At 41.0% G+C, this 72,089-nt stretch overlaps 2 protein-coding genes across 3 annotated transcripts; one reads left to right on the top strand and one right to left on the bottom strand.

Moving 5' to 3' along the window:
- The first annotated feature begins 7,567 nt into the window (after nt 1-7,567).
- ARHGAP36 (Rho GTPase activating protein 36) lies at nt 7,568-39,571 on the top strand. Of its 2 annotated transcripts, XM_019716625.2 has the most exons (12): nt 7,568-7,725; nt 31,474-31,632; nt 32,827-32,892; nt 33,366-33,601; nt 33,845-34,037; nt 34,258-34,313; nt 34,557-34,707; nt 35,157-35,305; nt 35,486-35,662; nt 35,901-35,998; nt 36,129-36,235; nt 38,322-39,571. In XM_019716625.2, the coding sequence occupies exons 1-12, from the start codon at nt 7,668-7,670 to the stop codon at nt 38,477-38,479; spliced, it is 1,608 nt and encodes a 535-aa protein (XP_019572184.2). In that variant the 5' UTR covers nt 7,568-7,667; the 3' UTR covers nt 38,480-39,571. The 2 variants fall into 2 exon arrangements, with proteins under 2 accessions (XP_019572184.2, XP_019572183.2); XM_019716624.2 differs by lacking the exon at nt 7,568-7,725 and having other exon boundaries at nt 31,380-31,632.
- Nucleotides 39,572-49,965: 10,394 nt separating this feature from the next.
- LOC109437413 (CD109 antigen) lies at nt 49,966-52,416 on the bottom strand. The gene has a single exon (XM_074323817.1). It carries the CDS (start codon nt 52,322-52,324, stop codon nt 50,087-50,089), a length of 2,238 nt encoding a protein of 745 aa, XP_074179918.1. The 5' UTR covers nt 52,325-52,416; the 3' UTR covers nt 49,966-50,086.
- Nucleotides 52,417-72,089: the final 19,673 nt, after the last annotated feature.

Raw genomic sequence — 72,089 nt, forward strand, 5'->3', positions numbered from 1 at the left:
AGTCATCAAAGGAGGGGGGCCCTGAGTGGGTGCCAGACCCAAAGCAGCTTGGAAGATAAAGTCAGCCCTTAGTATCTTTTGTCCTGGGGTAAGCTCTGGTGTTCATGTACCCGTCTCCATGGTGCCTGGGATGTAGGAATGCAGAGGAGAGGGACAAAAAATTCAAGTTAGGGAAAATTAACGCTGTGGAGCTAACCCTGAGTGCCTATTTAAGACCTGAGTTGTTCCAGGATTGAGTTATAGGGGAGAAAGCCTTATTTGCATTGAAAAATGGCAGTTAACAAAGGAGGTGATTAAAAGTTAGAAAGGCTATATTCAGAAATTTCAGGGCTTGGTGTATAAGAGAATTCTTTTGTCTCGTTTTCCTCTCTCCTTCTCTCCCCTCCTTTCCTCCCTCCACTTTTGCTCTTCTCCCTTCCTCTCCATCCACCCCCACCCACAGCTACTGATGTGATTGCTCATGATCAATAGTCAAATGCCATTAACCCCAACATGCTCATGAAGGGCCAGCTAAGCTGTCCCATGAGCCAATCTTGTAAGCAGACAGACCAGAGAAAGCATGAGGCAGATCCCCCACCCTACCCTCTCGGGGTAATGGTAGCTAAACCAATGAACTGCCCTAAAAATAATCAATAAATCACTTAGCATCTGAAAGAAATGGAAAACACCCCAGCAAACAGTGCTCAGGACATTTTCCATGACCTCTTCTGCCTTGAATGTCCATGGCGCACAAGCTACACAGGCCTAGACTGACTGCTCTCAAGGTGCCACTCCCAGATGGCACCTGGCCTGTCTCAGTTTCAGAGGGTGGTCATTCATTCTAATGGGATGTCATGGGTGCCATCTTCAGGCACCTGGTTCTGCTGCCAGACGCAGAGACTATTGCTGGTTGCAAATCCCCCAAGTGCCATGCTGGTATGAAGAGAACAAGTCATGGCTGCAGTGGACATATGACCTTTCACAGACCCAAGGTTAGATGACAATATGATGTAATGGACTGAGCCCTGGACTAGGAGTCTGGACACTTGGCTTTCTAGTCCTATTTCAGCCACTAATGTTCTGGATGATAGATAAGTCACTGTCCCTCCCTCAATCTCAGTGTGCCCATTGAGACGTGAGGAGGTTGAACTAGATTATGTCTAATGACACTGACAGCATTGATACACAAATTCTGAATTTTTTAAAACTGTTTTTGGAAAAATTTGAGTTCTGATTAGAATGTATGGGGGGACTCCTTCTCTAGGGCTCCCATTTAGCTGCTTTGCCACCAGATCCTTCATCCTAAATTCCCATTCAGTACATGCAGCCATGTACTGAGTTCCACTTCAGACATCAAAACCACTCGTGGGTCTAGCCTGTACGACCTGCTGAGCTGGTTCTGTGCTTGGGGCTAGGCTAGGCCATTCTGATGGAGTCCTGCAGTGGAACCCTGTGGAAGGGGATGTGCCATTGACTCCCAGATTTTAGTATAGGCAGGTGAGGTGGCCACCTAGGTGGGTTGATTTCTCCCATGTTTGTATTTTCAAACTTTATAACATACGGTAAAATTGAAAGAAAGACAATAGTTTAGTGGTTACCAGAGGGTGGGGGGGTGGGGGTGGGAGATGAGGGTAAGGGGGATCAAATATATGGTGATGGAAGGAGAACTGACTCTGGGTGGTGAACACACAATGGGATTTATAGATGATGTAATATAGAATTGTACACCTGAAATCTATGTAATTTTACTAACAATTGTCACCTCAGTAAATTTAAAAAAAATGGAAAGAATGGCACAATAAATACCTGTACATACTCTCATTAACAATTTGCCATATTTGCACACTGTCTTTCTTCTGACACCCCTGCCCCTGAAAATATTTTGCAGACATTATGACACTCCTCTCTGAAATACTTCAGCATATACCTCCTAAGACTAAGGATGTTCTTGGGGAAGCTTTTCAAAGGCTCTGCAATTCTCAGCTAGGGGAAAGTGTACAGTCTCTGGAGTCCAAAGGGGTTCAGGAAGTATGTGAGATCTAAAGACCAGATTTCAGTCGGCCTGGATATGGATAGTGGGAGAAGGAACCAAGCACAACAGAAGAAGGCACAGCCAGTGGTTCAAGTGCAGGTTCCAAACCAAAAGAGAAGGAGTAGGAGGATGAGATAAAGGAGGAGGAGAAGGAGGAGGAGACACTTCCCTTCTTGAGCTTTAGTTTCTTCATCTATAAAATGGGGGTTATGCTAATCTCTGTCCTGCCAACCTCTCAAAGCTATATGGGGTTCACATGTGAAAACAGATATGAGAGCACATTGGGAACTGCCACACTTAAACACATAAGGACAAGTGATTTGTAGAGATTACTTTCAGTGTTAGTAAAGCTCAGGCGTGGAGGTCTCTGGAAGTAAATAGTCCCCCTGCTCAGTCCCCAAACTCTTGTTACTTGAAGCCACAGAATTTTCATCTATAATGGAAATCTCAGTGGCTGACATCTTTTGCAGTTTTTCAAAAGCATAAACACACATCCCAGTTCTTTCTAGTTTTTTTTTTCAGATAAGTCCATTTTCTCTTATTGATTATGACACAAAACTAAAAGATCACCTCTACATTTTCTTCTTTCTGACATTTTTTTTTGTGTTCGCCCTTAATTTCTACTATTCCCTCCCACCCTGTTGAGACTTCCAGTGTTGGAAATTTCTGTTATCCTGCCTACCCCTAGCTCAAAGAGCAAAATGATTTACAAAATTAAGTGAGCATTTGGGATTTTTAACTTGATTTTATCTTTTCATTCAACCAAAGGGGTATGTGTGTGGGAGATGCACTTGTCAACTAAAAGCAATTTCTCTGCCTCCTTGGGGACTGAAGCATAATTGTAGCTCTGTCTTCCTGGTGTCAGAATGAAACTTGCATTTTCCTGAGTGGTGTCAGCACACTGACAGACAGCTCCTGGGATATAGTAAGGGGTATTGGAAAAGAACGGGCAGAAGGGTGAGAGATTAGAGGCTGGTCTCATGTCTCCTTCCCTGGGTGACTTTGGGCTAGTCACTTACTGTCTTTTGCTTCAGCTTTTCTAACTTAAAAAATAGGAATAATTCTCTTCCATTTCTACCTCATAAAGATGGTGCCAAGACCTTGTCAGGCTTTGGTGATATGAAAATGTTTGGAAGTAATAGAGCTACGGAGAGTGGGGGGCAAGTGCCATGGAAGCAGTGTATCCTAAGAATGCTAAGTAGCTAGAAAGTAACTTCAAGTTTTCCTTATATAACCCCATTTGAGAAGTGAGGAAACTGAGGCTCTCCTGAGGTTCAGAGAGGTCCCAAAAGGTCCCCCATAATTTCACTACATGTTCACCATGAGCCCAGATAAATTTTTCCAAAACAGAAAAGCAAGGAGGCAGAGTCATGAGGTTCTAAGGTTTATAGTACCTTTTACAGAGCACATATGATTCCTGTACACACCAAGTATACCTTCTGACAGGACTCCTCAAAAGGGTGTGCTAGGAGGCAAAGTTGCTAACCTGCCAATTTTCTCCATGGGCCTGGGGGGTAGAGTCCTTTGTTATCTTACTCCTGAAATTATGGAGACCTTCATAACAACCTGCTGAGGGAGGCAGGCAGGGGGACAAGGATCCCTGCTCCACAGAGGTGGAGTCTGGGGCTCAGGTTGGAAAGCAGACATACTTGTTATTCATCTAGCTAGTCAGTCAGCATGCTCAGCCTCACTCCTGATATTTTAACTTTAAATGCCATGCTCTTTCCACTGTGCTCAGCTGCCTCTTGCCTGATGCAAGGAACCCAACAAGAAGGGAGTTCAAACAAGATAACCTGACTGAAAATGTTATATAGACATACACAAGGATTCTTAGAAAATTCAAATAAATGGCCTTTATGGAATATGCTTATTTTGAATATTACCCACACACCCAAAAGGAGTAGAGTAGGGTTTAAGGGATCGAGTTTTCCAGATAATGGCCCCAATGTTCCTTGTAGCTGGAGTACAATAGGAAGAGACACTGGTGGAGGGTTTTCAGGGAAAGATTTCTTTCCACTACATTAGTTTCTTTAAGTTTGATATAAGAGCTTGCTAAAAATGCTGTTTTATGGTCCTCATGCCCAGAAATTCTTGTTCAGTAAATCTGTAGTGGGAGCAGGGACTCTGCATCATTACAGCACATCCCAAGTGATTCTGATGCATCTGGTCCAATGGACCACACCTTCGGAAACCCTGATCCATGACAAGGTTTACTGGTCTTTGATCCAGTAAATCTTGGAATCCTATTCAATTAGCAACTGTTTGCCTGGGTGCCAAGTACTTTTGAGTTTCAGGGGGAAAATGATAGGAAGGTTTGAAGCCTGCCTTCGCACAGTCAACAGGCCCCCAGCTAGACCTCATAATTGTGACTTCTTCCAAGTTAGAATGTTTTCTTCCTGCTAAAGACCTCACGGCAAACAATGACCTAAGTAAGGAACAGGGTTCTTGGTTTTTAATTGGAATTGCAATGAGACCCTGAAGAGGCAGCAAGCTGCCCAGCTCTAGGCCTTGGGGAGATATACCCAATGTGCCTTTTGTGAGCACAGACCTTAAGGTGAGGGGTGGCAGGTCCAGGCTAGCAGGCTCCTGGCTGCTCAGTGGGGGTGCTAAGGACCTCTGCATTCTTGGAAAAGAGGTGTCACAACTGGTTATGTGTCCCTGCACAAGAAGGGCATCCTGCATTATACTCACAGACCAACTTTTACTTTTTTCTGAGTCACCAAAACCAGCCCCAGCGCCCAACCCCAGCCTAAATCTCTAGTCATTCTCCTATCTAGTCTTGTCCTTTATACAGTAGAAGCAAGGTTGCATTTTTTTCTACAAGAAGTGTTTTCTAACTCCAGAAAATAATATGTTTATTAAAGAAAATTGTAAAATACTAAAATATGAAAATAATAAAACATTTAAAAATTGCCCATAATTGCATTGCTTAAATACAATCACTATTAAGATTCTGGTGTGTTTCCTGTTAGCCTTTCTATGCATAGGCTTATTATTTATCCTTACTGTTTATATAATAGTGTCCATACATTTAGATTATTTATTTTTCATTTAAAATAATCATAAGGATATTTTCAGATTATCATATAGTCTTCTAAATTATACATTTAAAAGTAATTGTACAATAAATCATTTAGTGAATCGACATTATATGCATAGTTCAATATCTTCCACACAAAGGACATTTGATAAATATTTGTTGAATGAATGGATGGATTGATGAATGAATGCATTCCCTTATTATGTAACATTTATTTAAGGACAGATGTTTTCCAAGGAAACTTAACATTAAGTAATGAAGTGGCCAAGGAGGTTGGTCAAAGAAAAGGGAAGGGGGAGAATTGCTAACTTTACTGCTAAATAATTTGTTTTAAGAATTCTAACTTCTGTATTTCCCCTTCCCTTTTTTTCCCCAAAAGAATAGACTTTGATTTGTCTGGAGCTCATTCACAACTATTAATATTCCAATTTCACAGATGAAAAATACCAAACCATTAAGAGGCTAAATAATCCTCCTAAGATTACATAGCTAGTACATAGCCGAATTAGGTTTCCAATGTAGGTCTGTGAGCATTCTTAGTTTTGTTCCTTTACCACATCACACCTCTTGCAGAAAAAAGCAATCAAGAAGAATAGTTGTCATGAGTTTGTACCTCAGGTGGAGCTATTCTGGAATCAGAAACTTCAGTTACTGAGGCCCATTGGATTGGACTGAGCAGGGAGCCTTTATACCACAAGGGAGCTCGCCCATCCCCACCCCAAAAGCTCATTCAGCTGGGGGAAAAAGAGGAAGACTATTGAGGCCATTACAGAAGCTGGTACTGGATAAGCTCAATGGAAGAGGTAAGGGTGAAATTTCAATATGCAGAGCCTGAAACTGGACATTTCTAGATGTCAGACTTGTTTGGCTTGGATGACTGGGTTTTATACAGCAGAAATTGGTAAAAGAGCAGGTCTGGTGAATGTTTGTTGTCTTTGATTGGTTTTAGAAAACAGAAAATTGGAAATAATTTAGAAATTGATGCAAAGGCAAAGAGGTACCATGTTTCCCAGATAGGAAGAAAAATTAGTGGAAGCCCTTTAAACTCTAACTATAGTTCTACTGTGCTAGCAATTGCATGGCAAAATACAGGCGATTTTTCCATTTTATGCAACTCTTTTGTCACATTAATGCTAATATCAGTGGTTAGCAAAGCAAATGTAATAACTACTCTCCCCAAAGGACCTGTGATTGCAGTTTCCATTCTTCAGGCCTGCAATTGAGCTGTTGGAAGAGGGTTTTTCATATTTCTTTCTACCTCTTCTCTAGTATTTTGATCGACAGAATCCCATTTTCTCAGTGGAGAAAAACAAAGCACAGAGTCATGTCTGTACAACTACCATCAGAGAATTGGGGAAGAAATTAATTTGGTCCCCTGGACTCGAACAGGAAAATAAATTTTGTTTAGAAAGCCCTTCTTGCCCAATATGGCCCATTTCTGGTGGCTACTTCTACCTCAGGATTGGGGGCAGGGCTGGTTTACCACCACCAGATGCCCCAAACACTGAACCCATTATGGTATGTGCCTCCATAAGTATTTAAAATTTAAAAACACAATGCCATAAAAGAAGTGTAATGAAATCCAACACAGTACCACCCCCATTGAAATATCAAATATCAAATTCTTTCTAAAAATAAATGTTGGTTCCCCTTCTATGCCAGCCTTGAGCAAAAGCATAGGTGGTGGAGTCCAGTCCCTAAGTTAGCAGCAACTGGGGCCACCCCATATTCATACTTACTTATTTTCTTTCTGTTGGAGATCAACCCCCACAAAAGAAAGGATCCCAGGCAGGAAAGCATCTCCCTCTTTCCCTAGAAATCCACAGGGCTGGAACAGTAAAATTACTCTCACCTCTGAGGCTCCTTGGGGGGCAAAACTCTTTTCTCCTATTCACATTCTTCGTTCTCTAGAACAGATCAGTGACTTAAAATCAGATCTGGAGCAACCTAGGGCTGAGGTGATGCTTCCACTCAGAGAGGGGTTTCCCAAGGACTGAGGCAGTGCCTCTCCTTCTGATTCAGGGCTCCTGGGGCAGATGCCGCTTCCCGCCTGGATTGGGCCTCCTGAGGGCTGAGATGATGTCTCTGTTAAAACATTGGGTTTCTTAGGTCTGGGAGACAGTCTCACCGTCAGATCTGAGGCTCCCTGGGACAGGTGCACCATCTCGCCCTCATATTCTAGCTTCTGGGGACAGGCCCGCTTTTATGCACCTGATTACAGGCTCCAGGGGGCAGGGACCTCCCCTCCCTCTCAGATTCGGGGCTCACCAGGGCTGAGATGGCGTCTCCACTCAGACTCTGGGCTCCCTGGGGCATGGGCAGGGTCCTGTCCTCAGCCAGAACTTCCCGGGACAGGAGCTGTGTAGTGGCCTCCCTCCGCGTGGGGGAAGGGGCTGTGGGACCAGCGGCCTCTCCTCCGGCGGGGGGGGGGGGGGCTCCCCTGAGGCCCTGCCCCCTTCGTGACATGCCCGAGGTGTCCGGTGACCAAGACACTCTTAGCTGGGTGCAGGGTGCGGCTCAGGGCGTGGTCACCGGGGGCTACTTAGGGCGGACAGTGCCAGGGACAGCGCGGAAGCTAGTTGCGAGGCTGCTTAGCGCCGGCACTCAGCGTGGGTCATGGCGTGGATTCTGGACTGCCTGTTTGCGTCGGCCTTTGAGCCCCGCCCCCGCCGTGGTGAGTGGGGCTCACCGAGTCGGGAGGGGGGGCTAGGGCGCTTGGCCGGGGGCGGCCGGCGGCTGCAGCCCCGGCAGGGTGCCCTGGAGCTTGGCTGGCCGCCCCCTTGCTTCCCTTCCCGCTGGCTTTTAGCTAATTGTTCCTGGCTCAAGGGACTGCCCCGTCGAGGCCCCGCATAAATCACCAGGTTTGCCGGGAATAGAGAGCAATCGCGCTAATGGCTCGGCAGGACGCGGGGCGAGCGCGGGGGCGGAGCCGCTGGCTCAGCCGTCCTCAGCGACAGCCAGAGCAGTGGGGCCAGACCCGCAGGAGCGACATCCGCAACTCAGGGGCCCTAAAGTTCCAAGGATGAACGCCCCTGGCAGGGTACCCAGGGCCCAGGTGCCCTGAAGATGGGGGGGGTTTCCTTTTGCCCTAAAGTTTGCCCCACTTGTCACAATCTCAACTACAGAATATCAGCGTGGGCCCCTTAGCGTCATGGAATTCAACCCTTTCATTTAAGAGATGGTGACATTGAAGCCCAGAGATGGGAAAGGCCTGCCCAAGGTCATACAAGGAGTTGGCAGCAAATCTGGTTTTACTGAGGCTCTGCCAACTGCCCACTGCCCCAAACTGCCCAATGGCAGAGGCCTGGGGTCTTTAGTCTGGGTCTTTCCTTGAGTGCTTGGCTCTCCTCTCCCTGTGGAGTTGAGGATATAGGTATGCAAAGACCAAGCACCAGTATAAATATCTGGGTGGCATCTCACCCTTTTCCTGTAACTGCTTCTATAAAGTGTATTTTAGAAACTGATTATTTTTTCCTCCTTAAAGTTTCAGGAGACTGATCTTTTCTTTTTGGGATTTCCCAGGACCCTCACCCACACTGTCCTTCACTCCCCCTTGGTAGGCTCCACCCACTCCAGGCTGCCACCTGCCCCCACTACCACCTGTTTTTCCATAGTCTCCACCTCCAAAATCTATATTGGTGAGAGTGCGTCATTGGTCACCAGCCGTAGACCAAACCTGGGGTTGTCTCCTCTTTCCTCTGCCCCCTCACAGGCAGAGAGAGGAGGGGCTTCAGCAACTTAATGCAGCAGAAACCTACTTTTAGTTCTTGCCAGCCCCAGCACCCTACTGAGAACCATCCCAGGAGTCTGACCTACTGCTAAGGGACTGCAGCATGCTTAGCAAGTTCAACCATAGTCTCTGAAAGGTCACAAGGTCTCTGAGAAGGAAAGAGATGCACATGCAAACACAGTTCAATTTTTTGTGTGTATTTTTTCGTTTACGTGATCCTGGTGAGTCAAACAAAATAATAATAAGGGAGCTTTATAAGGTGCCTTTTAAGACTTTACAGCTCAAATATCCAAGCCTGGAAAAAGAGGTCCACCCCTGCCTGGTCTACTAGATTGTCATGTAATTCCGATGAGATCAAGGATATGAAGACTCCTTTATGAATAACCCCACTGGAGGGGGTCAGTATCACACCAGGAAGCCCATCCCCATCTAATGACAGCCATGTCTATTAGAATAGAAGGCTTTTCCTTAAACTGAACCCAAATCTATGTCTTGGACCTGGAGCTGACCTTTGTGATTTTCCCAAGGGAACAGTGTCAGACCTCCCCATTTTTCCACCCCACTCACCCCTGTTCTTATCCAGGCCAAATCTGTTCCTTCACCTAGTTCTTTCATCTATTTCACATGTGACATGGCTGCAAGGCGCCTACCCACATCTAGCTGCTCTTCTTTGAACATGATCCAAGTTGAAAATACCCAATGACCTTGCCAAAAGAGGATTTCCAGCTGTACCCCTTTAATTAATAGTTCTGGATTGCTGAATTTCCCTCTTTTGGAAGCCTGTGTCACACTCATGGTACACAGCTCCATAGCCTTAAATGCACACATACATACACATTCCCACCCCCACACATGCCCACATACAAAGTCACAGACACACACACAGCACATGTATCACATACTTTCCACACACAACAAACTATACCCATGGCACACATATAAACACCACACACAAACCAAAATATACCCATATCACACATATACACACCACACACATATATATGCCACACAGTTCACACAAATAGTTCATTTATATTGGAAATACTTTCAAATGAAGCTACTCTTTTTAAAAAGGTAAACCTGAATTCTTTTCACAATCTTCATTGTGTATTTAGTTGGATTTTGAACCCAAGCACAAGATCTTATATTTGCTGCTGCATTTGCAATCTGGTGAGACCTGTGCCCCAACATATGCCAGTGGCACACCACTGCCTACACCAACTCCAACTCCATTACTCATACAATATTAGGTAATATGTGTGAAGTGCTTCCCAGGTGTTGCACCTTACGCTCGGTCCCTTACATGTATGATCTCATTTACGTCACACAACATGGCTTTCAGATAAGTACAGCTTTTTTGGTAAGAACCCATTCATTGCACTCTCCCTGAGAAATGTTGTGCATCATGAAAGGGTACTTTTGTGGATAACTATTTATATTCTGTAGGACTATAATTGTCCTTGGTGCCTCCCTTCAAATGCCTTCCAGAAATCCTCAGGAGTCAGAGGTGGGGGAGAAGTAGCTGGTCGCTGATTGGGAAGAGTGGGCAAGGTATTCTAAATGTTCTATCACCCACCCATTCTCCCCTTCCCCAGGAGATAGTTGGTATGTAAGAGCAATCTTTTGAGGGTGGCAATGGGTGACCATATAAAGATATTTGGGAGAGGCATCATTGAGCTCTGGGAAGAATGGGGGCCCAGAATAGTTTTCTTTCCCAGGGAAAGGGACAGCACAATTGACCCATTTTAAATTCTCTCTCCAGTTCACTCTTGGCATTGGATTTACCTCAGACAATTGGACTTCTGTAAAGCAGCCAAAATTCTAAAGTTGAAGGGACTCTGGGGTCCACTTTACATACAAATTTGATCTTTCCTTGGAGATGGGACCTAATCGATTTGCTGAAGCCAGGTCTGGTTGAACTGCAACAGGATCATTTTCCAGAGCTGGAGCCAATTTGCCAAAGAGACACCCCACTCCCTGAGTCACGGTATCAGATGAGCACCCCCATTCACCAATGGCAGGACTTCCCAAAGTTCCATTGTAAATCACTGGATGCACCTCAAAAGATGTTTTGCCACAGGGAAAAAATGTGACAATCTAGAGCTTAGGTTTCTACGTTATCCCACACTTTATCCACCATGAGGATAAAATGCAGAATCTGTGTGATGAAAACTGGCAGAAAATAATACTCTTGCAAATGTACCTCAGGCTCCAGCAGTAGAGCTGACATTCATCACACTTAAATATCAAATGACAGAAAGCATATCGGGCACTGATAGAGCAGGGCACCAGGTCCTGGAGTGTGATTGTGGCAATGGTGAAAATAACATCATTCCTTTTTTCACACTTATCTAGTAAAGCAACCTAAATGTCCAATAATAGTGGAATGATTAAATAAACTATATGACATATCCACTCGTTAGACTAGTCTACAACTATAAAAATGATGTTTATGAAGAATAGGTAGCAACATGGAGAACAGTATGATTATAATTGTGCCAAATATGCATTTTTGAACTATTGGGAAAAAAATTCAGCAACAAAGTAAATAAAGTAAGAGATTCTATTAAGTTGATGGAATAATAGTAATTTTTTCTGTTTCCTAAAATCTCTATCAGGTTTGTGCTTGAATCACTCTCATAATTAGAACAGGTTTTTAAAAGGTTAATGGAAGCCCTAGGTTATGGAAACAATCCATGCAATGATCTAGAATCCTGCTGCACATAGTTTAATATGAGGGATTTTATTCCTTCAATTTTTTGTTTAAATGCAAAGATTAGATTAGGTAAGCCAAATGTGATCTTCCCAATGATCATGAAGTGTCCCCTAACACTGGGAGGGAAGTGGAAGAACTGGTTTGAATCCCAGGCCTGCTTTTTATAGTGTTGCTGTGAGCAAATTACTCAACCTCTCTTAAAATTATTTAATAATGCCAACATTTCCAGGTTATAAATATTATTATTATTATTATTAAATGCCTTCTATGACTCAGGTATCAAAAGATGCATTTTATTCCTTCTCCAAATATTTACTATGTACCAACCACTTTACATAAACAATCTCATTTAACTTTCATAACAACTCTCTGGTATTATTATCCTTATTTTAAAGACAAAAGTTCAGAGAGGTTCAGCAACTTGCTCACTCTCGCACAATGACTGGGGGAGGATTACAACTTCTTTTGGTCTCATTTCAAAGCTTGAATGAAATTAAAAGGGATCACATTTGCAAAGCTCCTAGCACTATGCTGATATGCAGCAGACATTTATGAGGTGATCAATATGATGTTGATGATGTTCCCTTGCCAAGAGTCCAAATTCTGGTCTTTGATCTATTACTTATAGATTCCTTTCTATGAAAAGGTTCACATTTTAACAGGAAATTTCCATGCAAATACCACTTGTGTCATCATTGCTGGTGCTCTGAGTCACTAAGACACAATTTCTGTTTCCTTCTGGCAGTATAATTTATTCTCACATGTAGCAGTAGAAGTTGGTAGATGGCATGTTTGATGAACCTTGGCAGCTACTGTCACATCTCAGATACACCTCTTGAGAAACCACACAGCTTCCTCGGGATGGGCACCCAATACCCAACAACCAGTAGGCCCCTGCACTCAGGGAAGCTTATTAAATGGTGAGGGCCTATCCTGAATCCAACTATTATTCTCTGTATGGTATGGCTGACCCTTAATTGTTACTCCTCCCACATCCCTCCTCAAAGTGGAGGCTCCAGCACTTCCTCAGAAGCAGACACAGGAAGAAGCAGGAGAAGTTTTCTAAATCCCTAAATCCTCAGAGAGGCTCACTAATGGATTCATTTGCATGGTGGAGGCTAGGGTTAGTGAGTGGTAGTATGAAGGATTAATAAGAAAGGTGAAGGAGAAGGAGGAGTTGAAGGCATAGAACACCTGAAGCCCAACCTCTCAGAGCTTTTTATGCCATGAATCTCAATACTTCTCTACTCTGTAGCCTCTTTGTCCCTCCCTGGGATTATATCCACCCCCTAAACTCAGTTTCTTAAACTTCCCCCACCACTCCTTTCTTCAATGCAGCTTTCGCTTGTAATAACTTGTTTTTGTCTCTAGAGGGAAGCAACAGTATCAGAAAGGAAAGGGCACAGATTGGGGTCTTCTCTCACTTTACTATTTTTTGCAAGGGTTAGATTTTATCTTGCATTAACTGCAAACAGATGAATAACAACCAATTGGAGCTGTATTTTAGGTGCTGCAAAGTATATCAGAGAAGCTTCACATGTTTCTCCTCAGTGTCCCATCTATCCCCCAATTTTGATGGCTGCTAGAAAAACTGTGGCCTTGGGAACATTTCTTAATTTCTAGGGTAGACGTGAGAAAAACAAAACAAGAATGGTAGGTCAGTTTAGCCAGGAAATATTCATGCTGTTATTGTCTTGAACACAACAGTAAGTATTTAGGAGATAAGGTTGGGGCTGGGTCTGCAGTTAGGGGTTGGGGAGCTCAGTCCATAGTTGGGGTGGGGGATTTCTAGATGCTGAGCAGGTAGTTTGAAACTTTGCTGTGTGGAGTAATACACCTGAAACCTTGCTCTCATTAACACTGCCAGGAGAAACTGCAGAGTGAGAATTGGACTTAGGGTGTCCAATTCTTCCGGGGTTGCATTAGGCTGATCAAAACATCATCCTCCAAGAAGAGGGACTATTTCAAGAGTGTCAGACAAACCAGTAATGAGGCAAATAGGCAGTTCAGCCAGTCAGCTTCAGTCCCTAAACACCCCGGTTGAGACAGTCTGGGCTATATGAGAAAGGGGAGGGGGTAAGCAACGGAGGGAATTAGCTAATCTTTTCTTGAACATTGGCTATACATATTAGGCAATTGGCTGCTGCTTTCCAAATTTTACCTCCTTCAGTCATGTGGGTATTTCTAAGGCAGGTGTTGACATCTCCAATTTACAGATGAGAAATCTGATGTTCAGAGAGATGAAATAACCTTGCCAAGATCACACAGCAAGTAAGATGGAGCTGGGCTAAAAACTCAAAGCTGTCTCCCTCCAAAGCTTCTCTGCCCCCACTGAAAAAGATGAAGGTCCTGATCTTGAAAGGGTTTTACTCTGATGGGGGAAACCAAGGTCTCTCTCCTCAATAAAATTCACATTTTGATGCCCTGCTTCTATAGGTTCTTGTTTTGTTAGGGTGAAAACAAGCAAATCTCTGTTTACATTTGGCAGTGATGGGGGTTATCAAAGCATTTTTCCACCTTTAGAGTTTCCCATACAATAGCCATGTTATGAACTTTAAAAAGAGGCTTAAAGTGGGGGGTTTTAAGCTTCAAGGAAAGGTGTGTGTGTGTGTGTGTGTGTGTGTGTGTGTGTGTGTGTGTGTGTCTATCCCATGGTGGTGACAGTGTTGACAGGGGTCCTGGAAACCCTTTGTATCCCACCATTTATATGGGTTGGGGTGGAGGGGTGTTGACGATAGCTTCCATTACACTAATTTAGAGCCTCTGATCCAGGACTGCATCTTTGGAGTCGTAGCCATGGAGCTTTTGGCTTCATAAAAGTTGAGGTTTGCCCTCCATTTCACAGGTAGGAACACTGAGCTGGAGTGAACCAGATACTCTTCAGGAATCCAGGTGGGGCTTGCACAACAGCATTTAAACAGGTGGTTCAGTAGATGGGTGTGTAGGGGATGGGAAGGAAGGGAGAGAATCTTCAAACAGGGAGAGGTCTCACTGAGGGAGTGTGAGGAAGTGGAAGTGAAGCTGGTATCTTCAGAGGAGAGTGAGGAGGTGTCAGACTGGCTCCCGCAGCAGCAGGGTAGCCAAGTACCTGAGACTTGTAGGGACTTAACCAAGGGGCTTCAGCTATTCCGCCCTTGCATAACTTTGGCCTCTCTAGATTTTTTTTTTTTTTCAAAAGGAGACTTACTGGCTACATAAGAGTTTAGACAATGCTTTTAATGCCCACCCAGGATGAGGTGCTGACCCAGGCCCAGCTTGAGGGGCAGGCTTTATGGATGTTCCAGCTGCTTCTCATCTGCACACCAGGCTCATTTGTGCCAGTTGAAAGGGCACAATAATAACAGTAGCAATTTAAATCTTGCTTCTCACTCCCCCTTACCCCAGAAAGTTTCAAAGTGACTCACCACCATTGAATTGTCCTTCTCTATCCACCTGCTGACCTCTTGGAAGCTGGTTCCCTGGGGGCTGAGCTGGAAGCCAGTGCTTCCAGCCGCCCTTTAGTTGTGACTGAGCCAATCCCCCCCTCCCCAATAAATGTGGTCTCCAAAATGCAATGTGTTGTTTTAATTTGGATTTCTCAGATGAGGCTGCTTAGAAGGCATTATAGCAGCACGAGCCCCATTAGGCAGGCATAGTGTTCCCCCAATTATGAATAATACAAAATTGGGCCCATTCAGGAATGTTTTCTGAGTGATCTCTGCTTGCTTTTCTGTGTGCAGTTTTATTTGGAAATGACTGATCTGCTTGAAATTTACTGGATACCAATTTCTGGTGGTAATGCTATTAAAAAAAGGGTCTGAGGGAGTTGTGAAATCATTCCCTTACTCCATCCTGACCCCTTACTCCATTCCCCTCCATACCCATTTTTCCTGACCCTATGGCTAGAAAAATGCTCATTCTCTGCTCTTTCTTTCAGCACCAGCCTCAGGAGAGCTCCTAGAACTGGAGCTGGTGAGGTGCTTATGAGCCTAGTGTAATTACAGATTTTGAGGTGTCAACAAAGCACGTAATTAGGTGGAGAAGGTATCAGCTGTCTGAGAGACAAAGAAAGTAATTATGCTGAGCACTCTTCGTGCTATCAGAAAACTTAAAAGAAAGATTTATTGGGAAATGATACTGTTTGATAGAGACTTCAATGACTAGCATGAATCAGAGGACCTTTGGTGAGGCTGCCTGGTATAGAAGAAAGATTTAGAGAGCATGGCAGACCTGGGTTCAAATGCCAACTCTGCCTCCTACTGGCTGTGTGACCTTGGGGAAGTCACTTAACTACTCTGAGCTTGATGTGTGATGTGTAAAACACAGATAATCATAGCTCCATTTATCTCATAGAGTCATTATGAGGACTCAAGGTGATAATGCATGTAAGAATACTTAGCACAGTGCCTGATACACAATAAGTGCTTAATAAATTCTAACATTATTATTAAGTTCGTTATTATTATTATTATTGCTATATACCAGGCATTCTCTACAGGAACTGATTTTAAAAGGAGAGACAAATAATTGCAATTACGTATGATCATGTCATAAGAAGTATGAACAGTGTAACTATGGTGGGTCAAAGGAGGGAGCCCTCAATCGAGAGGGAGGAGTACAGAAAAGCAGAGGAAGTTTTGTGACTCTTGAGTTAGGTGTTAAAAAGTAAGGAGTCTGTCAAGAAACCCAGGGAGAGAGGGATTCCAGGCAACAGGATTTGCCCACACAAAGCCAAGGAGGTGTGAAACAGTCAGGCCCTGCGCAAATACTTGGGCTCTGCTGGGCACAAACTGGGGTCTACTGGGGGTGGGGGTTGGGTTGGGATGGGGAAATGACCAAGAATCTTTCCAGTTTACTCCCACCAGCCCCTACACTGCGCCCTAGGCGCCCTACCTGACCAATCACGTGCGGCGCCCTCCTCTTCTTTCCTTTGAGCAGCCATGTAAGCTCACACACCTTGCCCCAGCAGGTCTTCGCGCACAGCGGTGGGTGGGCTGACTAAGACCGGGCATATCAAGCCAGCCATCGACCTTGCCCTGGTAGCGGCCCCTACTTCTTCCTCGTCCCAGTCCTGGAGCAACGCCCCCCATCCCACACACTCCAATTAAAAAAAAACAAGCACAGGGTCACCTGGGTTCTCTAGACTACCCCGTGCTCTCACACACACCCGTGCACTTACACTGCAACCCCCCCTCCAAGACACACATGGTTTCCAGACCTCCAACTGAGCATATACACTAGCCACATGCATTCCCACCAAGCACATGAACACATCACACCCAAAGACACACACACACACACACACACACACACACCTTTGAACAGACACACACCTTAAGTAGTCTAACATATAAAAACACCTTGCTCATGAACACACACACTACACACCACAGCAAACACCACCCATAAACCCACACTGACACAGCGCATCTAAGGGTAAACACATCAAACACACACACACTGCACACATATACACATTCACCACAGCACGACCACCAACCCCGGCAGAAACATATATTGAACACACCCACATCCAGACTGCACCCATATAGTCACACTATTATCTGAAAGAAACACAACCTACAAGCGTGTACAAACACCGCACAAGCACATGCTCCAAGTGCAAAGGTAAACCAAATACACTCCACACCATGCCCTTGAACTAAAACACGCACCACGCACATCCACACACACATTCAGCCACACACCGAATGCACACACGGACGTGCCGCACTCGCGCGCGCACACACACACGTGCGAACATGCATACATACATATACACACAGCCTGCCCCCTCCTTCCCTTCGGGCGGAAGACGAGGGGGCGAGGAGGGGAGGATGGGAAGGAAGGAAGGAGGATGGGCGGGCGAGGCGGTGCAGGCACAAACGGTCTTTTCCCTTTGACCCCATCGACACGCCTGTTCCCCATTTCCAAGCAAAGGGAGTGAGTAAACTGGGTTTAGGCGGGGTCCAGTCAGAACCCAGGAAAAGTGGAAGGTCCAAGGAATCCATTGGCGGGTGGCCGGCGCCGGGCGGGTGAGCTTGCGGGGACCCTGATTCAGCGTATAGTAGACCCCGCCGGAGGCTCCTCCTTCCGGCACCCTCCCCAGACCCCTTCGCTGCCTTGACCTCTGCCCCGCCCCCTGGGACGGGGAAAGCTTCTTCTTCCCCTACCTGAAAGAGTGGACAACCGTTGGGGGTTTCAACAAGAAGTTTAGATCCACAATCTTTTTGTGAAACCTGTTCTAATCTAGCTTGAAGGCTTGTCTTAATGGAGAGCTCACCATTTTGCAAAGCAACTAATTTTCTACATAAATGGCAATGACTGTGAGAAATCTGTCACACCGCGCTGGACACATAGTAGGGCGTTATAAATGTTCCTCCCTCCCGCTGATGTCACCAAATTTGTCAGGTCTATCTGTAGTCCAGCACCAGCCTGAAACAGCTCTTGGGCAATCAGCGAGCATTTTTCCTTAGTACACAAGACCGCCTGAAAACAGAGGCCTTGACCAGGGAGCCACAGGCGGCAGGGGGCGGTAGAGTCGCTAAAGGTGCTTTGCCCTTCTGGCGCAGCCCCTTCGGGAAACTCTGAGCTCCCCTCCCACTGTAGAGGGCTACAAGGGTCACTCCAGAATTCTCCGCATCCAGATCACTATCTGGCTCCTGTCCTCTGCTTGCCTCCTTTCTGTTGAGATGGATAGCGGGTGAAGAAGAGGTGGAGGAAGAGAAATCCCATCTGCTGCGGCGCCTTGCCATGTAAAGTGCATAGACTTCATAGTCATTATAAGTTCGAATCCCAGCTCTGCCACTTCATAGCTGACTACCTTAGCAAATCACTGGCTTAACTGGCGGGGTGGTTGTGAAGTTTAAAGGAGGAAACATGTAAAACGCTTATGTAATGCGCTTATCTCAGTTAAGATCCCAGAGATTTCTATTCTCTCCTCCTCTCCCTCACCCTCATCAAAGGTAAAGATTTGGGAGTTTGTGGAGTCCTTGGAGCTGCAGTGAAGCCATTCTACCCATCACCTCCACTCCTCCACTTCCTAATTTAGTCCCACTGCATTCTTCTCCCGTTTTCCAAGTTATTTCTGTTAATTTTTTTAAAAAATATATATTTATAGTAAATACTCAATGGGTGTCAGGGACATTTCCTTCTACCTTATGCCTCCCCAGTGCCTAGCATAGTGCCAGACACAGCACAGGCTGTGTACAGGTGGCAAAGCAAAGCCCTGGGTGAAATCTCTTGGAAACACTGAGACTGAGGGCACATAAAGACTTATCACAAGGAATCTACAAGGAGGACTCCAACAGCGGCACCCCAAGTACTTTGGGGATGGAGGGCAGTAGCTTTTGGATAGGGGGGCTATTCTATTACTTCCCAAAGCCCTGAAACTCTAATCCTGCCTTGAAGAGTGTTGTCTCACTGTGACTGAGGTTTCTGCAGTCAATTAAGAAGAAAGCCTCTTTCCTGGAGGGCAGTGGCCCTGGCCAGCTAAAAGGTGACTTACTATCTCAGAGTTAGGCAGTAGAGGTGGCACTAAAGTGGCAATGAATCAACCCATGATGGCATGGAGAGATTACCTGAGTGATGATGAGAAAGGGGATGAGGCAGAAGCCTGAGCCCTTGAGGCTGGCACTAAGTGATAGAGTCTATATACATATACATAGAGTCAGCTCCCAACCCACCTTCCCATTCTCACCCCCACCAAGTCCTGAAGGATATCCCTGGCAGCCTTCTTAGCAGAGGAAGTGGAGTGGAAAGCACCTTTCCTGAGGGTATGTTTGGGAGACCTGGGTTCCAATCCTGACTCTGCTACTTACTGTGTGACCTTAGGCAAGCCCTTGTCTTTCCTGTGCCCAACTCCAGAAGGAAATTAAGGGGGCAAGGGGCTCTGTGCACAGTCTTGTGCTAAGTTTTTTACCAGTGCTATTTCACACACTTTTCCCCACAGCGTTTGGTGTGAACATTTATTCCTCTACTTTGCAGTTCAGAAAACTTGAGGCTGAGTGATATTCCGCCATCCTCCTTCTTTCTAATATATTATGCAAGCTTTATGTATTTATGTTATCAAGACTATCATTGTAAACCAAACCAACAATCTGTCAATCCTCTGCCTACTGGCTCCCTATGCACTTGGGTTCAAATCATGTCTCCCAGCTGTCCCCAAAGCCAACCTGTGTTGCTCTTCTGGCAAGACAGTTGGCTACCTGGGTGGGTTTCTCTTTTCATCTTCCATGATGCCCAAACACCTTTGAGTCAAATCTTTCCCACTTATATTATTCTTATATCTCACATTAGAAAGCAAGCATCACCAGATAGATGTACCCCAATATCAATGTTTTATCACAAGAGTGGGGGAATTGGCTGCAGGATGCTGCAGCGAGGAATGGGAGCAGAGCCGCCAGGGCCAGAGGAGGGGTTGCAGAAAAAAAACACACACACAAAAAAAAAAAAAAAAACAGGAGAGAGGGAGAGAGAGAGAGAGAGAGAGAGAGCGAGCGAGCGAGAGAGAGAGAGAGAGAGAGAGAGAGAGAGAGAGAGAGAGAGACAGTATGCCAGAGACAAATTGGACTGGACTCAAACTGCTGCTCCCTCCCTTTCTCCCCCTCTCATGATCTGGTGCTCTAGAATGTATAAAGGGGCAGCACCCAGCCCATTTTCGGCAAGAAGAGAGGGAGAGATCCTCTCTAAATACAAGGGAATACTTCCCTGATCCTGTGTTGGGTAAGATTTATTTAATTACTGCGGAGGGAGGAAAGGGGGGGCTAGGAAGGAAGAGGAGGGGAAGAGGGCATCTTCGCGGTAGTGATGTTGGTGAGGTGGTACTGAAAGAGCGCCACCAGTGCTTCAGCCAGAGCCAGAAGCTCTCTCCTTTTTCTAGGGGATGTGAATTACCACTGGGTTTCTAGATATCACTTCCTGTCCAGGTCTTTAAGAGCCACATCTCTGAGCCTTTGGGGAATAAGTCCATGTCTTCCTGGGCTACCCCAGTACCTATGCATGCCTGGAGTCAGCAGCTGCCCTATATCTTTTCCTTTCCCCTTTCTTCCTTCTCTTCTTTTTCTTAAAATTTTATTTTATTAAATTTATTGGGGTGACAATTGTTAGTAAAATTACATAGATTTCAGGTGTACAATTCTGTATTACATCATCTATAAATCCCATTGTGTGTTCATCACCCAGAGTCAGTTCTCCTTCCATCACCATATATTTGATCCCCCTTACTGTCATCTCCCACCCCCCACCCCCACCCCCCTTACCCTCTGGCAACCACCAAACCATTGTCTGTGTCTATGAGTTTCTGTTTCTCATTTGTTTATCTTGTTCTTTTGTTGTTTTTGGTTTATATACCACATATCAGTGAAATAACATGGTTCTCTGCTTTTTCTGTCTGACTTATTTCGCTCATCATTACACTCTCAAGATCCATCCATGTTGTCACAAATGGTGCTATTTCATCTTTTCTTACAGCTGAATAATATTCCATTGTGTATATATACCACAACTTCATACACTGTTGGTGGGAATGCAGACTGGTGCAGCCGTTATGGAAGGCAGTGTGGAGGTTCCTCAAAAAATTACGAATAGAATTGCCATATGATCCAGCAATCCCTCTCCTGGGTATCTACCCAAAAAATCTGAAAACATTTAGAGATAAAGACACGTGTGCTCCAATGTTCATTGCAGCTTTGTTTACGGTGGCCAAGACATGGAAACAATCCTTCTCTTCTTTACCTAGGCTCTGCTTCCCTCTATTTCCCTCTTGCCGGGCTCATGCACAGTCTCTGACATTCTTCACTCTCCTTTCCTCTTTCTTTTCCATTCCTGTCCCTCTCTGTCAACAGCACTCTCCCTTTTTCCATTTACTTTGCCCAGGAGAGGAGAAAATTCAATTCAAGGGGGGTGTAATCGTGTATTTGAAATTCTCCCCACTTGAGATCTTGCATTTACAACCCTATATTGCTCTTGTTGTGTCAGATGAGAATATTTAGTGCTTATGAATAATAGATTTTTGCTTGGCTGAATAGTGATCTGTATATATGATTGTTGGGCTGCAGATTAAAAGGCATTTTTGGAAGAGGTGTTAGAAGGTAAAATGGTTCAAGCAGGTGTGGATGGCCTTCTGACCTCTCCAAGTGCCAACAAGATAGGAAAAAAAATGATGAAGACTAGTTGTTTTGTGTGTGTGTGTGTGTGTGTGTGTTTTGGGAGGAAGTACTGACACCATTGTCATCCAGATGTGTAGAGGACTTTGTGAAGTTAGCTTCATTTGCTCTTGCTGCTCATTGAACTTTGAACAAAATGATCTTTTTGTCTCTGAGTCTGGAAGAGCAGAGACCCTGGTCAAGATGGGAAACAAGGAGGAGGAAGAGTTAGAAAAGGAGGGGAGGTGGTTGTTCCTTGTACAGTCCTTGTGCGCAAAGGTCCAACAAGGGATGTTCCCTGTCCTCCAATGCCATACAAGTTAGGGCAGAAAAGCAACAATGAGGACTAGAAAAAAAGTGTGCTGAGCTGAGATCCAGGAGTTATGGACTTTCCTCTTTGCTCTGCCACTAATTAGCTCTGTGTCCTTCAGTAAGTTTCTTAGCCATCTGAACCTCCAAGTTTTCCTTTCCTTCACCTGTAATGTGAGATTGTTTGCTACTGCCAAGGAAGAGGAAAGAGTGCTGAGAAGAAGAGACCTTTGGGCTGAGTTTTGAAAAAGGAATCAGCTTTGGATGAAGGTATAGGAGATTGTTGGGGTACAATTAGAAACAGTGGGAGTAGCCAAGGGAATTTAGCAAACAGGTATGCGTAAGGCACCGAGCTGGCTGCTGCGTGTAAAATTTCTATGAATCAGCCCCTGCCCCTCTGCGAAAGGATTTACAGAGAGTGGGGGAACCTGAGCCGCAGAACTAAGCGCTAGCAGTACCTGCAACTCTTCCCAGGACAGGCCGTGGCCACGCTGCAGGACTGACCAGCTGGTCACGCATCCACTTGTTCCCGGGGTCAGACCAGGAGAGTCGCCAAGAGGTAGTGCAGGGGCACTCTAGGAACCTGAGTGCAGCCCGTTGTGGGGCTCGAGTGGGAGGTGAGGGCACTCTACGTGGAGAGCCCGACGTGAGGGAGGGAGAGAAAGCCTGAGAGTGCTGAACAAGTTGCCCGGCTTTTTGCGCACGCAAAAGATTTAATTCTTCGAATTCTCGACAAGGGTAGGTGCGAAGAGTGGTCTTTGCGTGCAGAGGGGGCTTTGTTTAACTTTGCAGGTTCTGCGCTCTCTCAAGCATCCCAAGTTCTGCAGCACAGGGGCAGCCAGGGGCCCAGGACCACCCTTTCAGGCAGGAAGGCGCAAGGTCTGCGGCTGGCCAGCCGGTCAGTTCCCACCCCTCTCCTCCTCCCCTCTTTTCTCCTCTCCCCCCTCTCCTCCTCCCCCTTCGTCATTCCCTCTGCTGTTGCCTTGCTCAGGGTCCAGGGCTGGCAGCCTGGCAGGGCTGAGGCTCCAGTAGGAAGGGAAAGGAAGACCCACTTAGGATCCCCTCCATATCCCTACTCCCCCCCCACACACACACACACACTCTGGCGCCTTTAGGTCTGCAGAGGGCCCAAGGCGCTTTCTCTTTCCAGCTGTGGCAGTGGCAGCGTGGCCCTGTGTCCTAGAGCTGGCTTAGTCCTGTAGAAGAATCAAGGACTGCAGATATGACGACTGTGTTTCTACCATGTTCTTAAATAAACAGGATAATAATAATTTGCCCTGGCTGTGTTTAGGGCTTGGAGACGCTCACCAACTTGTCAAAGGCCACTCAGCTGCTTAGTAACTAGGCAGGCCTCCTGACTCCCAGTCTAGGACTTTTTTCATTGCATCATAGCCAAGACAGTAGTCTAATTTTGAAGAGGGTTAGATAGGTAGTTAGACAAGTATTAATATATACATTTTTAAACGTGGCCATTTTAATGTAGTTTTAAAATAGTATTCTTATTATGAAAACTATCTGGATAAACATCTCCAACAGCCCTAATTCCCTATGACAGTCACTCAGACAGGATTTTGGAAAAGAAAACTGACAGAAAATGGGATGCTTGTTTGGGGAAGACACAATCAAAGAGGAAGAGAAGCAAGTGGGGGTTGGGGAACTAAGATGGAGGAGGGGTAATTCTGAGCACAGAGTCCCAGAACAACTTTATTCTGAAGATTTCCTTGACAAGCCTCTGTCCAGATGGTTTAAGGGAGTGTCCCATTGGTCTTTTCTCTCTCATGCCTACTCTGTAGATGCCCTAGCTGTGGTCTGGAGGGCCAAATGCTTAATGGTCCTCCCTTTAATTCAGAGTCTCATTTTCTTCCTTCCCTCTGTTGCAGTGAATACATCGGAGAGGTCTATTCTGTGTGTGTGTGTGTGTGTGTGTGTGTGTGTGTGTGTAAAATTGCATATGTGAGAGAACATGAGGATGCATGTGTGCATGGATGTCTGTGAGAAGGAATGTGTGTGTCTGAAAGGGAGTGGTCTTAAAGAGTGGGGCTTAGTAGGCCAGCAGAGTTGAGAAGATGGGGAAAATTAATCAGGGTTTACTGAGTGCATACTGAAAACCTAAGACTGAGTAAAGGTCTGGCCCAGGGCTGGTGAACCTGAGGAAACAGTTAATTCTTGATGTTCTTTAAAGGAACAAAGGAGAGGAAATGTACTTAAATCAGTGCAGGGAAGCATAATGTTAGACCCATGGGCCGTTCTTGATAGTCCTTCAGACTCTTGACATTTATGTAACCTCAACTAGGTTGCAAGATTCCAAGGACAGGAAGTGGGGCTTTCCACTCCAGATGGCTCCCCCTTTTCCTCCACCATCCTTGGCATGGATGGCTTGCACACTGTGCTGAGGAAGCAAAAGGTAGTGATTAAATTCCTTTTGTGGGCTGGTTAACTTTTTCTACATTACAGCCTAGACTAATCCCCCTATCCCTTCAGTTAACTGCCTTGTATATCTGGTTGTGAAAGACCCAGTGAGAAACAGTTGAACTCATCCCTTCTGAAAGTGTGCTTCCTGTTAACAGGGGATGAGTATCCATTTTTGCCTTCAAAGGATAGTGGGAGGGCATTCTTCAATCGGGGCACTATCTGCCTCATTCCAGATAGTAGCACTTCTGCTCAGTCTCCCTCTCAAATTTGACTCTCGGGTATTTTGAAGGGCAATTCCCTACCTTGGTACAACACTGTACCCTGTGGAGGATTTTTTCATTCCATTCTATCTCTTATTTAGTCTTTATCACAGCCATACCTAATAGGTATCATGATTCCTATTTTGTAAGATGATGGAACTGAGGCCCAGAAAACAGATAGTTTGCCCCAAGTCACTTAGTTGGTAAGCGTGTGAACTTATATGTGGTGAGGTTGGGATTTGAACACAAGTTGTAGTCCATACTTCAGGACCTTTTCAGGATGTTATGCTGTCAACTTGGAGGTGGGCTGGAGTGAAAGTTGTGGGAGGAATATATAGAGCTTTTGGTGCCTTTCTGCTCTATCTACTCCTTTCCTCTACCTTTCATAATAGTCTTCTTCAAAACCATCTTCTTCACCATCATTAGGTATCTATCTATCTATCTATCTATCTATCTATCTATCTATCTATCTATCTATCTTACTTATCTATTCTATCTATTAATCTATCTATCTAGTCTAATCTACCACTCATCTACCTTCATTCCCAATTTTCAAGAATTGTGTATAAATCCAGCCACCTCCTTAGGAAACCAGGGAAGCTTGATCCAGACTGTCCCAGTTACAGGTGGCAGATGTTGGTGATGCATACTAATAAATACCGTGGTTTAGTGGGAAGAGCAAGGCCAGGCCTGAGGATAGGTAGGGACAGCTGGTTCCCCCATCATATTCTTCCATGGCATTTTAGTGCAATTTCAGGTAAGTCACAACCTCTCCAGAGTCCTAGTTTGTTGTTATATGTGAAAAGGGAAAACATAACACCCAACTTACCTCCTTCCCAGGGGTTGTTGTGAGAATAAAATGGCATGATTCATTTATCCATGAATAACGAATAGTTGTTTTAATTATAAGACCTTTATGTTCTTCAAAACCCTTAGCATTTATAATCATATGATTCACCCAACAAACATATATTGCACACCTACTGTGTGCTAGGGTCTGGAGATAATGGACATATGGAAAGCTTTTGAGAAAATAAGGCACAAGACAAATTAGGTTGTTTTTTTTTACCTCTTGCTGATGGAACATCTCACTTTTTAATTTTTCTGCAATAACATAATAGAAGCAGCAACCAAAAGGGGGAAAAAAGGATTAAATGGTAACACAGCTTGTGATGCCAGTACTATTATGCACTCTGACACTACAGATAATACTGAGGATATATATATATATAAAATCTTCTTGTAGTTGATGCCACATCACCTTGTTTACACTATCCTTTGGAATATTTATAACATAAAGTTTGACTTTCACTATCCTGAGCTTGAGTTGTTTCTTTGGTCAATAAAATTTTAAAAAGTCATGCCACATTCTATAGAATGACGACTGTACCTATTTTACAAAGGGATTGTAATTTGTAGTGGCTGTCTGCCTTCAGATAAGAACTCTCCTGGCTTATCAAATCAGACTTTGATTATATGTCCATTCTTTTGATTTCATTATTTAGCTATGTATTATTTTGCAGCTATTAAGAGCAAAGGTGGATGGGGCAGTGGAAAGAGTCTTAGGATTGAGAAGAACTGGGTTCTTGTCTAGACTCTGCACTCAAATTGCTGTGTGATCTTGGGCAAACCCCTGTCCCTGCCCAAGTCTTAGTTTTCTGAACTGTAGAATGGAAGCTTTGGACTAGGTGATGGCTAAGGTCCCTGTTATCTCTGATACATTCTAATATTCTAAGCAGTTTGTGAAACATTATTTTTTTGAAGCCAGAACTTTACTCAATATATTTTAACAGTACTGCCTCTAGTTTATGAGCTTCTGTTATGGCACAATGGGCTGACTTCACATACCATGTTTCCCAGAAAATAAGACCCAGCCAAACAATCAGCTCTAATGCGTCTTTTGGAGCAAAAATTAATATAAGACCCGGTATGTTATATTATTATATTATATTATTATATTATACCCAGTCTTATATTATAGTAAAATTAGACTGGTTCTTATATTAATTTTTGCTCCAAAAGACACATTGGAGCTGATTGTCTGGCTAGGTCTTATTTTTGGGGAAACACGGTATTGAAGAATGCTGTCCCCAAATTAAATTATCTTGGGACATCACCACTGCATAGGATAAAATGAGCCATTTTGTTCATTACATCTGCTGCTTTTGCTGAAATAGAGGCTATAGGACAACAATTTGAAGGCTAACTCATTAATGCTCAGGGATGACTGAGGTTATGTGCCATCAGACAAAATTGGTGCCCAAATATTTTCATCTAGAGACCTTTCTTTCTTCTGTTGTGATATAGTAATGGGGATGTCTTTATCTATTGTCACTGCCTGCAGACATTTGAATAACAGAAGCAATGCCTCCTGGCCACCCAGTACTGTCCACTAGCAATTTCTCAAACTCTGAAGAGCTCTTGGAGGCTTGGAGCAAAATTCTGATGATGCCATCAAGTGACTAATTTATAAATTTTGAATTTATAAAATTTATAATTTCTAAAAGTATAATTTATAGAAATTGAATCCTCATAAGCATTTAAACAATGATATCAATGCAGTTCCTTACCTTTTTCTCATAGGTGTTTACTAGGGAGAACTGCGTCATCCCTAACTATTTGATAAGGTCAGCAGAGTAAATTAGTCTTCCAAACTGTGAAGGTTATGGATTTATGCCTAGCTGAAAGCCTTTCTGTCCTGGCAATGTCAAAGCAGGTGACCTTTCTGACGTTAATTTGTGTCTCCATCTGTACCATGCATTGCGGGAGGACCTGAGGAACAAGCTCAATTCCATTCATGTGTGTTTCCCCTTTTTGTATTGCTGGAGACTTGATCTGGGTGTGCTTCTGGTCTTTGTTCAACTTCTCTCTCCTGGTATCTGCTTACATCCTAGCCCCTTTACTGATCCAAATAAAATTATACATTCTTTTGCCAGTGACAGTATAAAAGTGGATGGTTTGAAAGAGAAATAAATTTGAGACATACACGCATTTTACTAATCTGAATAATAGCATTTGAAAAATTGACTTATGCAATTATTTTTTCTAAATTTTATAAGGTAATTTTTGTATACTTGACCCTGATGACATTGGAGATTGAAGAAGAAAGATCTATTCCGAACAGTCTTTCAAGATCTCTTTACCTGTTTAATTTAATTCAAATTTTGTAGAGCTAGATCAGAGTAAGTGGTTAGATGCATTGCTACAAATTCTAATTTTATGTAATTACTTTTGAAACCTGATATTTTCTGGTAAAGTCAGGACCTCTGCAAAGAACCTTCAATATCAACGTATTTATTCACACATGCATTATTCATGTAATTCTCACACAACTGCTGAAATGCATACTGCATTATTTCACCGTTATAGGGGAAGCCACTGAGGCTCAGAGAACTCAACTAACCTTTAAAAGTTACACAGTTAAGAAATTGTGAAGCTTGGCTTCAAACACAGTTTCTGTTTAGTTCAAACTCCAGTGAAAACCAAGGATATTTGTCTAAGGATATTGTTTTTTGCAAATGTCTTGAATTCTAGGCCAAAACTGAGAGGGCTTGCTTTCATCTTTCTTCTTGAGTATCTTTTGATGTCAAGATCACTTGGTCACTTCAGGTCAGCACCATAGCATGCTGCTGGGGGAAGGAGAAGACACTTTGGAGCAAGAGAGGTCTCTTGGCACCTTGTTCCCTGTAGGGAACCTCCTTTTGTGTTCAGCTTAGAAAGTCAGGCCTGAGGACAAGTATTCAGATCTTGTGAACCTGTTATGTGCCTCTCTCATAATGTTGAAGCCTGCTTACTTGTCTCCTCTCCTCACCCTGCTCATCTGCTTCTTGTCTGGGCACAATGGCCTTCCTAACTCTGCTTCTGTCATGTATTCTACTGGAGCCTTGAGAGGGTTGAAAGTAAACAAGACAGTATCAATTTTGCTGGCAGAACTGAGGCATATGATTGCTCTTAAGTTTAGCCCTGTATCTTTGAGCAGGAGGCAATGACAAACGGTTTATTCTAAGGCCTTTGATTTCCTTCGGAATTGTAAGCATCTAGGCTGACTCATCTCTCAAAGGCTTTCCTCTTTCTGTTTTTGGCTGGTGTTATTGTGAGATTTTCTTGTTTGTTCTTACCTTATTTTGGCAGGGGGAAAGGAATTGATTTGCATCTTGATTTTTGGGTGAAAGTACGAGCTATACTCTTTGGATGACCAGATTTTGTAAGCTTCAGCAAGAAGAAATAACTGCAACTCCAAAACAGGTACAAAAATGTCTGAACTGGGACAATGGGAGATGGGAGCAATGTTAGAAAAAAGAAACCAGAGCTAGGTTGTGTGTGTCAGGAAGAGACCTTCGACTAACAGGTTTTGTACCTGTTATTGTGAATAAGGGATTTTTAGAAGATTACTCTGGGACTGTGGTTAGGTTATGTGTATATGCCTTTGGTTAAAATGGTCATCTTGTGGATGTAGTTTGTTGGTCAGGCTTAGGCATTCACTTTGGGTCAAGGGGATGGTGTGTTGCAGCTGAAGGACCCTTTTAAAAAACCCATGCTAAGGATTTTCATTTTAGCTCATTTCAAAAACCATAGAAAGACCCCTCATCCTTTCTATACTGCACTTCAGTTATCTGGCCAGCATTTATTTCTGAAATGTGTGACTTTGACCATTAAGGAAAGTGGGCAAAAGGGAATTTTGGAAACAAAAGTAAGGTGGCTTTTTTTGTTTGTTTTTTGGGACAGAGCTCATTTACATGGATTATTGAATGATAAACTCCTACCTACCTTTCTCTGGCAAAGACACATAACCTGATCTTTGGAATTTAACTCCCCCCGTCCCCCAGTAATACACAAACTGTCATCATAAAACTCCATGGGAAAGGGAAGCTCAGAAAAGTGGCATGTGACTACTTCCCTTCTTGCCAAAAGTTTTCGTTCCCTGTGTTCTAAATTATCTCCTCTGTCAGAAGCCAGCATATACACACTCACCCAAACCATAAGCTTCAGAGCTATCTTAAATTCTTTCCTTTCCATTATAATAAAAAATTCCCACAAGTCTAGAAAATTTTACCCATATGATCCATCCTCTGCTCCAGTTCCAGAGACACTGACTTGTGTCAGCATCTCTTGCCTCTTGGCTGATCTACCTACTTCAGGCTCTACCCAAACCAGGATTTCCACTATTCTCTGTTATTTTTTCCAAGCTGCAGCTCTGACTTTGTCATTCCCCCCTTAGAATCCTGCAGTAGTTCCCTACTGCCTTCAGGAGAAAGTCCAGCTCTTTAACATGGCTAACAGGGACATTCATGATGTCACCCCTGCCTATCCAGATTTATCTCCTTTATGCAGCTTTAAGAATGTAACAACCTCTCTCCCATCTCCTTGTCTTTGCACAAGCTGTTCTCTCTTTCTGGACACTCCCCCTCCCTGTCTCCAGGCAGACTTAGATGTTTCCTCCTTTCTGCTCTCAGGGTACTTTGTATATATCTTGGCTGATTGACTTATCACAAGGCTTTGCAAATTGTTGCCAACCTGTATATCTCCTTCATTGCATAGTTAAATCTGTTATGAAAGGAGTAATATCATCTCCCTCATATTTGAATCTTTAGTGCCTGGTACAAAGTGGTCATTTAATGCAGGCTTTTTTAAAATGAATAAATTAAAGAACAAAAGAATAATAGAGGTGAGCCTGTGCATGAAAGGATGTCACGTGTGGGGTCAAGGGAGATCCCCACTGAGGGATCCTGAGCAGCCTGGGAGCAGTATGAGATAGTGGGCACCACGGAGAAGGGACAGGTTTACCAGTACACTGAGACAAACTTCACTCTGATCAGCAATCTTGTATAGGGAGTCTCCCTAGAAATGTCCTGGAAATGTTTTGGTACAAATATGATATGTGTTGTTTTAATGAAAAAATAGTACAATTAAGTTACACAATTTTTAGTGAATAGATAAAAGGCAGAAGGCAAACAAAATCCCATAGACAGTATAATACATAATATATATACTGTTAATATCTGAGTGCATTTCTTTCAGTCTTTTATTTTCATGTGTATTTTTGCACATAGTTGTAAACACAATACAATTCTGCATTTTGTGTTTGTTGCTTAAGAGTTCTTTATAAATATCACTTCAATGATTGCATAATTTTCCACACTATGACCATTCCACAATTTATATAACTAGTTTCATTGCTGGGCTAGCTTTTTTTCCCTTAATTTTTTACTGTTATGGCTCATGTAAATATGTTTTTCCCTCTCTGTAGGAAGATTCCATTAAGATAGATTCCTAGAAGGGGAGTTACTAGGTCAAAGGGCCTGGGGATGATTTTTGGCTTGAGACTCATGTGTCCAGCTTGCTTTCTGGAAGAGTTGTACAGATTTACAGGGCCCCTAACCTAGATGGATATGTCCATTTCACCCAACCTGGACAGCATCAAGTATTAACATTAAAAATAAAAATAAACTTCATTGATGTTCTAATTATTTAATGGAAAAGATTACCTTATTCTTGTCTCAATGTACATTTTTAAATTGTAAGTAAGGTTGTTTCTTTCTTATTCTTTTCTTTCTTATTTTTGCCTAATTAGATTATTTTCTGGACGATTGGTTCAGGGCTGATTTTTTTTTTTAAGTTGGATTTTTTTTTTAATAAGCAACCAGAGGCAGCTCTGCTTGAAGGTGAAGCCACCTCCCATTTTTCCCTCCCCCTCTACCAACCTCCCCCCCCATAGTTCCCTCCACCAAGTCCAGTGACAATTGGATGATGCAGACTTGATAATCATTCGATTCCAGAATGGGTGGCTGCATTCCTTTTCTGAAGGCAGCAAGGACACTGTGCCCCAGAATAATGCCCCTTTTGCTGTTGTTGTCCGCCTTCATATTTTTAGTGAACGTCCTGGGAGGAGCCCCAAGACACAACCCAGACCACAAGACGAAGATGATATCAATACACAGTCTCTCAGAGCTGGAGCGTCTGAAGCTGCAAGAGACTGCTTACCACGAACTCGTGGCCAGACATTTCCTCTCTGAATTCAACCCTGACCGAGGTGAGCGGTACCCTGGAGTGTGGCATCCTCGCCCTTGGGCGAGTGGACACCCCGCCCACGGGAATGGGACGGGCGAGTTGGGGGTCCAAAAGTGTGGGAGGGGCTCATGCCTGGTGTCGGACCTGTTCGGTTCTCCTGACGCTCGGAGAACTGAGGAAGGAGGGGTTGAAGTGTGTTTCTTGAATTGCGGAAGAGGTGAAGATTAATTGAGTTGGGTCAAAAATTTGGGGGCTCGAGAGACAGTAAGACAGACAGGCATATGTCAGGGACAGACAGGTTGGCAGAGGACAGGTGAAGAGACAGACACACCAGGTGCGGTGTGAGAAGGAGTCAGAGGACAAAGGCGCAGAGGGACACTCTGAGAGAAGACTGGGACAGGCAGAGACAGCGTGGTTAAGAGATGGAGAGTAAAGGGAAATAGCGAGACAGCGAGAGACAGACGCGCCAATCCCGGCGCAGAGCGGCGGCGCGAGGTGCGCTGAAAGCGCTGCCCAGCTCAGCTGGCGGCAGAGAAGCGAGCGGGACCAAGCGCTGGACGGGGTTCGAATGTGCCAGAGGTCTCAAGGGTGCGGGCGCGCAGATTCAGCAGCTGAGGGCAAGGGGGAGGGGATCGCGCGGGCAGAGGAGCACCCCTGCAGTAATGAAAAAAAAGTGTAGGGGCGGCAGGTTCTCTAGGCACGCGCAGCTGGCAAGGAGCGAAGCAAAGGGCGAGACGACCCCGAAGGGCAGCCGCCGCTGAGGGGTTCTGAGTCCGGGACAGCTCTGGGAGCCGACGGCATTCCGGGTGCAAACGCCCCCGCAGTAACTTGGCGACACCTATTCTCGGAGGCTGCGCAGGCAGAGCCCTTCTTCTCGCCTGTTGCATTATCCCGGCGCTCAAAGCCCTGGAATTTATGTTTTAAGCGTTGTGTTCCGCTACTACTGGTGCGAAACAAGATGCGTGGTGCGCACGCGGCGCCTAAGGTCGTCTGGTTTGGTTAAATTCTTGGAGTCTCATATATAGTAGATAGAATTAGTCCCGTTTTCGAACGGGGAAACTGAGGCTAAGAGAAAGCAAAATACTTTTCGTGGGATGGACAGAGCTCCTTACCTCCCTCCCTCATCCCTGCGGATCAATGCACTGAGATGCTTTAGTCACTTATCAAATCCTATTTGTGTGAGTGTGCGTGTCTTGTCTTTTTTCTCTTCCCATAGCTCTACCTACTGACCGTCCAACTACTTTGGAGAAGTGGTTTCTGATTCTGAGAGGACAACAGAGGGGTGAGGAGCTCTCGTACTTGCCTTAGGAAAGAAACGGGATGCTGCATCCCTCCTGTATTGTGTCCCACGCTACTGGAGACAAAGCGTGCCCATTGCCCCCTCCCAGAAACCCCGTAGGGGATGATTTCAGGAAATGGCGCATTAACTGCAGGCGCTGGGGGGGTCCCATCAGATTGGCCTAAGCCTTCCTGTTCGATCCAACCCAGGCTGATCGCCCCTAAGAAATTATCCTCATTGCTTCAAGGTGGTCACTCCCCTGGCAGGACTTAAGGCAGAGACCGTGAGCTCTTTTGGGCTAGTTGAGTGGAACTGAATCCTTTTGGGCTCTTTCCGCGAGGAGGGGCGCTACGGGTCTGGAGGGGTAAGGATTGACTGCGGATAGTTGCTTAGAGGAATGCTACAGCCTCTGAAGTTCCTCCTGGTTTAAACGCTAGGAACAATTGACGTTTCTCATTCTCTGCTTGGCTCCCCAGTCGTATCACTCAAGACATTTGGCATTCGTCTGGAAGAGGCGCTGGTGAATGAGCTTACGCGCCGCAAGCATCTTGAACTAAGAGTCGCGATGCAGAGTAAAGAATCTACCAGTCAGGCTGCGGGCCGTCGTCGGGGAAACGTGGTGCAAAGCATGTTTGGCCGCATCAGGCGCTTTTTTAATCGCAGACGGGATGAGCCCTCCTTGCCTCGGGAGTTCACTCGCCGTGGGCGTCGAGTGAGTTAAACCCTCCAGGTTTCAGGCAGGGGCCCTTCCTGAAGTGTGAAGGGATGTGGGGGGTAGGGTCAAGGCCTGTGTATTCAGAGAGAGGAGGAGTTGAACAGAACAAGTTGGAGGGGAGTACTTGGCTTGCCCCAGGGGGAAAAAATGTCTCCTGTTATGAATGTGACACAATCCTCAGGAAAGTCCAAAGCAACTCTCCAGATTCCCCATTTTAAGGTAGTCTGGGTTTCTCCACAGGGTGCAGTATCTGTGGATAGCCTGGCTGAACTGGAAGATGGGGCCTTGCTGCTGCAGACCCTGCAACTTTCCAGGATTTCCTTTCCAATTGGCCAGCGACTCCTGGGATCCAAAAAGAAAATGAGCCTCAATCCAATTGCTAAACAAATCCCCCAGGTTGTTGAGGCTTGCTGCAATTTCATTGAGAATCATGGTAAGGGGGCTGCAAATGATGGTTAAATCAAGGAAGGAGGCAATTAAAGAAAGAACAGTGTTCTAGAAATGGGGAGAGAAAAGAGGTTTCAGGATGAAGGGCTTGAAATGTTCCCCTGCCACCAGCTGGGGGCAGGATGCAGAGGGGTGGGTGGGAGGGAAATGCTATCTCCGGTGAAGGGGACCAGAAATTCTTACTGTCCCCTGGTTTTTTCTTTCAGGCTTAAGCACAGTGGGGATTTTTACCTTGGAATACTCCGAGAAAAAAGTGCGTGAGGTAAATTGGCTATGTTTACACTTTTGTTCCTTGACTAAGAAAATCAGGTGAGGTGGGGGATTTCCCCATGGGCCCCAGGGAAGTTTCATGTTTGGTGGTGGGAGCAAGGTCTTCTTTCTAGCCCCCCAGGCACACCATATTGCCGGTTACCTCCAGTGAAGCCCAAGACTTATTGAAGGAATGACCAGGAGGGAGACTGTGGTGGTCAAGGCATACAGACATGTATTTTCTTCCTTTTTCTAGCTCCGTGAAGAATTTGATCAGGGTCTGGATGTAGTGCTGGATGACACTCAGAATGTGCATGATGTGGCCGCACTTCTCAAGGAATTTTTCCGTGATATGAAGGACTCTCTGCTGCCAGATGATCTGTATATGTCCTTCCTCTTGACAGCAAGTGAGTCTTCTGCTGTCCCTTCTCCCAGGCAAGGAAAGGAACTAGTACGGGGGTGTGGAGTTCTAGAGACAGAGCTCAGGTTTCAGGACTCCAAGGAACTAAGACAGAATGAATATTTGAAGATGAAAACACCTCTTCAGACTACTTCCCTTGTATTTCATAATATTCCATTACAAGTCTGTTTGGAAATTTCTCCAGAGATTCTTGAAAATGTGTGTGTCCTCAGGACAAAGAAGAACCTACTTTCTGTAGACGGGGTTCAATTTTAATGGGAACACCTCTCACTTTTAGGGCTTCTGAGCTCAAATGCTGTGGGAACAAGCAAAGAAAAGATGCCGGGAGACTTTCTCCATACCCTTCAGTGATTTTCAAGCAGAATCCATTTCTCTTGGTATCAGGCTGCTGCCAAGGCAATTTCCCTGAGTCAGCCCCTATTTTCTTTCCTATAGCTCTGAAACCACAGGATCAGCTTTCTGCCCTGCAATTGCTGGTTTACCTGATGCCACCCTGCCACAGTGACACCCTGGAGCGTCTGCTAAAGGCCCTGCATAAAATCACTGAGAACTGCGAGGACTCCATTGGCCTTGATGGACAGTTGGTAAAAAGCTCTGGAAAAGGGTAGTGAGAGCTGTGGTAGGGGACATGTGTGGCAGTATATGAGAAAGACAGAGCCAGAGAGACAGAGGGAGAGTGAAACAAGAACAAAAAGAGGTGTTTCCATTTGTATAAGTTCCATTACTGCGTCAGACTCAACCACTTCCTGCTTTCCTTTACCTAGGTTTCAGGCAACCGGATGACTTCTACCAATTTGGCCTTGGTGTTTGGATCTGCTCTCCTGAAGAAGGGGAAATTTGCCAAGAGGGAGTCCAGGAAAACAAGACTGGGGATTGACCACTATGTTGCTTCTGTCAATGTGGTCCGTGCCATGATTGACAACTGGGATATCCTCTTCCAGGTAGGTGGGAGTTTTGGACACACTTATTTCACAGCTCTCTTTCCTGTTCACAAGGCAGGTAAAAGTTGTACATGCATCCCTGAGGATAGCCAAAGGTACCTCAAAATCCCCCAGTCTAGAAATTCTTCTCACATTAACTGGTCATGGTGCCTTTAGTTCTGGGTTCCTGATAGAGATAAACATAAATTTATTTTAAAAATTGTTTAATAAAAGCTAACATTGCTAATTTCACCCTTAGGTGCCTCCCCATATTCAGAGACAGGTTGCTAAGCGTGTGTGGAAATTCAGTCCTGAAGCCCTTGATTTTATCAGACGGAGGAATTTGAGGAAGATCCAGTGAGTATTTTCTTGGTTTGTTTATGCTTAGCTTGAAGAAGAATCTCCTATGGGGGTTTCAAACCCTAGGCAATCTTTATATTAGTCAACTAAAGTATACAAACTGACTTGCTTTTTAATTCTCATTCAGGAGTGCACGGATAAAGATGGAAGAGGATGCTTTACTTTCTGATCCAGTGGAAAACTCTGCTGAAATACAGGCTGCTGTTCTTGCTCAAAGTAAGCCCTTTGATGAAGGTCAGTTCCCTGCTGGAAGTCAGACCCTTGCTGAAGGTCAGGCCTTTGCTGAAGGTCAGTCCCTTGGTGAAGGTCAGGTCCTTCCTAAAGGCCAGGTCTTTGCTGAAGATGGGCCCCTTGAGGAAGATGAGTCCTCTGAGGAAGATGTGACAGTCAATGAAGAGCTAGTATTTGAATACCTCAATCAAGGAGTGGCCTTTGGAGAAGCCCACGGTCTTGAGATCCTAAATGACCTTGAAATTCAAGGCCCACATCTTGAAGGCATACAAGACTTTGATGAAGAAAATGATGATGATGGTGATGATGATGATGACACCCTGAATTTTGATGATCTTCCTCCCCTTGAGGGTATTCTAGACCTTGATGATGAAATTCCAGAACTCATTGAAATCCCAGACTTTGAAGAAATACCAGCCCCAGATGTGCAAGACATCCCAAACCCTGGAGAAAACCCAAACCACGACCTCGAAGAAGGACTAGATTTTGAAAACTACCAAAATCTTGACCTTGCAGAAGTTCCCTACCTTGATATAATCCCAAACAATGAAGAAACCTCAGATACTGATGAAATCCCAGACAATGAAGAAGCCCCAGAGATAGATGACATCCCAGACAATGTAGATGCCTCAGATAATGATGAAAGCCCAGATTTTGAAGAAGACTCCAATCTTGAAGAGGTTCTAGCTCTTGAGGAAATTCCAAATGATGAAGCCTCAAATATTGAAGAAATTCCAGACCATGAAGAAACCCCAGAGGTCAATGGGATTTCAGACTCTGATGAAGACCTTGATTTTGAAGAAGTCCCAGCTCTTCATGTGGTCCCAAGCCCCGAAGAAGCCCCTGGTGGTCATGAATTCCCAAATCATGAAGAATCTGCAGAGGTTAATGGACTTTCAGACTCTGAAGAAGACCCCAGTCTTGAAGAGTTTCCAGCTCTTGATGGAGTCCCAAATGATGAAGAAACCTCAGATACTGAAGAAATTCCAGATCACGAAGAAACTCCAGAGGTCAATGGCATTGCAGGTTCTGAAGAAGACTCCAACCCTGAAGAGATCCCAGCTTTCCACGTGGTAACAAGACCAGAAGATGTCACTGATTTTGATGAAATTCAAGATCAGGAAGAATCCTCAGATGTGAGTGGAGTCCCAAACAATGAAGAAGCCTCAGATGCTGAAAACACCTCAGGACACAAAGAAGCCTCTGATGGAATCCAAGACTCTGAAGCCTCTGATGGAATCCAAGACTCTGAAGAAAACCCCAATCTTGAAGAAGACTCAGTTTTCAATGTGGTTCCAGAGCCTAAAGACGCTCAAATTCACATTGAAATTCCAGATTCTCAGAAAGACCAAGCCAACACTTTTGAAGAAAATGAAGTTACCAATGTGACTCCAGAAACTGATGATGTCTCCATTTTCAATACAATTCCAGACCCTCAGCCAGATCTGGCTGTCAATCTTGAAGAAATCATGAATGTGCGAGCAGTACCAATGCCTAATTATCTTGACTCTAAAGAAGTTCGGGATCCCAAAGCAATCCAGTTCCATAAAGAAGATGCAGATGTTACATCTCCTGTAGATACCACTCTCCTCCTTCTTAAAAACAAGTCTCAGCCTGGTCAAGTCATGGACGACAAGTCCTCCCCAGAGTCATTGAAGACCGACACCTGCTTTCTCCCCTTCATGAAGTACTGTAAGCTTCCAGCTCCAGCTTTGTTACTCATTTGTTTAGTAAAATTAGTTAGGCTGGTTATAGGGCGGTGGTGGCTGTTAGGAGGCCGCATTCTTCCCCGCCTCCCTGGAGGTATTGTCCATTTGCTCTAAGCATGGGGTATCTGTCTCACTCTTTCTGCTTTCTAACCAAGCTCTCCTCCCCCACCTCCAGCTTCCACAGTTGGCCTACATTTAGAGATCTATATTTTACTGTTAGGCTGCAGTTTTCTTATAAGTCAAATGGGGATAATCATTCCTGCTCTAACTTCTTGCCTCATACTGTGTTTAAAGCTCAAAATTAGGTCTTAGTCCCTTGGGTGCTGTGCAAAGTATGAAGTGTAGAAACATAAGGAGTTAACATTGTTACTATTTTCCAGGTTCCTCTGAGGAGCCAGCTGTGCCTCCTGGCACTGCCCGTTCCCATGACGATGAGGAAGGAGCGGGTAACCCCCCCATTCTGGAGCAAGACCGCCCATTGCTCCGTGTGCCCCGGGAGAAGGAGGCCAAAACTGGCATCGGCTACTTCTTTCCTTAGATGTTTTTCCTTCTATGAGGTGCCAGACAGGGGAAAAGGGTGGGGGTGACCTGGGATGTCACAGGAAACATTAAGAAGTGTGTCTCAAAGGTAAAGATCTGAGGATGAGAAGGAGTTCCACCTGATGCTTGGGTCAGGCTATGAATTCCAAACACACTGCCAGCCCCTTCACTGGGGATGCTTGGTCCCTTCAGCTGGTAAAAGCAGAGATGTTTCGGTGTCATGCCCAGGCTCCCTGGTGCTACCTTGCCTTTCTCTTTTACCCCTGATCCTGGCTTTCCCACACTATAGCCCTTCCTTTAATTGATGTGACATTTGTGGTAAACACCTGTCCCAGAGAAGCACACAAATCTCGAGGTGCTTTCCCTCCCCCAAAGGGGATTGCATGTTTTTCCTGACTTTCCTACCCTACTCACGAGAGCTCAAATGAAAAGGCCCTCAAGAGGCATGCTAGGATGTTAGGTCAGCTGACTGACAGCTGACAAATAATTAATGCTAAACCATGTCACACCAACTCATAGCCGTGTCCCCGCAGCAACTCCACCACCTCAGGATATTTCCCCCCCAAATTATTTAGACTAATGACTCATCAACCAGCCAGTCCCAAAATTCTGTGCAGTTTTGCTCAGGTAATGCCAACACGAAGAACACTCAAGTGTAAGTCTAGCTTTTCTTTGGTCAGAAGTTAGAGGAGAAAAATTGATTTTATTCCCTGGATTTGTTTTACAATCTCAGACAGCTGGGATTCATACCTTGTTGTCAACAAAACAGCTAGTTAGGTACAGACACATAATTCCAAGTAGTTAAAGTCACCTGATTACGAATGATCTTATCTATCGTCTCTGTAGTTCCTCTATGCAGGACAGTACAAATTTGTGGGACATGCTCTGGTAACACAGATATAGGTTATGTATGACATCTAAAATTAAAGCTGATATTGAAGGGTAACAACTGCTAAGGTCCACAGAATGAAGAATGTATCGTATTGAGGGATAGAAATTGATCACATAATGGGTAACAACCACAGAGCTCGAAGATTTGTGATTGTTAAACTTCTCTGGCATTTAATCATTAATAAACATCTGTATTGTGACAGCAGCATATTCATGGCTTACTTTTTTTTTAATTTGAAATTTTGTTGGAGAGTTGGGAAGCTCTGACTGGAACTGAAGAAGAAAGAAGTGGGGAAGAGGAAAAAAGGAGAAGAGGATGATGTGGAATAAGCGGGAGGGGTGAGATGGTCTAAAGGGATGGAGTGAGTGGAATAAAGAGGAGGTGGTGATGTGGGATAAAGGAGAAGGGGTGACTTGGAATAAAATGGAATGAAGTGGAATAAAGGAAGTGAGGTAGAAAAAAGGAAAGCATGGGGAAATAAGGGGAGGGGATGAGGTGGAATAAAGAGGAGGGCATGATGGGGAATTAAGGGGAGTGGGTGACATGGACTGAAGGAGAGGGGTGATAAGGAATAAAGGGGAGTAAAGTGGAAGAAATGTAATTGAATAAAGAGAATGGAAGGGTTAAAGTAGAATAAAGGGTTAAAGAGAGATAAAAGAGAAGTAGGGGAAAGGAATGAAACTTAAGAAAGCCTCTAAAGGGAAAGGAGGGGGAATAAAAAGATCACTAGGTGTCCTCAACTGAGAAATTCCTCCTGAATTGGTGAAAACGGAAACCTAGAAACATCTGGAGACATGATTTCCAAGTGTAAGAGAAGAATGTGTTGCTGTTTGATTGGAGGAAACTCCAACCTTTCTTGAAAGCTTGAGACTTCATGACATGCTTGGAATTTTACCATATTAGGAACAGGGCTCCAGAAAGTGAAGTGATATATGTATATATTTTTTATACAGTTTACTTTAGGATATTTCCTTGTGTAGAGCTTTAGACATCAGAAATGTAACATTTTACTCCTCCTATAATAATTATTTTATAATAATGATTATAATGATAATCAACACATATTGAGTTTTTCTAAAAGTGTATGACATTGTTTAAAGCTTTGCATGCATCATATTATTTAATATTAATAACAACTCTATGAGATAGGGAAGAGAGAGGATAATGCCCATCTCTAATCACCACTCTCAGCCCCAACCCCTTGGTTAGTAGTCACCACTGGGGAGGAATATAAGGGAAGCAATAGGATTAGGAGAAAACCTGGTTTCAGGGAAGGCCAAGAAGTGAAGGGAATGTTTTTAAACAATCTACTTTCCTGTTTGTTATCTGGTTTATTTGGTGGTTTTTAAACTGTGTGGAAAAAGCACAAGTAAACTCTTCCAGGGACACATTTTATTATTTTGTGTGTATAAACACACACACACACACACACACACACACACACACACACACACGGTGCCAAAAATGTATACACATTTTAAGAAAAGAAAAAACTGTATTATTTGTAATATTCAATATATACTGATAACAAAAAATGAATTCAAGTCACATTTGACTTCTACAATTAAAAGAGGTGTTCTAAGTGGTTACCATCAGCATCCAAACACTTCTGATTACAGCGAACTGTTGCTTGAGCATAGATAGCCTCTCTTAAAATGTGTATACATTTTTTGGCACTCCCGACACACACACACACACACACACACACACACACACACACACACACACATACACACGCTGGAATATTATTCAGCAATTAGAAATAATAAAGTCTTGCCATTTGCAACATTGATGGACCTTGACAGCATTATGCTAAGTAAAATAAATCACACAGACAAAGACAAATACCATATGATTTCACTTATATGTAGAATCTTTAAAAAATGAACAAACAAAATAAAAACAGACTCATAGATACAAAGAACAAGCTGATGGTTGTCAGAGAAGAGGGGGTAGGGTGGTGAGTAAAAGGTGAAGGGGAATAAGAGGTTAAAATTTCCAGTTATAAATTAATAAGACACAAAGATATAGTGTACAGCACAGGGAATACAGTCAACACTACCACAATAACTTTGCACAGTGACAGATTGTTACTAGACTTATTGTGGTGATCACATTGTAAGGTATACAAAGTCAAATCACTATATTGTACTCCTGAAACTAGTATAATATTTTATGCCAACTATACCTTCATAAAAAATACAAAAAATACATGATCACCTCAATAGATGCATTTGACAACATTCAAGAACCCACAACCAATTGGGTATAGAAAGAACATATCTCAACATAATAAAAGCCATATATGACAAACGCACAGCTAACATTATATGGAAAAAAGAATGAAAACTTTTCCTCTAAGATCAGGAACAATACTAGGATGTACTCTTTCAGCACTTTTATTCAACATAGTACTTGAAGTCCTAGCTAGAGCAATCAGACAAGCTCAAGAAATAAAAGGCATCCATATTGTAAAAGAAGAAATAAAATTGTCTTTATTTGCAGGTGATATGATTTTATGTATAGAAAAATTTAAAGACTCCACCCAAAACTATTGGAACTAATTAATGAATTCAGTAAAGTTGCAGTATATAAAATCAACATTCAGAGATTAGTTGTGTTTCTATGCACTAACAATGAAATGACTGAAAAAGAAATAAAGAAAACAATGTCATTCACGACAGTATCAAAACCAATAAAATGTTTAGGAATAACTAACTAAGAAAGTGAAAGATCTGTGCCCTGAAAAGTACAAGATTTTGATGAAAGAAATTGAAGAAGATACAAACAAATGGAAAGACACCCCACGCTCACGGATCAGAATTAATATTGTTAAAATGCTTATACTACCCAAAGCTATCTATAGATTCAGAGAAATCCTTATCAAAATCCCAATGGTACTTTTTCACAGAAAAAGAAAACACAATCTTCAAATTTGTATAGAACCAAAAAGACCATCAATAGCTAAATAAATCCTCAGAAAGAAGAACACAGCTGGAGGTATCAGGTTTTCTGATTTCAAACTATATTACAAAGCTGTAGTTATCAAAACAGTATGGTACTGGCATAAAAATAGTCCCATATACCTATGGAAGTGAGTAGAGAGCCCAGAAATCAACTTCTACATGTGTGGTCAACTAATTTGTGACAAGAGAGCCTAGAACACTGAACAGGGAAAGGATAGTTTCTTCAATAAATCGCACTGGGAAAACTGGATAAACACAGACAAAGAATGAAATTAGAACCATATCTTATGCCACTCACAAAACTTTACTCAAAATAGATTAAAGACTTAAAGGTAAGACCTGAAACTGTGAAACTACTACTAGGTTGGTGCAAAGGTAATTGAAGGTTTAAAAGGTTAAAAATAAGTGCAAAAACCGTAATAACATTTGCACCAACCTAACAGAAGAAAGCATAGGAGAAAAACTCCTCAACGTTTGTCTTGGCAACAATTTTTTTTTTTGGATATGACAGGAAAAGTAAAAACTAAAAAGTTTTGGCACAAGAATAGGAACATCAGCAAAATGAAAAGGCAACCTACTGAATAGGAGAAAATATTTGCAAACCATATATCTGATAAGGGGCTAATATCCATCATATGCAGGAAACTCATACAACTCAACATCAAAAAAATCTGATTAAAAATTAGCAGAAGACCTGAATAGACATTTCTCCAAAGAAGAAAAGAAGACATACAGATGGCCAACAGACATATAAAAAGATGCTTAACATCACTAATCAACAGGGAAATGTAAATCAAAACCAAAATGAGATGCCACCTTATACCTGTCAGAATGTTTATTATCAAAAAGGCAAGAAAATGGAGAAAAGGGAACCCTAAGCACTGTCAGTAGGATTGTAAATTGGCTCAGCAAATATGGAAAATGGTATGAAGATTCCTCAAAAAATTAAACATAGAACAACTGTACAGCCCAGCACCACTTATGGGTATTATTTATCTGGAGAAAACATAAACACTAATTCAAAATGATACATGCATCCCTGTGTTCATTGCAGCATCATATACAATAGCCAATATCATATGACTTCTGTCTTTCATTCTATTAATGTGGTACACTATATTTATAATTTTTGTATGCTGAATTATTCTTGCATCTCAGGGATAAATCCCACTTGATCATGATTATGATCCTTTTATTGTGCTGTTGAATTTGCTTTGCTACCATCTTGTTGAGCCATCGAATTTATTATTTTTTCCCCAAAATTTTCTGGGGGCATTCTAGTTCATCTGAGTTTCAATATGAATTTTGGAATTAGTTTATCAATTTATGCAAAAGAGCCTCATAGTATTTTGACTGGGATTGCAATGAATCTGTAGATCAATTTTCAGTCTTTTTACTCACTGACAAGGTAAATTTCCATTTATTTAGGTCTTCTTTATTTTCTACCAGCAATGCCTTTTAGTTTTCAGTAGTCTTTCAGTTCTTTTGTCACATTTATCTGTATTTCACATTTTTTCTGCCATTGTAAGTGGTATTTAAAACATTTAATTTGCCACAGAGACAGAAAGTTGATTAGTGATTGTTAGTGGGTAGGAGGATGGGGAAATGAAGAGTGACTATCAATGGGCACTGAGTTTCTTTTTAGAGTGAAGAAAATGTTGTAAATTTCTAATGATGATGGTAACACAACCCTGAGAATATACTAAAACCCACAGAATTGTATCCTTTAAAAGGGTGAATTTTATGTTATGTGAGTAACATCTCAATAAAGCTGTTATTAAAAAAAAAAGAAAAGCAACTCCGAACGTTTTAATAAGTGTTACTGCAAAAATGTGACTGTCAAATAAATAGTACAAACTCAAGGCTATGCAATGTACTTGTTATTTTAATAAATAAACAACAATATTGTATAGTAAAAAAATAAAATAAATATAAACATTTAATTTGCTAATATACAAAAATATAAGTAATATTTATATGTCAAAATTGTATATTATTAATTATGGTGGTTTCGTTTTGTAGAATTCATTGGATTTTCTACATTGATGATTATGGTATCTGTGAATAAAGTCTTCCTTATTCCTTTGAAGTCTGGATGCCTCTTATTTCTTTTGTCTGATTACACTGGCTATAACCTCCAGTGCAGTAGCACAAAACAACACACATTTATTGTCTCACAAGTTTTGTGAGTCAGGAATCTGGGCATGACTTAGCTGGATCATCTGCTCTGGGTCTCATAAAGCTATGATGAAGGTATTGTTTGGACTATATTCTCATCTCAAGGATCAACTAGGGAAGAATATGCTTTCAAAATCATTGAGTTTATTGGAAGAATTTATTTCCTTGCAACTGTATCACTAAGTGCCTTTGTGGTTTGTTTGTTTGTTTGTTTTTTACTGGCTGTCAGTTAGACATGGCCCTCAGGTCCTAGAGGCCACTTTCAGTTTCTTACCGTGTGGTTATCTCTATAGGCAGTTCATAACATGTCTTTTTTTTCTTCAAGGCTGGCAAGAGACCAGTTTTCTAAGACAGAGTCTCTTATAACACAATGTAATGATGGAAATGGCATTTCATCATGTTTTTCATATAAGATGACCTAATCAAAGTAGTTTTATTCCATAACCCTTGCTATATTCTATTGGATAGAAGCAAGTCACACATCCCATCCACCCTCAAGGTGAGGGGTTTATGCAAGACATAAAATCAGAGAGTAAAAGTCATGGGAACCATATTAAAATTTGCTTACAACATAGTATAACAATTTTAAAATAGTATACTGCCATTACTCCTGCTGAAACTTTGTGCAAATGTCATTTAGTTTACTTTTTATGTGAAATAAACCACATAATACATGGTTATTACTTTTGTTTAAAGAGTAAACTTTTAGAAATAGTAAACAAATCATATATATTTCCCATGCCGTTACTATTTCCAGTGCTTTCATTTTTCTGTATATATCCATATTTACACATGCATATATACACAAACACACACGCACATACACACCTAGTTAAAAGACTTTTCTTTAAAATTCTTTATTTTGCTTATGTGATGTATCACATTGATCTACAAGTATCTGCGTATGTAAAACCATCTTTATGCCCCGGGGATGAACCCCACTTGATCATGATGTATAATCTTTTTAATGCATTGCTGTATTCTATTTGCTAGAATTTTGTTTAGGATTTTTGCATCTGTATTCATCAGAGATATTAGTCTGTCGTTTTCTTTTTTCTTTTATCCTTACCAGATTTTGGTATCATGGTAATGTTGGCCTCATAAAATGAGTTAATATTGCCTCTTCTTCAATGTTTCAGAAGTGTTTGAGGAGGACAGGTATTAAATCATCTTTGAATGTTTGGTAGAATTCACCAGTGAAGCCATCTGGTCTCGGACTTTTGCTTTTGGTGAGGTTGTGTATGATTGTTTCAATTTCCTTACTGTTGATTGGCCTGTTTAGATTTTCCAGTTCTTAATAGATGCAGAAAAAACATTTGACAAGATACAACATTGATTGATGATTAAAACAGTATTACTAAAATGGGTATAGAAGAAAGTACTTCAACATAATAAAGGCCATCTATGACAAACCCTCAGCAAATATACTTAATGGTGAAAAACTGGAAGGTTTTTCTCTACGATAAGGAAGAAGACAGAGATGTGCCCTGTTATTATTAATGCTATCCAGTGATAACAGTGATAGTGTTGGAAGTCCTAGCCAGAGCAGTCAGGCAAGAAAAGGAAAAAAAGGCGTCCAAACTGGGAATGAAGAAGGTAAATTGTCACTTTTTGCAGATGCCATGATTCTTTATGTAGAAAATCCTAAAGACTCAACCAAAAAACTATTAGAAACAATGAACAAGTACGGTGCAGTTGCAAGATACAAAATCAATATGCAAAAATACATTGTGTTCTTATATACTAACAATGACATTTCAGAAAAAGAAATGAAAAAAATAAGTTTTGCAATTGCAACAGAAAGAAAAAAGTACATAGGAATAAACTTAACAAATGATGTGAAGGGCCTATACACTGGAAACTATAAGACATTATTAAACAAAATTGAGGAAGAAACAAAGAAATGAAAAGACATTCCATGTTAATGGATATGTATTCTCTTTAAAGAAAAAATTATTTAAAGTTTGTCTTTTTATATTATTTTGCCTTTTTTATTATTGAGATGTAAGTATTCTTTATAAATACTGGATATGTGTCGCATATCAAAAAATATAATTTTCAAGTATTTTCTCCCATTCTGGGGGTTGTCTTTTCACTTCTTTGATAACATAATTCACAATACAAAAGTTTTTAATTTTGATGAAGTTTAATTTATGTTTTATCTTTTGTCACTTGTGCTTTAGTTTCACATTAAAGAAACCATTTATTAACATCAAATTTGTGAAGATTTACTCCTACATTTTCTCCTAAGGGTTAGATAGTCTGGATTCTTACATTCATGTATATTATCCATTTTGAGTTCATTTTTGTTTATGAGGTCAGGCAAGGGTCTAATTTCATTTTTATTCATGTGAATATTTACTTTAGTAATTTGAGTTGCTTTTCTTGGTCATTCTAGCTAAATGTTTGTCAATTTTGTTGATCTTTACAAAGAACCACTATTTTTCATTGTTATCACTATTTATAATCAATTTCTGCTCTTTGCCTTATTCATCCCTTCCTTCTATTTGCTTTTGCTTGATTTAACCTTTCTTTTTCCAGTGTCTCAAGGTGAAAGGGTAGGTTGTACGTTTGAGATTGTCTTCTTTTTTTATTGTGCATTTTACAGCTCTCAATTTCACTCTAAGTACTGCTTTCTCTTCATTTTATATGTTTTTGTTTAATTAATAGACTTTACATTTTTCTAGTAGTTTAAGTTTACAGGAAAAAGTGAGTGAAAAGTACAAAGATTCCATATACTCCTCAATCTCCTCCAACTTGCCCTGTATTTAATATCTTGCATTACTATGGTACACTTGTAACAATTGAAGAGCCAATATTGATACAGTATTATTAAATACATTCCATAATTTACAAGAGGGTTCCCACTTTGTGTTGTACGTTATATGCACTTTGACAAATGTATAAGTCATGTATCCATCATTACAGTATCATACTGAATAATCCCCTGTTATAATGTTCTACTTATTCATCACTTCCTCCTTCCCCTGGACTTCTTGTCAACCACTGATCTTTTTCTTGTCTTCACCGTTTTGCCTTCCAAAACATCAGATAGTTAAAATCGCACAGTATGTAGCCTTTTCAGATTGGCTTCTTTTACTTAACAATGTGCATTTAAGTTTCCTCCATGTCTATTCATGACTTGATAGTTCATTTCTTTTTATCACTGTTTAACATTCTATTGTATGAATGTAACAGTTTGTTTCCTCACTTGCCTATTTAAGTGTATCTTGGTAGCTTCCAAGGTTTGGCATTTATAAAAAAGCTGCTATAAACATTTGTATGCAGGTTTTCCCTATACCAGAGATTAGAATCTGAATGCAGATGGGACTGTGAAGATTTCTTTGTGCTCTACAGCTTGCTTTCCACTTCAAAAACTATGTAAGATTTATCTCTGTTTCAGAGCTTGGATGTCAGCTATTTAATTCTTTGATTAATTCTCTTAGCTCTCCAGTCCTGCTTGTTTTTCTGTGTTTCAGGAGATAACCACTTTACAAAGATGCTCTACCACCAGTCTTTAATGGACTACTTTATCTGCTATCTTCCACTAGTTGAATATTTAGAGTGTTGTGGAGAAAGATGTTTCAACAATTCTGACCCATGCTTAACTTTCATCAGCCTCTAACTTGTACTCATAAAAGACCAGCAGTCATTTATAATGGATTCTATGAATTCTCTTCCACAACACAAGTTGGGGAAGGATATCTTTATCAGTTTGTACCCTGTTACCAGGTTTTAGTGTAGTACGTCCATACATTTAGTGAAGTCTTTGGGAAGTGGTTGGTGGGTGGGTACAAATAAATTCATTGAATGAAACGTTTGGGAATTTAAAATGTCATACCAGTCAACATGGGACATTCAATGTTTCTTTAGGAAGTTTGACAAGTTTCTCCTTACCCTCCTCCATGACACTCTTCTAGGGATGAAATGGCCATGAGTCTCCCAGGGATGGCTTATCATTTTCTGGAAAACAGTTCATTTTTGTTACTTGCAGCCTTAACATCCTGATGGTATTGGAAAAACACCATACTTTTGTATGTTATCCAGCTTTTTCTCATTTGTAGAATTGGAGTGATGGTGGTTATTTTCTACATTCTAATCTATAATGTAGGATCTGCAGAGTGTTTTGTGATGAAATGATGCTGTATTTTATCAAATGCTTTTTGCATCAATTGAAATGATGACTTTTTATTAAAATTTATTGGGGGGACAATAGTTAGTAAAATTACATAGGTTTCAAGTGTACAATTCTCTACTACATCATCTATATATCATATTGTTTGTTCACCAGGCAGAGTCAGTTCTCCTTCCATCACCATATATTTGACCCCCTTTACCCACTTCTACCACCACCCGTGTCTCCATTACCCACTGGTAACCACTGAACAGTTGTCTGTGTCTATGAGTTTTTGTTACTTTATTTGTTTGTCTTGTTCCTTTGTTGCCTTCACTTTTATATCCCACATATGAGTGAAGTCATACGGTTTCTCGACTTTTTTTGTCTGCCTTATTTCACTTAATACACTAATTTCAACGTCCATCCATGTTATCACAAACGGCAGTATTTCATCTTTTCTTATTGCAGAATAGCATTCCATTATGTATATATACATATCTTCTTTATCCAATTATCTATCAAAGAACACTTTGGTTGTTTTCAAGTCTTGGCCACTGTAAATAATGCTGCAATGAACATTGGAGCACATACATCTTTACGGATAAATGTTGTTAGATTTTTTGGGTGGATGCCCAGGAGAGGGATTGCTGGGTCATGTGGTAATTCTATTCTTAAGTTTTGAGGAACCTCCATTCTGTTCGCCATAGTGGCTGCACTAATCTGCATTCCCACCAGCAGTGTATGAGGGTTCCTTTTTCTCCACAGCCTCTCCAACACTTGTCATTATTTACCTTGTTGATGATAGCGATTCTAACAGATGTGAGGTGATATCTCATTGTGGTTTTTATTTGCATTTTTCTGATGATTAGTGATATTGAGCAATTTTTCATATGTCTATTGGCCATTTGTATGTCCTCTTTGGAGAAATGTCTCTTCAGGTCCTCTGCCCATTTTTTAACTGGATTGTTTGTTTTGTTTTTGTTGAGTTGTATGAGTTCCTTATATATTTTGGATATTAGCCCCTTATCGGAGGCGTTATTTGCAAAAATCTTCTTTGATTTGGCTGATTGCCTCTTTGTTTTGTTGATGGCTTCTTCTGCTGTGCAGAAGCTTTTTATTTTTTATTTTTTTATTTTTATTATTATTATATTTTTTTAAATAACACATTTATTCTGGAGAAAAAATGTCCCACCAAAATCCTAAAATATTTTAAGGGGGGAAAAATAAAGACATACAACTGCAATCGTTCTGAATTTTGTTCCACACAGAAGTTGAGTGAAGAAATCTATATAGCTATACATACTAGGACATGTTGTACACCATCCCCCCAAAACTCCAAAAAAGGAAAAAAAATTGTTTTTCAAAATAGTCAAAAGCAATAGTGGATTATGAAAACAAGATAAACACTTGTAACTTCTGGAAATGTGTTACATGGAGTCCTCAAAAAGTAAATCACAGCCAATGTTGCAAAGAGAACAGAAGCATGAAACAGAAAACGAAAATTACTGAAGAGTGAGGAAGGGAGGCTGAAGCTCCATTCTCGCAATGACCGCAGCCGTGGCCGTCACCACAGAGGTCACAAGAGGACAGCTTCGCTTTGGAGTTGTAACTTCTCACCGCTTGTCTCCTTGGTTCATAGTAATCCACTATGGACACTGAAGCATCTTGCGTATTTGAAACTTTAAAGTTTCTCACAGCAGGAATATCAACACAAAACTGGGTTTCATTTACGGAATCTAAATATAGGTTGAGTTTTCCATGGTCATGCTCTACTTTCTTCACTGTCTCACTCAGAGGAATTGCGTCTGAAGGCACCGTAAAACCACTGAGTAGGTTAACTTCCATAAGGGCCATGCCACTTCTAGCTGGGCCCAAAAACCTTGTGCACACATTCAAATTCAAGCGATTGACATCATCTTTGTTATCCTTCACATCAACATCTAAATCAAAGGCTTCTTGATTTTGGATAGATCTTCGTCTTCTAGAAAACTCTGAATCTTTCACATTATAAATAACATTAAGCTGACAAATAGCAAATCCAAAACCACTTGCAGAAATATTAACTTCAGTTGGCTCTACCACAGCAAGCTCTGCCGTTTGGAGGAGAAAGCGGTTCTGTGTGTTAATCCGAAACTTTACAAGTCTCGGTGAGCTGGGCCCTGTCACGGTCACTTGGACATTTGTCCTTTCTGTGTTCATTAGGGCTGCAAATTCAGAGAGGGCCTTCAGAGCCACAATGGTGTCCTGGGTAGATGCAAAACCTCCCAAGCTATTTCTTTGTCTGCTTAGCCACCTCATAATGGGGATTCCCTCAGAAACCTGATAAAGCAGGAAGTGTGAGAGCAGTGCATAGGCGGCAACTTCAATATCCAGGGAGCTTGGCTGCCAGGATTCAGAAAGTTTGGACACTGATGACACCCAGAATTGCATGCCTCCTTCTTGTTCTGCTCTCCCAGTCAGCGTATTCAAAGCTTCCTTGGCTTTAGGGCTCCCCACGGATGACAGCGCATAAGTTATAAGAGCTAGAGTATAATTGTCTGAAATTCCTCTGTTGAATTCAGACTCCAAGAAGTTGACAGACTCTTGCACATCAATATTAGGCTGATAGTTTTTATATCTCAGAAGAGAAGTCACAATATAAGCTGTAAGCGTTACTGGACTTTTAGTGCCACCTTGAAGCTCACTATGGATCACTCTTCCGGGTTCCCAAAATTCACCATTTGATTTTTGATGTCCTTTGAGCCAAGTATATGTTCTGTGTAACACATTCTGATCAATAACTATGGAAGGATCAGCCTCAAGGAAACATCTTAAAACAAAAGCTGACAACCAAGTGCTCCCAGAAGGGTCATCATTCCCAAAAGCACTGAAAGAGCCATCTTCCCTCTGATAGAGAAGTTCTCTCTGATAACCTTCTCTCATAAAGGAAAGGGCTTTTTCTCTTAAATTCTCTGTCACTTGTTTCTTTTTAGTCAGGTAGTCCAAAACATAAATAGTTGGAGCAAAATTTATCATGTTCTGTTCACCACAGCCATAAGGCATCCGAATCAATGAGTCTAAGCCATTGATGGAAGAACCAAGAATATCTCCAATTGCAGTGATTTGCACTCTTTCACTACCACTCAGTACATTAGGAGGAAAGGAGAAACTCAAAGTTTTCAGGGTAGTTTGTAGCTTGCTGTCAGTCAAGTCCAATAAAATGGATTGTGAATATGATTTTTCTATTCCTTCATCCTTGACTAAAATGCTCTGGGGGATAGCATCAGAAGCACCAGGTGAAATAGCTGTGACTGTGATAGGAATTTCTCCCAGATGTGTTGGCCTGACTGGGAAGAGAACAGTTGCTCCATCTTCACTGGGAACCAGAATGGTCTGTTGGTGTCCTGTGGCATTTATTTCATTTGAAGCCATTAGAATTTCAAATTGGTCACTTTTCTCAATGATTACATTAACCTCAGTGGCATCTTTCAAATAATTGAATATGGTTACTTCCAAAGCAAATTCTTCACCTCTAATTACAGAGTAGGGAAGATTCAAAAAAATAAAAAATGGTTGGAAGGCTTGCAGCTCCACTGGAACAGTTGTTAGTCCAAGACCTAAGTCCTCAGAGATCACAAAAGCAGTAGCTATCCAAGAAGTGATAGAATCAGGAACAGTAACTTCAAATTCTTGGTAAATCCTAGAACCCATGTTGGTGTCTAGCCAAATCCAAGTTTCTGGAAAATGCTTTCTGACACGTGGATTACTAACTGAAAAGTCATAGAAATCTACCAAGGATCCTTCTTTTTTTTTTTTTTAATTAAATTTATTGGGGTGACAATTGTTAGTAAAATTATATAGATTTCAGGCGTACAATTCTGTATTACATCATCTATAAATCCCATTGTGTGTTCATCACACAGAGTCAGTTCTCCTTCCATCACCATATATTCGATCCCCTTACCCTCATCTCCCACCCCCCCACCCCCCCTTACCCTCTGGCAACCACTAACTATTGTCTGTGTCTATGAGTTTCTGTTTCTCATTTGCTTGTCTTGTTCTTTTGTTGTTTTTGGTTTATATACCACATATCAGTGAAATCACATGGTTCTCTGCTTTTTCTGTCTGACTTGTGCTCAGCATTACTCTCTCAAGATCCATCCATGTTGTCACAAATGTTCCTACATCATCTTTTCTTACCGCCGAATAGTATTCCATTGTGTATATATACCATAACTTCTTTATCCATTCATCTATCGAAGGATATTTTGGTTGTTTCCATGTCTTGGCCACTGTAAACAAAGCTGCAATGAACATTGGAGCACACGTGTCTTTATGTATAAATGTTTTCAGAATTTTGGGTAGATACCCAGGAGAGGGATTGCTGGGTCATATGGCAATTCTATTCGTAATTTTTTGAGGAACCTCCACACTGCCTTCCATAAAGTCTGCACCAGTCTGCATTCCCACCAACAGTGTATGAGGGTTCCTTTTTCTCCACAGCCTCTCCAACATTTGTTACTATTTGTCTTGTTGATGATAGCCATTCTGACTGGGGTGAGGTGATATCTCATTGTGGTTTTGATTTGCATTTCTCTGATGATTAGTGATGTTGAGCATTTTTTCATATGTCTATTTGCCATTTGTATGTCCTCTTTGGAGAAATGTCTCTTCAAGTCCTCTGCCCATTTTTCAATTGGGTTGTTTGTTTTTTTGTTGTTGAGTTGCATGAGTTCCTTGTATATTCTGGATACTAGCCCCTTATCGGAGGCACTGTTTGCAAAAATCTTCTCCCATTCAGTTGGTGGCCTCTTTATTTTGTCAATGGTTTCTTTTGCTGTGCAGAAGCTTTTAAGTTTCATATAGTCCCATTCGTTTATTTTAGCTTTTACTTCCATTGCCTTTGGGGTCAAGTTCATAAAATGCTCTTTGAACCCAAGGTCCATAAGTTTAGTACCTATGTTTTCTTCTATGCAGTTTATTGTGTCAGGTCTTATGCTTAAGTCTTTGATCCATTTTGAATTAACTTTGGTACATGGTGACAAATAGCAGTCCAGTTTCATTCTTTTGCACGTGGCTATCCAATTCTCCCAGCACCATTTATTGAAGAGGCTGTCTTTGCTCCATTGTATGTTTTTAGCTTCTTTGTCAAAAATTATCTGTCCATATTTATGTGGTTTTATTTCTGGGTTCTCAATTCTATTCCATTGGTCTATGTGTCTGTTTTTCTGCCAATACCATGCTGTTTTGATTATTGTAGCCCTGTAGTACAAGCCAAAATCAGGAAGTGTGATACCTCCATTATTGTTCTTTTTCCTTAAGATTGCTTTGGCTATTTGGGGTCTTTTGTGGTTCCAAACAAATCTGATGATTTTTTGTTCTATTTCTTTAAAATATGCCATTGGGATTTTGATGGGGATTGCATTGAATCTGTATATTGCTTTGGGTAATATGGCCATTTTAACTATTTGATTCTTCCAATCCATGAGCACGGAATGTCTTTCCATTTCTTTGTGTCTTCTCCAATTTCTTTCAAAAATGTCTTATAGTTTTCAGCATATAGGTCTTTCACATCTTTGGTTAAGTTTATTCCTAGGTGTTTTATTCTTTTTGCTGCAATTGCAAAAGGAATTGTTTTTTGTATTTCTTTTTCTGAGATTTCATTGTTAGTATATAGGAAGGCAATGGACTTTTGTGCGTTGATTTTGTAGCCAGCAACTTTACTGTATTCGTTGATTGTTTCTAATAGCTTTTTGGTGGAGTCTTTAGGGTTTTCTATATATAGCATCATGTCATCTGCAAAGAGTGATAATTTAACTTCTTCATTCCCAATTTGGATGCCTTTTATTTCTTTCTCTTGCCTGATTGCTCTGGCAAGGACTTCCAACACTATGTTGAAAAGCAGAGGTGATAGGGGACATCCCTGTCGTGTTCCTGAACGTAGAGCAAAGGGCTTCAGTTTTTCACCATTAATTATGAGATTAGCTGAGGGCTTGTCATATATGGCCTTTATTATGTTAAGGTATTTTCCTTCTATACCCATTTTATTAAGTGTTTTAATCATAAATGGATGTTGTATCTTGTCAAATGCTTTTTCTGCATCAATTGATATAATCATATGATTTTTGTCCTTTATTTTGTTTATGTGATGTATCACATTGATGGATTTGGATGTTGAACCATCCTTGTGCCCCGGGATGAACCCCACTTGGTCGTGATGAATAATCTTTTTAATGCATTGTTGTATTCGATTTGCTAGAATTTTATTTAGGATTTTTGTGTCTGTATTCATCAGAGATATTGGTCTGTAGTTTTCTTTTTTTGTTATCCTTACCAGGTTTTGGTATCAGGATAATGATGGACTCATAAAGTGAGTTAGGCAGCACTGTCTCTTCTTTAATTTTGGGAAGAGATCGAGCAGGACTGGTATTAGATCCTCTTTGAAGGTTTGGTAGAATTCACTAGTGAAGCCATCTGGTCCCGGAGTTTTGCTTTTGAGAAGGTTTTGGATGACTGATTCAATTGTGTTACTGGTGATTGGTCAGTTTAGATTTTCCAGTTCTTCATGGTTCAGCCTCGGAGGGCTACGTGTTTCTAAGAACTTGTCCATTTCTTCTAGGTTATTGAATTTGGTGGCATATAGTCCTTCATAGTATTCTTGGATGATCCTTTGTATTTCTGTGGTGTCCGTGATAACTTCCCCTTTTTCATGTCTGAGTTTGTTAATTAGTCTCTTCTCTCTTTTTATCTTAGTGAGTCTAGACAAGGGTTTGTCAATTTTGTTAACCTTTTCAAAGAACCAGCTCTATTGTCTTTTTTCTCTATTTCATTGAGTTCTGCTCTGATTTTTGTTATTTGCTTTCTTCTGTTGACCTTGGTTTCCTTTTTTCTTCTTTTTCTAGTTCTTTAAGGTGTAACATGAGGTTATTTATTTGGGATTTTTCTTGTTTCTTGAGATAGGCCTGTAATGATGTAAATTTCCCTCTTAAATTGCTTTCGCTGCATCCCAAAAATTTTGGTAGGATGTATTTTCATTGTCATTGTTTCTATGTATCTTTTGATCTCTCTTCTAATTTCTTCTTTGACCCAGTCATTCTTTTAAAGGATGTTGTTTAATCTCCATTTATTTGTGTTTTTTCCTGCTTTCTTTTTGCAGTTGATATCCAATTTCAAAGCCTTGTGATCAGAGAATATGCTTGGTATGATTTCAATCTTCTTAAATTTGTTGAGACTGATTTTATGTCCCAATATATGGTCTATCCTTGAGAATGTTCCATGTACACTAGAAAAGAATGTATAGTCTGATGTTTTAGGATGAAGTGCTCTATAAATGTCAATTATGTCCATTTCATCTAATGTGTCATTTAGGGCTGCTATTTTGTTATTTATTTTCTGTTTGGATGATCTATCCATAGCTGTCAATGGTGTATTTAAGTCCCCTAGTATAATTGTGTTTTGGTCAGTTTCTCCCTTAGTTCTGTTAGTAGTTGCTTGGTATATTTCGGTGCTCCCTGATTGGGGGCATAAATATTGATGACTGTTATGTCTTCTTGTTGTATAGTCCCCTTTACCATTATGAAATGTCCATCTTTGTCTCTTGTTATCTTTTTCACCTTGAAGTCTGTTTCATCTGATATCATTATGGCTACACCTGATTTTCTCTGGGTACCATTTGCTTGGAGTGTCAATTTCCACCCTTTCACTTTGAGTCTATGCTTGTCCTTGTAGCTGAGATGTGTCTCTTGGAGACAGCATATGGTTGGGTTTAGTTTTTTGATCCAATCTGCTACTCTGTACCTTTTTATTGGTGAGTTCAGTCCATTTACATTTAGGGTGATTATTGATATGTGAGGATTTCCTGTCATTCTATCTTTAGTTTTCTGGTAAGGCTGTGTCTCCATTGTTTCTTTGCCTTTTTGTTGTTGTCTATTATTTCTGTGTGGTGGTATTCTATGATGTTTCCCTCTGTTTCTTCTTTTATTTCAGTATATATTTCAGTTCTGGATTTTTTTGAGTGGTTACCCTTAAGTTTATGTAAAAGAAAGTTTGATATTTAGAGTATTCCATTTTCTTCAGCACGCTTACTTTCTCCATTCCCATATTCGGTTCAGGCCTTTACTCTCCCCTTTTTATGTTTTGGTTGCCACAAATTGTCCCTGTTGATGGTGGTCGAATAGCCTCCTTTAGTATTTCTTGTAGTGCAGGTCGTGTATTAGAAAATTCCCTCAGCTTCTGTATGTCTGAAAGGTCTTTATTCCTCCTTCATATCTAAAGGATATCTTTGCTGGATATATTATTTGGCTCATAATTTCTCTTTCAATAGTTTGAATATTTGGTTCCACTCCCTCCTGGCTTGTAGAGTTTCTGCTGAAAAATCTGATGATAATCTAATGGGCTTTCCTTTGTAAGTTACCGTCTTCTTTTCCCTGGCTGCCTTGAGGATTCTTTCTTTGTCGTTGATTTTAGACAGCTTCAATACAATGTGCCTTGGAGAAGGCCTGTTGGGATTGAGGTACTAGGTGTTCTATTTGCTTCTTGGATTCGAGGGTCCAGTTCTGTCCACAAGTTTGGGAAGTTCTCATCGACAATTTGTTTGAATATATTCTCTGTTCCTTCTCTCTTTCTTCTCCTTCTGGTATGCCCATTATTCTTATATTGCTCTTTCTGATGGAGTCAGAAAGTTCTTGTAGAGTTCTTTCATTTCTTTTAAGTCTCAAGTCTCTTTCTTCTTCCATCTGTGTCATTTCCAGGTTTCTATCTTCGATGTCACTGATTCTTTCCTCCATCTGGTCAACTCTACTACCTAAGCTGGTTATTTCATTCTTAATTTCTTCTATTGAGTTCTTAATCTCCAGAAATTCTATGGTTCTTTTTAAAATTTCAATCTCTTTGTAAAATGCTCATGCTGTTCTTTGATTGTGTTTCTGAGTTCATTAAACTGCCTTTCTGTGTTTTCTTGCATCTCGTTGAGTTTTTTTCAGAACTGCAATCTTGACTTCTCTGTCGTTTAAGTCCCACATTTCCATATCTTTAAGTTCCTTTTCTGGAGACTTCTCAGTTTCTTTCTGAGCTGTTTTGTTGCCTTGGATATTCATGGGAATTATTGGTTTACTATTCCTCTTTCTAGACATCTACAGGAGTGGCTTCTGCAACAGGTTTATAGGAAGCGGTCTTTCTTTTATTTTCCAGTATTTGTTGGTAGAATGTTTTATTTTCTCTCCAACTGCAGCCCTTTTTTTTCCTCTCTCTTGGTAGTGCTGTGTTTCTCTGCACTTTTAGAGCTCCTCACACAATGGGGGGATTCCCTGGGAGATGGGCTCCTCTCTGTTAATAGTTCACCTGGGTCACAGGGCGCCGTGTCCGTGTGGGTATGCGGAGAGCTTTTGAACTTCCAAAGCTCTTCCTGCACCAAATTCAGAGCCCGTATGTTTCAGCAGTTCTGTTTACTCCTGCAGAGATCCACCCAGATAGGTGTGGCCAGGGGCGGGGTGAGTTGTGAGAAGTGCCCCAAATAATGGCGGTGACCACCATCACAGCAGGTCCTGCTTCTACTGCTCCCTCCCCTCTGCCAGAACTAGTTGGGATGTGAATCTGTGTCTGCAGTCCACAGTTCTCAGAATAGCAAATATTCTATCCTTTTGATCTGAAACTGCCTCTGTTCCGCTTGTAGCACCAGGCAGGTGGGGGCGGGGTGAGCTCTGGTAGGGTAGGGCGGGAGGGCTAGTCTCAGTGTCTAAGGCTTGCATTCTCTGCTCGTCAGTGAGGCCTTAAACCACTGTTTTCAGCCTTCTTCCCTCAGTCTTTTCTCCGAGGTCTCTGCCGTGAGCGTTGGGTTCAGCCATGTTATATGCTGCCCCCTTAGCCCTGTGGGCCATAAGCAGAGCCCTAGCAGTCTGAGCTTTTCCCTCTCCCACGGCTGCGGTATTTTCCAGATCCAGTGAGTTCGAAGCACTGAGCTAGTTCTGCGTCCTGCGCCCATGTGGCTCCGTCTCCGCCCTTCTCTCTTTCCTCCTCCCCCGCTAGCTCAATTTACCCACCTTTAGGTTATTTCTATAGTGTGGCTCTATTCTTGCCTGTCTGCTGTGCAGGGAGTCCTTTGTGGAGTTATAGTTGTTCAATTTGTTGTGAATTCCAGGGAAGATTTCAAGAGACTCACCTTACCTTGCCATTTTTTAAAATCAGAAAACCTATATATACGTTTTTAATAAAATGTTTTTGTGTTATAACAGTTTTAAATTTACAGAATTATTTTTAAGATAGTACAGAGAGTTCTCACTTATGGCACATCTAGTTTCCTTTATTGTTAACATCTTACATTAGTATGGTGCACTTTTCACAACTAATGGACCAATATAGATACATTATTCAACTCCTGACTTTGTTCAGATTTCTTCAGTTTTTCCCTAATGTCTTTTTTTGTTCAATGGTATTACATCCAGGATACCATATTACATTCAGGTGCCACATCTCTTTAGACTCCTCTGGATTGACAGTTTTACAAACTTCCTTGTTTTTCAGACTTTCAGACTGTTTTTCAGACTTCCCTTGACAGTTTTAAATATTTTTGCTTAGCTATTTTGTACAGTTAATTTCATTTTTTCTGATATGTTCCCTCATAATTAGACTAGAGTAATGTGTTTTGCGGAGGAAGACCTGAGAGGCAAAGTACCATTCTTATCATATCATATCAAAGGTGTACTATCAATATGTGTTAAACTATATGTTAAACTTGATCACTTGGTTTGAAGTAATGTTTGTCAGATTCTCCGCTGTAAAACTACTCTTTTTTTCTCTCTTCCATACTGTCCTTTTTGAATGAAAGTCATTACGTGCGCCCATACTTAAGCAGTGAGTGTCACACTTCATTGATCTTCTTAAGGGTGGAGTATCTGTATACATTATTTGGAATCTTTCTGCACCTGAGATTTGCCCATTCTTCTCATTTATTTATTTGTTCAGAAATTTATTTATATCATTATACACTCACGGATATTTATTTTATGCTTTTGGGTTACAAGCTTATGCTATTTTATTTATTTTGTTGCTCAAATTGTTCCAGCTTTGGCCATTGAGAGGTATCTCAGTTGGCTCCTGTATTCCTTTCACATAGTCCAACTTTACTTTTCAGCACTTTTTTATTAGTTGCATTACAAGAGATTTGAAGGTAATTTTTTTTATGATTGCTGATCAAGTGCTAGAATTAGCCATTTCTTCAAGGAACCCTGGTTTATTTCATTGTGGAATGGTGTTAGAAACTAGCATCTGGGTTCAAAGTGTGCTGGTTGATTGTGTCATTGCTTCTAGGGGTTCTCAGCTGACAAAGCAAGGAAATATAAGTGTGTATATTTTAATTTATATATATATATATTTGTAAATATTTTTGAGATATAATTAACATGACATTATGCAAGTTTAAGTTGTACATCATGTTGATTTGATACACTTCTATATTGCAATATGATTACCACTGATAGCATTAGCTAACATGTCTATCCCATCACATAATTATTAATTTTTTTTGGTAGTGATGATATTTAAGTTCTAGTCTCTTAGCAACTTTCAAGTATATAATATAGTATTATTAACTGTAATCACAACGCTGTGCATTAGATCCCCAGAACTTATTCATCGTTTATCTGCAGGCTTATACCCTTTGACCAACATCTCCTCAATATCCTCACCTCCTAGCTCCTGGTAACCACCATTCTACTCTCTGTTTCCATGAGTTTGGCTTCTTTATATTCCACATGAGTGATACCATATAATACTTGTCTTCCTCTGTCTGACTTATCTTTTTGAGTTAGTATTTTCATTTTCTTCAAGTAAATACCCAAAGTGGAATGTGTGGATCATCTGGTAATTCACTTTTTAATTTTTGAAGAACTTTTTGAGGACAACATATTGTTTTTCATAGTGTCTGTACCATTTGGCCTTCCTACCAACGGTGTACCACGGTTCCAATTGTTGTACATCCTTGCCAACATTTGTTATTTCGTGTGTTTTTTTATACTAGCCATTCTAATAGGTGTGAAATGATACCTCATTGTGATTTTGATTTACATTTTCCTGATGATTAATAAGTGACATTGAGCAACTTTTCATGTGCCTGTTGGGTACTTGTATGTCTTCTTTGGGAAAATGCCTATTCATTTCCTCTGCTCAATTTTAAAATTTATTTTCCAGCTTTATTGAGACACATTAACATTGCATAAGTTTAAGATCTATAAAGTATTGATTTGATACATTTATAAATTGCAAAATGATTACCACCATAGTACTAGTTACCACCTCCATCCTGTCACATAGTTTTGTGATGAGAACATTTAAGGTCTACTGACTTACAAACATTCAAGTATATGATACAGTATTATTAGCTATAATCACTATGTTGTACATTAAACTCCTAAACTTGTTAATCTTATAACTAGGAGTTTGTACCCTTTGAGCAATATCTCCCTGTTTCCCCCACTCCCAAGACCTGGTAAGCACCTTTCTACTCTCTGTTTCTCTGAGTTTGTCCTTTTTAGATTCCACAGATTTAAAAAAATATTATCATTCATTGAAGAATGAAAAATGGTACTGCTTCTTTGGTTCTAGATCTAATTTCCAGAGGGCGGATGCCTCCACCAGATAACACTGTAAGATTCTTACTGAACTTAAAGCTATGGCTGCTACCTGGTAATTTGGGGTTTCTTATGCCACTAGAGCAGCAGGTAAAGAAAGAAATTAACATACTGGCAAGACTAATTGACCTTGATCATCATGAGTAGGTAGAGTTGTTGCTCCTATACCCATTTTTAACTGTGAATGGGCAATGGACCTGGAAGGATGGGGCTGGAGAACAGGGAGGCCAGTCATTTCTCTGAGATGTCTAGCTTCCCAGAGATCTTGAGCTCCTCAGGACTCATTCTACCATCACAGCAATGAAATTAGAAAGTGGCAGGAAGGGCAGACATCCTCAAGGTGACCCCGCTCATATATTGTATTGGTGCAAAAGTAATTGCGGTTTAAAAAGTTAAAAATAATTGCAAAAACTGCAATTAATTTTGCACCAACATAATACCATTTCCAGAAGGCACCAATGTGAAGCATTCCCAACCATGACAAAACTTGCAGGTTGGCTCAACTCTCAGGGAAGATAATATGTTGATTAACTATGGGCCAGGAGGGAATATGGCAATTGGGCTTTGAATGTCAGAAAATAGTGCTGTTGGTGAAAGCAGAGAGCTTATCCCAAAGTTAAACTGAAGGACATTTTCATTGTTGGCTGAAATGGCCACTTCTGGGGTTTGTGAGAATTTGACTTCATCAGTCAGAAGAAGGACCAACTTTCTATATCATAAGACCTTTTCAAGGCTCCTTTGGAAAACTGGATTTTTCTTTTGGTATTCTCCTATTTCTGTGTTCTATCACTTGACACCTAATATTCCTCACATTTTTCCATATATATTCAAATTTCCTTATTTTCTGAGTGCCAACAATGTTCCAGGCCTTGTGTCAGGTTCACGTAGTGGTGGGATTGGGACAGTGAGATTGGGGGCTGTGGTGAGATACAAGGATGAGTTAGCCTGGGTACCTTCCTTTGAGGAGCTTGATATCCAGCAGGGCAGATAGAACTTTGATCAAAAACAGCATAAATGTGGTAGAACAGAAATGTAAACACACCGCCATGGGACTCCAAAAGAAGAATATATTCAGCTCTCTGGAGGTCATAGAGGGCTTCACAAAGGACAGAACACTTGAGCAGAGGCTTGATTAATCAGTAGGTGCTTGCTAGGTTGAGAAGAGAGGGAAGGTCATTCAGGATAGAAAGAACAGAGTTACAAAGGCACAAAAATAAGAAACATGGCTGTGTTTTTATGGAATGGTAAGTGAGTATTTGTGGGAAGCTGATCCATTACACAGATTTTTGCAGGCTGTTCTTTCTATAAGTGTACTGGTCAAGAGGTCACGTAGATGCTGATCCCCAGCTTACTTCTCCTTGTTAACTCAGACATTCTGGTAAGGATTTCTGTCCTCCTAAAGAAGGAGTTTTATTCAATAAGTCCTTATTATCAGAGGACATAGTACCACCATTATTTTTCTTCTGTCTTAGATCTTCATCTCAGAGTAGTATAAGGAATGATGCCCCCACCCCAAGATATTCTCAGACCCAAATCAGATGCCAGTTGCAGAATTTTCCTGTGAATCTCTGCCAAGACCTAGGGTTGATGGCCCTTGCTTTTTTCTAGAAAACCTGAGACATTTGAAGAAGTACAAACTGGAGATGTCCTCTTTGGGAGGTCCCTGAGGGCTTTGGAGAGCAGGGTACCCAAGAAGTGCAGAGTGACTCAAGGTAACTGAGGAAGGGGTTGGGAGAAGAGGCATTCAGTAGCTAATACAAAGAAAATAATGCCACTCATGGCCTATAAATGCATTTCATACTCAATTACACTCAAGCGGCAACATCCATTCCCTCCCACCCCCAAGTAGACACACACACACACACACACACACACACACACACACACACACACACACTTTTTTTTCACGGAAAAAATGAAAAGGAGGCAAACATCTACAGATGTCAGTCAGAAAATAAGCTCCATTGGGAAGGTAAAACCACTTTCTTACTTTCCCTCACTTTCCTTGGGTTGTTACCAAGTTTGCCCTAGCAGTATTGGGGCTGGCTGCCAGCCTATTATGTCCACTGCCCACCTTTGTGCCAGAGATCACAACTTGTTATTGGTCTTTCACTACCAATGCCTTCAACTTGGAAGCAAAGTGACTTTATATCTCCTTACTTCTTTTCAGAGAGTCCACAGTACTCCATATCCCAACTTCTGTAACTTTTATCAGTTCACTTGTAACATGAAGTCTGTTTCCTCATCTCTAAAACTGGAATAATGTAATAATAATATCTATCTGAGAGAATAAAGTTTTTCTTATCTTCTCATTTTGCATGTGAGAAAACAATCTCTCAGAGGGGAGGTGGTGTGCCCAAGGTTGCATAAAACTTAGAGACAAATAGGGGACCAGAACTCATTTTTTATTTAGTTTTTCTTCAATACTTTTCCACTGCACCAAAAAGTTTCTCTGCTCAGCAGTCTTTGTACATTGGTAAGAGATAGATGAATCAAATTAACATCAAAAGCCAAATATCAAAGCAAGAAGGATAGATGGTTGGGTCATAAATCTACAGTTTTGTTAACATGACTCACTTTAAAGAGAATTTATTCAGTAGGCATTGATTTTTTTTCTTTTAGCATTGGACTTGCAACGAATGATTTCGTATAAAGCAAAACACACTACCTTTGGTATTTAATGAGAGAAGAATCACAGCATAGTCAGGATATGTAGTTCCCAACCATGAAGAAATACCTGCCTGATGAGGGAGAGGTAGTTTTCATTTTCTAAGGAGTCCTAGTGTTCAGGAACCTCCAGTCTGGTGAAGGAAATATTAATTCATCGAAAATATATCTGTTGGGGACCTACTGTATTCCAATCACTGTTATTGGTACTGGGGATTTGTTGGTGAGAAAAATATATGTGACTATCTTAATTGAGCTTACATTTTAGAGGGGGAGAAAGAAAGTAAACAATACATTTAATATGTAAGCAAAATGTATCATGTTTGATAGAAATAAGTGCTAAGGAAAAATAAAAAGTAGGTATTATGAACAGAATCGTGTTCCCCAATTTTCACATGTTGAATTCCCAATCAGAATGTGACTGAATTTGTAGACAAGGGCTTCAAAGTGCTAAGTACATTAAACTGAGGTCATTAGGGTAGGCCCTAATCCAATGTGACTGCTGTCCTGATAAGAATAGGAAATTAAGATGCAGACATATACAAAGGGAAGGCCATGTAAAAACACAGGGAGAAGATGGCCATCTACAAGCCAAGGAGAGAGGCTTCAGAAGAAATAAACCCTTCTTGATCTCAAACTTCCAACATCCAGAAGTGTGAGAAAATAGTTTCACTGTTGAAGCCACCCAGTCGGTGGTATTTTGTTATGGTAGCCCTAGCTGACTTCAGGGATACATACAGCAAGGAAATGGGATAAGAAGTGTTGAGGTGGGACTGGGGTGCAATTTTACCTAGAAAAGTAAGGTGGCATTTGAGCAAAACATTTAGAGGATGTGAATGAGCACTAGACAGAGCTATTTGGGGAAGAATTTTCTAGGCAGAGGAGACAGCAAATGCAAAGGCCCTGAGGTGGAGTTTGTGCCTGATGAGTTTGAGGAGCAGCAAAGAAAGTCAGGATGGATAAAGCAGAGTGAGTAACGTCAGAGAGTTAGTATATGGTGGGCCAGATCATGTAAAGACTTTCACTTTACTGTATGTAATTATACTCTGAGTGAAATTTAGATCCAGCCACTGCGGAAAACTGTCAGTTCCTTAACAAGTTAAAGATAGAATTACCACATGACCCAGCAATTCTACTCCTAAGTACATACCCAAATGACTGAAAAATAGAGAAACTCAAAGAGATGCATGTACATGAATATTTATAACAGTATTGTTCAAAATAGCCATAAAGTAGGAACAACTCAAATGGCCACATAAACAAAATATGGTATACCCATATGATGGAATATTATCCAGTCATAAAAAAGGTATGAAGTAGTGGGAGAACCTTGAAAATATCATGTTAAGTGAAAAAAGCTAGACATAAAAAGTCACATATTATATAGTACCACTTATATAAAATGTTTAGAATTAGACAAGTCCGTAGAGACGGAAAGCAGATTAGTGGTTGCCAGGGACTGGTTACATGATGGAATGGGAAGTAACTGTTTAATTGATATTGACTTTGCTTTTGGAGTGATGAAAACATTCTAGAACTAGATAATGGTGATGATTTCACAACATTGTAAATGCACTGAAAATCACTAATGATAAATTCTGTTATATGTTTTTTACCATAATAAAAAAATATTTAGGGGCCGGCCCGGTGGCTCGGGCAGTTGGAGCTCTGTGCTCCTGACTCCGAGGGTTGCGGGTTCGATTCCCACATGGGCCAGTGGGCTCTCAACCACAAGGTTGTCAGTTCAATTCCTCGAGTCCTGCAAGGGATGGTGGGCAGCGCCCCCTGCAACTAAGATTGAACACGTCACCTTGAGCTGAGCTGCCACTGAGCTCCCGAATGGCTCAGTTGGTTGGAGCGCACCCTCTCAACCACAAGGTTGCCAGTTCGATTCCTCGACTCCTGCAAGAGATGGTGGGCAGTGCCCCCTGCAACTAAAATTGAACATGGCACATTGAGCTGAGCTGCTGCTGAGCTCCCGGATGGCTCAATTGGTTGGAGTGCGTCCTCTCAACCGCAAGGTTGCCAGTTGGACTCCTGCAAGGGATGGTGGGCTGCGACCCCTGCAACGAGTAACAGCAACTGGTCCTGGAGCTGAGCTGCACCCTGCGCAACTAAGACTGAAAGGACAACAACTTGACGCTGAGTGGCACCCTCCACAACTAAGATTGAAGGGCAACAACTTGACTTGGAAAAAAGTCCTGGAAGTACACACTGTTCCCCAATAAAGTCCTGCTCCCCTTCCCCAATAAAATCTTTAAAAAAAAATTTAGATCGAAAGAAATGTTTTGAACAAAGGAGTGTCTTGATCTGCTTTGTACTTTTAAAAAATCATTCTGACTGCTCTGTTAAGAAGGAATAGTTAGGTGTGTGGCAAGAATAGTAGTAGCAGGGAGATCAATCAGGGACTCTTTTAATAATTCAATTGAGAGATCAGATGGGTGGAAAAAGGAGTCTGGAGCTCAGGGGAGAGGTCTTGAGAAGAAGATATTAATTTGGAAGTCTTCAGCATTTAAATCCATGAGATTGGTTGAGATCAACAAGTCTCCTATCCCATATACACTATTTAGTCCTTTACATAGTAGAACTTCAATTCCGATAGAGGAGACAGGTGTTTTGTTTTGTTTTGTCTGCTCTAAAAGGACTTCAATTTTTTTTTTTTTTACTTTCTATTTTTTCATCATTAATTTTTACTTTCATTGTCTCTTTTATTTTTAAAACTTATTAGGGTGAAAATTGTTAGTTAAGTTACATAGATTTCAGGTGTACAACTCTGTAATACATCATCTACACATATCACATTGTGTGTTCACCACCCAGAGTCATCATATATTTCCATCACCATATATTCCATCACCATATACTCGATCCCCTTTACAGTCATCTACCACCCCCATGTGCCCTTACCCTCTGGTAACCACTAAAACATTGTCTGTGTCTATGAGTTTTTGTTTCTCATTTGTTTGTCTTGTCCTTTTGTTGATTTCAGTTTTATATACCACATACCAGTGGCATCATATGGTTCTCGACTTTTTCTGTCCGACTTATTTCACTCAGCATAATAATCTCAAGATCCATCCATGTTGTCCCACAAATGGTCCTATTTCATTTTTCCTTATGGCAGACAGTATTCCATTGTGTGTATATACCACAATTTCTTTATCCAATCATCTATCGAAGGACACTTTGGTTGTTTCCATGTCTTGGCCACAGTGAATAAAGCTGCAATGAATATTGGAGTACATATATCTTTATAGATAAATATTTTTAGATTTTTGGGATAGATACCCAGGAGAGGGATTGCTGGATCATATGGTAATTCTATTCTTACAGTTGCTATTATTTGTCTTGTTGATGATAGCCATTCTAACTAGAGTGAGATGATATCACATTGTGGCTCTTATTTGCGTTTCTCTGATGATGAGTGATGTTGAACATTTTTCCATATGTCTATTGGCCATTTGTATCTCTTGTTTAGAGAAATGCCTACTCAGGTCCTCTGCTCATTTTTTAATTGGATTGTTTTTGTTGTTGTTGTTGTTGTTGAGTTGGATGAGCTCCTTACTCATATTAATTTTGGATATTAGCCCCTTATCAGAGGCGTTTGCAAAAATCTCCCATTTGATTGGCTGCATCTTTATTTTGTTGATGGTTTCTTTTACTGTGTAGAAGCTTTTTAGTTTGATAGAGTACCATTCATTTATTTTAGATTTTACTTCCCTTGCCTTTGAGGTCAAATTCATGAAAAGCTCTTTGAACGCAAGCTCCATAAGTTGAGTACCTATGTTTTCTTGTATGCAGTTTATTGTTTCAGGTATTATGTTTAGTTCTTTGACCCATTTTAAGTTAATTTCGGGACATGGTGATAGATAGCAGTCTTGATTCATTCTTTTGCACGTGGCTTTCCAATTCTCTCAGCACTATTTATTGAAGAGGCTGTCTTTTCTCCATTGTATGTTTTTGGATTCTTTGTCGAAAATTATCTGTCCATATTTATGGGGCTTCATTTCAGCGTTCTCAATTCTATTCCGTTGGTCCGTGTGTCTGTTTTTCTGCCAATACCATACTATTTTGATTACTGTTGCCCTGTAGTACAAGCTGAAGTCAGAAGTGTGATACCTCCAGCATTGTTCTTTTTTCTTAAGATTGCTTTGACTATTTGGGGTCTTTTTTGGTTCCATACACATAGGATGATTTTTTGTTCTATTTCTGTAAAAAGCTGCCATTGGGATTTTGATGGGGATTGCATTAAATTTGTATATTGCTTTCAGTAATATGTCCATTTTAACTATGTTGATTCTTCCAATCCATGAACATAGAATGTCTTTCCATCTCTTTGTGTCTTCTTCAATTTCTTTTTTAAATGTCTTATAGTTTTCAGTATATAAGTTTTTCACACCTTTGGTTAAGTTTATTCCTAGGCATTTTATTCTTTTCATTGCAATTGCAAAAGGAATTTCTTTCTCTCTCTCTCTCTCTCTCTTTCTCTCTCTCAAAGGAGGGCGCAGCTCAAAATGATCCATGCAGGGATCCGCCCGACAACCTTGGTGTTAGTAGCACTGGACTCTAACCAACTGTGCTCACCGGCGCCCTCTTTTTATTTCCCTTTCTGGGATCTCATTGTTAGTATATAGGAATGCAATGCACTTTTGTTTTGTACATTGATTTTGTAGCCGGCAACTTTACTGTATTCATTGATTGTTTCTAATAGATTTTTGAAGGAGTCTTTAGGGTTTTCTATGTATAGCATCACATCATCTGCAAAAAGTGACAATTTAACTTCTTCATTCACAATTTGTAAGCCTTTTATTTCTTTCTCTTGCCTGATCGCTCTCGCTAGGTCTTCCAATATTATGTTGAAGAGCAGAGGTGATAGGGGACAGCCCTTTCATGTTCCTAAACATAGAGCAAAGGTCTTCAGTTTTTCACCATTGATTATGATATTAGCTGAGGGTTTGTCACATATGGTTGATACCCAGTTTGATATGGCCTTTATTATGTTAAAGTATTTTCCTTCTATACCCATTTTGTTAAGTGTTTTAATCATAAATGGATGTTGTATGTTGTCAAACGGTTTTTCTGCACCTCTTGATATAATCATATGATTTTTGTCCTTTATTTTGTTTATGTGGTGTATCGCATTCATCAATTTGGGTATGTGGAACCATCCTTGTGTCCCTAGGATGAACCGCATTGGTTACGATGTAGAAACTTTTTAATGTATTGTTGCATTCTACTGGCTAGAATTTCGTTTAGGGTATTTGCATCTGTATTCATCAGAGATACTTGTCTGTAGTTTTCTTTTTTGTGTGTCATCCTTACCAGGTTTTGGTATCAGGGTAATGTTAGCCTCATAAAATGGATTAGGGAGTATTGTCTCTTCTTCAATGTTTTGGAAGAGTTTGAGTAGGACAGGTATTAGATACTCTTTGAATGTTTGGTAGAATTCACTAGTGAAGCCATTTGGCCTGGGACTTTTGGTTTGGGAAGGTTTCAGATGACTGATTCAATTTCCTTACTGGTGATCAGTCTATTTAGATTTTCCAGTTCTTCATGATTCAGCCTAGGAAGTCTATATGTTTCTAAGAACTTGTCCATTTCTTCCAGGTTAATGAATTTGGTGGCATATAATCATTGGTAGTATTCTGGGATAATCCTTTGTGTTTCTGTGGCATCCATAGAAACCTCCCCTCTTTCATTTCTGATTTTTTTTTATTTGTGTCTTTTCTCCTTGTACCTTGGTGAGTCTAGCCAAAGGTTTGTCAATTTTATTAATCTTTTAAAAAACCAGCTGTTTGTTGCATTAATTTTTTTCTATTGTCTTTTTGTTCTCTGTTTCATTTAGTTCTTGTCTGATTTTTATTCTTTCCTTCCTCCTGCTGACTTTGGGTTTCATTTGTTTTCCTTTTTCTACTTCTATCAGGTATGATGTGAAGTTACGTATCTGGAATTTTTCTTCTTTCTTGAGATAGACCTATAATGAAATAAATTTCCCTCTTAAAACTGCTTTTGTTGCATTCCAAAAATTTCGAAGGATGTTTTTTCATTGTCATTTGTTTCTATGTATCTCTTGATCTCTCCTCTTTTTTCTTTTTCTTTTCTTTTTTTCTAAATTTTCAAATGAGAAACAGAAACTCATAGACACAGACAATAGTTTAGTGGTTGCCAGAGGATTAATAATTAATATCGAATACATTTAATTAAAAAAAAAAATTATTGGGGTGACAATTGTTAGTAAAATTACATAGATTTCAAGTGTACAATTCTGTATTACATCATCTATAAATCCCATTGTGTGTTCATCACCCAGAGTCAGTTCTCCTTCCATCACCATATATTCGACTCATCTCCCAACTTACCCTCTGGCAACCACCAAACCATTGTCTGTGTCTATGAGTTTCTGTTTCTCATGTGTTTGTCTTGTTCTTTTGTTGTTTTTGGTTTATATACCACATATCAGTGAAATCACATGGTTCTCTGCTTTTTCTGTCTGACTTATTTCGCTCAGCATTACTCTCTCAAGATCCATCCATGTTGTCACAATGTTCCTATCTCATCTTTTCTTACCGCTGAACAGTATTCCATTGTGTATATATACCACAACTTCTTTATCCATTCATCTATCGAAGGACATTTTGGTTGTTTCCAAGTCTTGGCCACTGTAAACAAAGCTGCAATGAACATTGGAGCACACGTGTCTTTATCTCTAAATGTTTTCAGATTTTTTGGGTAGATACCCAGGAGAGGGATTGCTGGGTCATATGGCAATTCTGTTCGTAATTTTTTGAGGAACCTCCACACTGCCTTCCATAATGGCTGCACCAGTCTGCATTCCCACCAACAGTGTATGAGGGTTCCTTTTTCTTTTTTCTTCTTTGACCCAGTCACTCTTTAAAAGCATGTTGTTTAATCTCCATGTATTTGTGGTTTTTCCTGCTTTCTTTTCACGGTTGATATCCAGTTTCAAAGGTTTCTGATCAGAGAATATGCTTGGTATGATTTCAATCTTCTTAAATTTGCTGAGGCTACTTTTATGTCCCAATATATGGTCTTCCTTGATAATGTTCCATGTACACTAGAAAAGAATGTATAGTCTGATATTCTAGGATGAAGTGCTCTATAAATGTCAATTATATCCAATTTATCTAGGGCTTAGCTGTGTCATTCACAATTGTGTCAATTGTGTCATTTAGGGCTGCTATTTCTTTATTTATTTTCTGTTGGATGATCTATCCATAGCTGTCAATGATGTGTTTAGGTTCCCTACTACAATTATGTTTTGGTTAATTTCTCCCTTTAGTTCTGTTAGTAGTTGCTTAGTATATTTCAGTGCTCCCTGATTGGGAGCATAAGTATTGATGACTGTTATGTCTTCTTGCTGTAAAGTCCCCTTTATCATTATTAAATATCTGTCTTTGTCCACCTTGTTACCATTTTTATCCTGAAGTCTGTTTCATCTGATATCAGTATAGCTACACCTGTTTTTCTCTGAATACCATTTGCTTGGATTCTCCGTTTCCACCCTTTCACTTTGAGTTTGTATTTGTCCTTGTAGCTGAGATGTGTTTTTGGAGGGAGCATACGGTTGGGTTTAGTTTTTGGATTCAATCTGCTACTCTGTGCCTTTTTATTGGTGATTTCAGTCCATTTACATTTAGAGTGATTATTGATTTATGAGAATTTCCTATCATTCTATCTCTTTTTTCTGGTAGGATGGTGTCTCCATTGTTTCTTTGCCTTTTTGTTGCTCTCTATTATTTCAGTGTGGTGGTATTCTGCGATTTCCCCCCCCCCCCGTTTCTTCGTTTTTTATGTTATATATTTCTGTTCTAGATTTTTTTTGAGTGTTTACTCTTAAGTTTATGTCAAAGAAAGTTTTCTACTCAGAGTATTCCATTTTGTTCAGTATGCCTCCTTTCTCTATTCCCTTGTGCCAGTTCAGACCTTTATTCTCTCCTCTTTCATTCTTTTGTTGTCACAAATTATCCCTATTTATTCTGTGAGTTGATTTCTGCACTGCAGTAGCAAGTTGTCTTTTTCCTTTTTTATAAGTGTTTTATTTTTCATTATTTACCTGTATATTATGTTTAAGTGTGTAGTGTTCTATTTGGTATAGGAGTTGCTATTTTCTGCTTCTGTCTGTTCATAATACTACTCATGATTTTGCAATCTTTTGCTTTTTTGTT

Source organism: Rhinolophus sinicus, chromosome X (assembly GCF_036562045.2).
Source record: "Rhinolophus sinicus isolate RSC01 chromosome X, ASM3656204v1, whole genome shotgun sequence".
Lineage (NCBI taxonomy): Eukaryota > Metazoa > Chordata > Mammalia > Chiroptera > Rhinolophidae > Rhinolophus > Rhinolophus sinicus.

Excerpts from the sequence above, each read along its gene's own strand:
- ARHGAP36 (XM_019716624.2), top strand. The coding sequence starts at position 31,380 with ATGGGTGGCTGCATTCCTTTTCTGAAGGCAGCAAGGACACTGTGCCCC. Across the intron at positions 35,663-35,900 it reads ACTGGGATATCCTCTTCCAG|GTGCCTCCCCATATTCAGAG; the intron begins GTAGGTGGGAGT and ends TTTCACCCTTAG. Across the intron at positions 35,999-36,128 it reads AGGAATTTGAGGAAGATCCA|GAGTGCACGGATAAAGATGG; the intron begins GTGAGTATTTTC and ends ATTCTCATTCAG.
- LOC109437413 (XM_074323817.1), bottom strand. The coding sequence starts at position 52,324 with ATGGGTTCTAGGATTTACCAAGAATTTGAAGTTACTGTTCCTGATTCT.